Source organism: Daucus carota, chromosome 6 (assembly GCF_001625215.2).
Source record: "Daucus carota subsp. sativus chromosome 6, DH1 v3.0, whole genome shotgun sequence".
Classification (NCBI taxonomy): Eukaryota; Viridiplantae; Streptophyta; class Magnoliopsida; order Apiales; family Apiaceae; genus Daucus; species Daucus carota.
In genome coordinates, this window is record NC_030386.2 from 21477397 (window position 1) to 21536055 (window position 58659).

At 34.5% G+C, this 58659-nt stretch overlaps 2 protein-coding genes across 2 annotated transcripts; one reads left to right on the top strand and one right to left on the bottom strand.

Annotated features, from left to right (window-relative positions):
* Positions 1-8276: 8276 nt before the first annotated feature.
* LOC108225727 (uncharacterized) lies at positions 8277-30665 on the bottom strand. The gene is made up of 18 exons (XM_017400662.2): positions 30374-30665; positions 28279-28452; positions 25872-26053; positions 24672-24777; positions 24147-24223; positions 20825-20912; positions 18547-18736; positions 17914-18040; positions 13801-13881; positions 12516-12617; positions 12323-12418; positions 12066-12140; positions 11386-11505; positions 10733-10861; positions 10507-10584; positions 9825-9911; positions 8733-8819; positions 8277-8659 (listed from the first exon to the last, which is right to left on the bottom strand). Exons 1-18 carry the CDS (start codon positions 30426-30428, stop codon positions 8609-8611), a joined length of 1905 nt encoding a protein of 634 aa, XP_017256151.1. The 5' UTR covers positions 30429-30665; the 3' UTR covers positions 8277-8608.
* Positions 30666-34029: 3364 nt separating this feature from the next.
* Positions 34030-49015, top strand: LOC108225714 (autophagy-related protein 2). The gene is made up of 15 exons (XM_017400645.2): positions 34030-34474; positions 36007-37097; positions 37889-38037; positions 40253-40416; positions 40580-43696; positions 43788-43900; positions 44530-44737; positions 45365-45478; positions 46565-46672; positions 46754-46886; positions 47049-47251; positions 47887-48083; positions 48183-48267; positions 48353-48544; positions 48732-49015. The coding sequence occupies exons 1-13, from the start codon at positions 34271-34273 to the stop codon at positions 48244-48246; spliced, it is 5865 nt and encodes a 1954-aa protein (XP_017256134.1). The 5' UTR covers positions 34030-34270; the 3' UTR covers positions 48247-48267; positions 48353-48544; positions 48732-49015.
* The last annotated feature ends 9644 nt before the right edge of the window (positions 49016-58659 follow it).

Sequence of the window (58659 nt, forward strand, 5' to 3'; positions counted from 1 at the left end):
GTGTTTAATCTTGGCTCAGTCCTTATATAAAGCGATGTTTATAATTATATACATATTTTATACACTTTATGGATATGAATTGTTATGGATTAAAAAATATGTGGGTGAACTTCGTGTTTTTAGCTGCTCTCGTGACGAAATTCAACTGTCTTTATGAGATGCCTAGGTACTTTTAACTGAATAAATCAAAGACCAATTCAAAAACATAGTTCAAGTTGTGCGGGGTAGATCCCTATATGGTAGTTTCTCAAGTCTTTTTTTTTTTGACAGAAAAGTAGTTTCTTAAGTCTTTGAAATAGAATAAAAGTAGGTATTTCAGATAGAATAAAGTTAATCCTTCATCTTTATTTTAAGTAGTTGATGCTTATCCATGAGTCTTGATAGTCATCCCTGAAATAGTTAGAATTTATATATAACTCTAATGTTTTGAATTATTTTAGTAGCTTCTTGAGTGGGCTTGAAGTTACAAATATGGGCTTTGAAGGGATGGGGGCCCGTGCCTTGATGTTTGACAACCCACTTATCTTAAGAGTGGATGCACATTGCGCTTTTATTAAGCTTGATTAATTAATTATGAAAATAATTAATAAATTAGAGCAAGTCCAACAGTAGGGCTGTTCACGAACCGAGTCGAGCCGAGTTTTAGATTTTTTCTTATCGCACCGAGCCGAGCCGAGCTTTCTTATCGAACAAAAAATTGTGTTCGAGCTCGAGCTCGTTAACTAACGAGCCGAACACGAGCTTGTTCACGAACAAATACAAGTCGAGCCAAGTCGAGCCGAGTCTGAAAAATTAAGGTCAAATCCCTACTTGGCTCTTAAAATAGCAAGCAAAATAAAAAATTTTAGTGTTTTTTGATGGTACCATATTATAGTTAATATTCTCCTGATCGATTTGATATATTATATGTTGAATTCGGCATTCAATAACATGTATATATTACGAAATTATTTAAAAAATATTGTATTTTTTCGAGCTTTAACGAGCCGAACGAGTTCGAGCCGAGCTCGAGCCGAACACACTAAAAGCTCGGCTCGAGCTCGTTTTCTTAACGAACACATTTATGTGTTCGAGCTCGAGCTCGAGTTCTTAACGAACCGAGCCGAACCGAGCTTTTATCGAGCCGAGCTCAAGTTTGTTCGCGAACAGCTTTGTTCGTTAACATCTCTATCCAACAGTGTCCTAACAAGTGCCTTATAAATATAATAAAAATAGTGTCCTAGTAATTTAGGACATCTTTTTGATACATGAACTCCAACAACATGTCTTATAATTATGCTTTATTATTAAACAAATAATTTATTTGAATTAGAAATGGAGGGAAGTGAAAAAGTAAGAGGAGAGAGATGCATTGAAGTGGTGGAAAGTTAATATTTTAATGTGAAAATTAGTTTAGGACATGCTTTTGTCTACTTTCCGTTCTTTGGTAAGTACAAACTTTACAACAATTTCATCGCTCTCGATACAAAATTTGATGACGTATATGAATGTGCTTACTATAACCGTGGAAGACAGGATTCTTGGTCAAGTCTATAGCTGACTTGTTATCAACGTAAATTACCACTGAACTTGGACCAACATCAGTTAACTGTATTAACAAATTTCTTAACCAAATTCCTTGGCATGCAGCAGCTGTGGCTGTCATATATTCAGTTTCACAAGAAAATAAGGCAACACACTTCTGCTTTTGAGACACCCATGTTATCAAATTCTCGTTCAAGTAGAAATACATGTCGCTCGTGCTGTTTCGATTATCCGTATCTCCAGCTAAGTTGCTGTCAGAAAACCCAGCTAGTATATAGTTACTAGTTCCCTTCGAGTACACCAACCCATATTCAAGTGTCTCCATCACATATTTACCAACTGCGTAGGCAATATGCGCCCTGGTGTGAACCAAATACCTCAGTATTAAATTGGAAATATGCCATTGTTGCCAAATGCAATGAGGATTTAACAACCGCTATTTGAATATTGGAAATAGAACTTTCCTCTTGGTTTGTTAACATTCATCGAGGACGGTTGCAAAATGCTTTAATTGACTAATGGTTTGTTAATGCCACAAGGATTAAATTGAAAACTTAGGTGGTTGTTAAATAGAGACCGAATATTGGCATAAAAAAGACTAATAATTTGGGATATTTTATATTTGAACTTGAATATTGGTAGTACAGTGGAATAAGTAGGATTATACTTGATTACAATTTGAGAAAATCGAATAAAAACAACCATTTGATTAGCCTAGGCTTTCATACTTATTGAGACAGTCCTCTTGAAAGTGCTAATTTTGTCATATATTTTCTTCTAATACCGCACTAAAATTCGATGAAATTTCATATAGAATTTGATAGTGAACATTTTGTTGAAAATGTCTATTCATACATATTTCTTTCTAAATTGCAAAATTGTCTTGTGTTCTCTAGCAGGGCAATCTGGTTGATCAAGGAGAAGTGAGGTAAAATATTCTATTAAAATCATTGTCCCTAATTTGTAATATGCTAAAACCAAATTAGTTAATAGTCTTTATAATGATGCATAGTTTTATTAACTTATCTTGTTTTTGACAACTTTAGCTCGACCCGGAGGCAGACTCGTATTGATAGCCTATATCAAGATGAGGATTCTAAGAAATCTGTTATGGAACGGACAGAAAAAGTGCTGCAAAACATACCGGATCAATATCCTAAATTTTTAAAACCGATGGTTGAGTCCAGTGTTTCCAAGAGTTTTTGGTTGGTATGCATCTCGTTCTCTCCCCTTAAAACTATTTGTTTTTTGGTTTTGTAGACAAAGTCATTATTAAATTAAAAAAAATTATTTATTTGGAATATAGATATTACCAGCCGACTTTTGTAATTTGTACATGCCAAGCGAAGATGTTAAAGTTGTCTTGGTAGATGAAGCTGGTCGAGAGAGTGACACCACATATCTAACAAAACACCATGGTCTTAGTGCTGGTTGGAAAAGGTTTGCAACCGAGCATGAGCTTGTAAAAGGAGATGTGTTGGTCTTTCATATGATCACACGTTACGTATTTAAGGTATTTTTTTTCTAACTTAGATACTTTGTGCCTGTTGAAGTTCCACCCTTAATATTTGCCGTTAACACACAGATTGAAGCATCACTTAATTATGATACTGATTTTTGTTGGCTATTAAATAATTTGATCATGCTTTTGCTCATGGGTAACTGTTAACATATCTATAACAATCTTGTTTGAAATCTATTTATGCAAAACTTTATTATTAGGATATAACCATGACAAAATGGTTGGTCAAACTTATGGAGAAATGGTGTACAGGGATGTGTAGAGGAACTAAAATCGTTGCATAAGTGTATAATGTTTCTGTAGACATTAAATACGAAGTTCCTCGATGAGATACTTCATTAGTGCATGTTTAAGTTGCATTTCATCACATAATGTTTTTGTAGATATTAAGTGTGAAGTTCCTGGATCAGATACTTCATTAGTTCATGTTTATGTTGCATTTCCTTTTTCTTAGATAATAGGCAGATTCAAATATATTGATTATTATACTGATTCTTATTGCGGGTGCTATTTTGATAAATACTTGGTCCCATGTTTTATAGGTGAATATAGTCAGAGTTTGTGGTCTGGGTGTGACAGATGCAGCTCTACTACTTATGCGTATTCACGATTCTGAATATAGAATTGGTATGTATTATATTACTTTGCTTCTAGCTTTCTGCTCCTTAATTAGAGTGTGTGTCCTCATCATCCCAAACTCATAATAATTTAAATATATATATTTTGAAGGTAATGATGTTGCAGATCATTTTGAAAGACAGCTGGATGACTGTAATGTTGATAGAGAAGGTAAAAAGTTTAAGATCTGTTTTGATAAGTAATATTCCCTCAGTCCCTTTAGGTTATTAACGTTTTGGATAGATGGTCCGGCATGCGTTTTAAAACTACTATATAGTTTAGTTTCATAAATTATCTTAATTATTTTTCCTTCTAAATAAAAATTTAGTGTTCAAACTTTTATTTTAAAAATAAAAATGTCAAAAATAAATTATGGAGCTATATTTATATTTTATGTACGTTTTAAAATGTGTGTCAAGTAATAGAAAAAAACTGTTAACAAAATAGAAGGGACGAAGGGATCGAGTAATATAATAGCAAAAGTACTGATAGTTATAATTTTGACTTCTGTGTAGATGAGTGATCTGGAATTACAGAGTAACTGTGCAATGGGCTCAATCACTATGGAACTCATCTTACGGAAGATCATTATAGTAACAGCATAGATTGCCAGTAATATGGAGGATCAATCCGTCCAGATCTTGCAAATTATTTGAGAAATTGAATTTCTATGAAGTTCCTAGCCCATGTTAAGTATGTGGTTTATTTGTTGAGAAATTGTGCTCAAAGGATGCTGATAGATTCTCTTGACCTTGTTAGCTAAAGAGTTGTTTGGTTTAAATCTCAGGCTACACGTTGATTGTGGCCTAAGAAAGGTTTCAATAGCGTTTTAGATGCATAATAATGTTGTTGAATTATACATGTGTTTGTAGAGTTAAGTCCGCATGTAAATTGCAGGATTTTTAAATAAGATATAAAAAAAACAATATTCAACTTGAACATGCAGAGTAATGAAGTATTTAATTGAGGAACTTCGCACCTTAATGTCTACAAAAACATTATGTGATGAAATTCAACTTAAACAGGCACTAATTAGCAAAAAAAAAAAAAACTTGAACAAGCACTAAAGAAGTATCTAATCAAGAAACTTTTCACCTGATATCTACAAGAACATTATGCCCAAGCCCAGCACTTTCAGTTCCTCTACACAGCCTTGTACACCATTTCTCTGTAAGTTTGACCCGCATTTTCTCAAGGTTACATGATAATAGTAATGTTTTGGATAAATATTTTCCAAAACAATATTGTTATAACTATGTCAACAGTTACGCATGAGTAAATGCACGATTAATTTATATAACATCCAAAAAAATAGTCTCATAATTAGTGACGCTTGCATCTACGTGTTAACTGCAAATATAAAGTTTGGAGCTCCAACGGGCACCAACAAAATATCTAGCTGTGAAAAAATACCTTGAATATGTAAGGTGCGATCATATGAAAGGCCAATAAATTTCCTTTCACCAGCTCATGCTCCATTGCGAACCTTTTGCAACCAGCACTTAGACCATGGTGTTTTGCTAGATATGTTGTGTCCCTCTCTTGGCGAGCTTCATCAACCAAGACAACTTTAACATCTGCACTTGCCATGTACGAATTGCTGAGTCGGCGGGTAATGTCAACATTCAAAATAATTGGAAAAGAAAATTGTTAATTCAACAATGGCGACTTTACATCTAACTTTATTCATTTTTTACACTTTTTGTTGTTCGCTGTGTCCACTATACAGTCGGTTGGGACGGAGGGAGTACTAGCTAGCTTTATGCTCACTTCTTAGAGTGTGGATATATATATATATATTGAAAATAATGTTGTTGCAAATCAATCTGAAAGACAGTTTGATGACTGTGATGCTGATGATACAGAAGGTGAAATGTTTAAGATCTGTGTTGATAAGTAATAATATAATAGTAGAAGTAATGATATATAGTTATCATTTTGATTTTTGTTTAGACGAGTGGTCTGGAATTGCAGAGTACAAAATGTGAAACGAGCTCTATTACCGCAGATTTCATCTTATGGAAGATCATCACCATATCAGCATAGGTTGCCTGTATTCTGGAGGAAAAAACCCTCCAATTTTTTCAGATTTGAAAAATTGAATTTTTGTTGGATTTCTAGTTCATGTTGACTATGTGCTTTGTTTGTTGAGAAATATTTGTGATATATCGATAGAGACCTCGATAACTAAAGAATTGTCGGTTTTAATTCTCAGGCTGCAAGTTGATTATGGCCAAAGACAGCCTTCAATAGCTTTTTAGATGTACAGTAATGTTATTAGTTGTACCTTGTGTTTCTAGAGTTAGGTCTAGCTTGTAAATTGCAGGTTTAATTCTCAGGTTGCAAGTTGATTGTGGCCTGAGACGGGGTTCAGTAGGTTTTTAAATGTACATTACTATATTTGAGTTGTAGCTTATTGTGTTCATGGATTTATGTCTAGCTAGCTAGCCAGTAAACTATGTTGGTGGAAATTTCTTAGTCCATTTTTTTTATGTCAACTTAAGCCATGCAATATTTGTCACATAGTTTCTTGATTCGGGATTTTTACATAATATAGGTTTTATTACCTGCACCGGATATATAGAAGAATTCACTTATCATGGGTGTGAGAAATAATAACAAAACCAACCTAATTGGGAAAATGATAAGGGTTTTGGTTCTAATAGCTAGGTCTAGAAATTATACCTCCGTAAAACCAAAACGCTTGTATACCACCTTGTCCGACTATAAGACCATAAGTGTATGCTTAAATTTTGTAGATTCTTTAACTACTTATAACTAATTTATAGCTATCTTTTAATATTTGATTGTTTTCTTATTATTGTTTTATTGTTTAATATATATATATATAATTTCTATTTGTTGTTACTCTTTCAACAACTTTCCACATTAAATATATGTTTAAAACTAAAATTTTGTTGATTATTGTATTATGATTATCATTTCATAAAAAATATTATATTGCTTATCGAACATATTAAGCAATATATATAATGGTATTTTCAAAACACGTATAATTAGGTAATAACTACGATCCACGCGTAGTGTTATTGTAAAATTAAAACTGTTGCAGGTTCGTGTTGACAAAAAACTAAAATATATTATAATATGTTACAAATTGTTAGACAAATATATTGTCTAAAAGCTTAAAAATATTGCCTTAAAAGTGTTGCACGAATTTATGATAATACCTAATTTTTAGGAAAGTTGCACAAAGTGAATGCAATGTTCATAAAAATATTATTTGAAGTGCTAAAAGTGTTGAGGAGATATTGTAGTATTTTTAAAATGTTGCAATAAACTCAAAAGTTACAATTAGGGTTCAATTTGCAACTGTCAGCAAATACAAATCCAATTTTTGGCAATATGTAATAATGAAATTTACGAATTATTTAAAATCATATATATAATATTTTTGTCAGGCTTGCAACAGGCGATATGTGTGTGGTGGTGCCAGGTTTAATAATAATCGATTGCAGGGAGAGAGAGTCAATATTAAGTTGCTTCCAATATTAATGAGTTTTTCAAATAATTTATAAAGAATAAAAGAATAGAGAGCCAACGAAAATAAGGATTGTGCTCAATCAGTAAAGTAATTTTGGTCAAATACGTATCAAAAATAGTGAGTTGTTTGTCTTAATGAAAATTTTATTAATATAATCGAAAGAATTAAAAGGAAACAAAGAAAAATACCAATCCAGAATTGGAGATGTATGAAGACAGTGATGGTGATTGTGTTTTCACTTCAAGAACTTGAGCGAAGTTGCAATTAAGAGTTTAACGGGTACAATGATATAGTTGAGCATTAGACTTGATGATGCAGTGTTTGGTAAATCTTCTAAGAAGGTCGAAGGAGGTGAGGCAACAAATTGTGAAGTTTTTGTGTCTATTTGAACGAAGGTAATATGATAATAAAAGAATATAAGAATGAAAATGCATAAGTAAACTTCAGAGCTTGAAGATATCTACCACGGTTCATGAAAACAAAATTTTGTAGACAATGTGTAAGATGGGTTCTTATGTCGTTAACTTCTATAGTGACAGTAACAAACACAACTTAATTTTAAGGTCGACGGTGAATAAATTAAAGTTACATGTATGGAGCGCCATAAAATTTATGATTATAATTTTGATAATGTGAACAAAAATATTATAAATTTTAAATAATATTGATACGGATGAAACTGAGTTTATGAACTATGGTATGAAGTATATTTCGTATCCAACAGATGATAAAAAAAGATGTGTTGAACCCATTTTTCAAATTTAAGGTTCATGTTTCTACAAATAATGAATTCAAAGAAGCTTATATTACTTCGACTTTTGTGTTGTCAATAGTTAATCATGATAGGACTGAATTAATTTAACTATTTAAGAATTTTTCGTAAAGCGTAACCTTTTGTTATTGGAGGTCGAGTAAAAAATTTCAGTATACTATTTGCCTGATAAAATCATTATAGAGGGCTAGGAAGCAACAAGAATATTGAACATAATTACGATGATATTGCTTCATATACTTGATGAATCCTCTTTTTCCATGCTTAACTATTACAATTTACCAAATTGCCAAGGTACAAAAGTGTTTTTTTTTAACTATTGATAAGACTTTGACTTCCGTAAATAAATTTGTGGATCCACCACTTAAAATCACAACATACATAATATGCAAGAAATTGCCAAAATACAAAAGTGAATAGTGCACATCCTCAAAAACAATGTGGAAGGTAATGTCAAGTGTAAAAATGGATAAAACATATAGTGATAAGACCACTTCAGTACATAATACAAGTATGAAACTAAGAGGTGAGATTTTATTTGAATTACAACTTAAGCCCGTCCCCAGGCAGCTACAGTAATAACACGCACAAGCCAGTATTCTTATGGCTATGCATCCTTAGATGGACTTGATGCTTTAATTTACACTTCCAAAAGCAGAAGCATGCTTCATAGCTTTGAAGATTGGTTACTGTATGATGGATCGATACAGACCACCACCTATACAAATTATGTTGTGTGAAATTATTGTACCAGGGGCAAGATGAAGTGCATTGTGAGTAAGAAATTGTACCTTGCCAAAACTATTTCCAGAATGAAGATGTTCAACTGCATCAGCAACAGAATGGAGGCCCATGAACCTTTTTGGGTCAATTAAGACCTACGCCACAGAGATTATAATTATATATATAATTTTATATGTGAGTGTGCGCGCATTTGAAGGTGCACGAACAGAACGATGATTGTTACTACCAAGTAGAGGGAATGTTATAATCCCATCTTCAACTTCCAAAGTCTAAGCTTCGTATGATATATGATAGTATATGTTCTGCACAAACCTATGGTTGTACATAGAATATCTACTGATCCTAAACTGATACTAATAAATTGCCCCAAATGGCATCAGACTTGAAGCTATACATGCTAAGTTGAGTAATTTCAACTTGATTTACAAGCTTCACTTCATTATGTAAGCCTATTGCAATATTCATTTATGAACCTGAATTTGCATGCATGACACCGCATATTTTAATACAACACACTCAAAATTTCCTTCAACAACCAAGTACAGGTCAGACTAATACGACATGCTCTTAGGTAATTTACAATCACTGAAAAGACTAACCAGCTTTATGTACTTCCAAAGATTTGTTATGCTGCTTATGTCCAAAATTTAATGACTGGAAGAACTATAAACTAAATCTTGGATACATATTGAATATGTTAACCATTAACCCATCTCAGTCAGCTTTTAAATATTTAAAAGCTAAAATGTGTGAAACAGGTCAAACAAAGTCATTTTTCCAACAGAGGTGGAACTTCCAAACCTATATATAAGCTAAATCAAATACTGTATTATATAACTTTATACCCTATTAAGAAATGGAACAAAATATATGTTCCACTTGCACACTTGACCTATACCAACTCCTTTTATTTTGAATGCAATGTGCAATATATAAAGCAAGCAAGCTTTAAGAAATCAAGTTGTATGATTTAGTATGTGCAAGACAACATGCCTGATATGTACATCATTGCCTTAAAGACCATGTCAACAATGTATGTGCAACTAAAATTCATGTATGCATACTAGCATAGATCTAGTTATCCATGCAAGTTCAGTCACGATTCTATAGTTATCCATGCTGAGTGAGTATATTTCTACCTTTAGCTTTCCTGTCGTATATAGTTGAACCAGGCTGTCTAGATGCTGTTGCCATAGGTGTGTATAATGATTGAGGAAAAATCCAGCCTGCCAAAAGAGGCGACATTAACACTAAAAGTCTAGAACAACTCAAAATAACAAGTAATGGGAGTTGCTGGCAGAGTGACATATTAGATAAGCAACCTAGGTCATAAAAAAGTTAATAAGCGCAAGACCCTGATATGTGGTCACTGATATCTAATCCAGAAGAACATAGGGCTTGTTTAGATCATGGGATCTCAACACGGGTACTGGAAATGGGAGTGAGTCTAACACATATTTCTATTGCAACAACATCCGTCTCAATCTGCTAAAAGTAAGTTTGTAGTATTTGTTGATAAGAAAAAAATCACAGATCAAGTTTGGTGCAAAAACTGTAACAAATTTTGTTTATCAAAACAGCCTTTCTTACTTTCATGTATTGCTGTAATATAACAAACAAGCTATAAGTATGAGATATTTTGCATATCCAGACAAGCATTATTATTGTAACAACCTAATTGCAATTTTGTAATCGCATTAAATTGGTTATTTCTTTATTGTTAAAATGTATTTGATGCTACTAAAAAGTCTCCAGTAATGAACATGTGAGGAACAAACGAAAACTTAAGTTATGCCATACTGCAAGATGTGGCTTACGTACCAAAGTTTGGCTTTTAGCTAGAAGCTTCTCACATACTCCAGTGTAATTTAATGGCTTCCATCCATGTTCTCCTTGATACTAAAATAAGAGCTTATAAGATGCAATACAAATTACAGACACGTGTTTACAAGCTTAATCCTAAAATTATAAAGCAACTATAAAGACATAAAATATGATATATGTATATATACACTAATACACACACACACACACATGTAGCATCAACCTGAGAAATCATTCCAATCACCACAAGTCGTCCATATATTGCTAACGCATTAAGGCATAGGTCAAACATCTGTCCACCAACAGACTCATAGATTATATCAACGCCTTTAGGGAACTCCTTCTTTAGAACCTGAATACATGTGAGACTCCATATAAAGATTTAAGACATATAAGACGAATAGCAAGTATTTCAAGATAAATATATGATCTCATAACAGATATGAAGTAGAAATTGGTGTAGAATGGTGATGAAGTAAACTGTTGATAAAAGTTGCAATGAAACTTTTGTTTATTACTATATTTCCAACTGACGAAGAAAGAGTGTTTATAGTCATTCAGAATCTGATGTATAACTAAAGGGATTTGAAATTAAAGAAGCCACATATCATATTACAAGGCAAAACATATTTAACTTGCAGCGGGAACAAATTAGGGTATGTACTATAAACTATTCGGGCGTTGCAGTTAACTATGGTTTTGCTAACTACTTTGTTTTTTAATTTGCATATCGTTTATTTTCTTATACAAATCTTTGGCGAATAATAGGTTTTTCTTGTTTTCCATTATTTAAAAGGCCCAGAGGCAGACAGTGCTCAAGGAATTCTCTGAAATCCTAGCTAGTATAAGAGTAATATTGCTGAACTTTGAGGATACCGTTTTAATATCTTCAGCTTTGTAGTCTATAACTCGATCAACACCTAAATCTTTCAAAAGCATCGCCTTCTCTTTACCTCCACAAGTTGCTACTACTGTATTTCCAGCCAGTTTAGCAAGCTGCATTAGCCATAAGTCAAAATGAGCTGACCTGTCACTAGAATATGTAGATGAATGTGAAATATCAATCACCTGCCTCCATAACTCTAAACACAGCAATCAAAAGCATTCTAAGAAATGCCCCACTCCTTTCCAGTTGCTCATTTTTTTTGTAATATATCATGTATGGTTGACAGCATTATTTATCAAAGAGAGGAAGATGCAAGAAAAGATCTCTAACAAGAGGTGTATTCTTTTGTGGAGTTCTTTTATTAAGTATCAGATTCTTTTATTCAAAAATTTCCTAGAAAAAAGTTTCATTTTGCCTAGGAAGTTTCATTATGACAGTGGGTACCTGTGCGGGAATTTTTTACCAAAATGCTGGGTTCAAATAAAAGAAATACAGATAAAAAAATGTGTTAAAGGAAACATAGTTATCTCAATCTTTCTGCTCAGTGCTCCATATATGATACTCATGCTTTACAAAGTTATCTAAAAAGGATAGACCTAAATATGTATAGCATAACAGATTTCCTCTTATGTTCGATACTACAGATTTCCCTTTATGTTCAGAAGTATACCTGGACTGCAAATTGACCCGTCCCTCCTGCAGCAGCAGTGACTAGAACAACTTTCCCATGATCTATCTGTGCTGCCTACAAGTTCCACTGAATAATGTCAGGCAACTATGTAACTATTTTAATAATAAATAGTGATTAATTATTAGTACACGCTTTTAGGATAATTGAAAAGCTAAGTTTTCTTCATTAGGACAAGGACAAGTGGACAACCACTGAAACATTAAATGGAAACTGATAGTTTTGTGGGTACCAAAAACCTTTTCCAGAGAAATTGATGCTGTAAGTCCAGAGGTCAGCATAGCAACAACTTCAGGATCTGGCCTTGCCACGGGAAGGATGTGCTTTGAGGGTACCTTAATTACATTAGAATAAAGTATTATATGTTCATATATTTCAACTGTCACGTATAGAATTTACTACGAAAAAGGACCTTTTTTCAAACTAGTTTACCATTGTGAATTCAGAATAACCTCCAAATGTCATGATTGCAGCTGGAGAGCCAACATTTAGATGCCTCACTGAATCACCCACAGCAGCAATGATACCAACAGCCTGCAGAACAGAGGATTGCATGTGTCATGTATGATGTAACAAGAAAGGCCCCAAGACACTTTTCTTTTAATTGACTACAGCTAATTAGATTTGAGTTGCGCCACCTCTCATGTGCATGCTTTCGGACTTCTCAAGTACTCACTCTATATCAGATACAAAATGCATATATCTTTTAAAAACAGAGTAATTATGCATGAGGTATCTAATGATAGAACATTTAAGTTAAAAGAGAGATACTTTTGCTGGAGACACAATTTCACAAAATAATCATTTGTTTGAAAGATGCCCGACCAGTGGAAGGTCAAGGTGCTGACGAATCACTAGAGAACTACTGTCACTATCCTTTTTTGCAATTCTTTTTTTTGGTAGCTTCATCTGGAGTATATTTACCCTTTAAGTGGCCTAAATATTTAATCCTTGTAAGAATATTATCTAAAATACCATGAAATTATAGATCTAACAATGTAAAGAATGTACCTGCTTTAGACTTTATAGAGAGAAAGTAACAAGACATTGCAAACGCAAACCAAATACATCCTACTTTAAGGATACAGAATGAGTTTTCAGGATGTCACAGTTTTTTATCCAAACAGAAAAAATTAAATAGCTGAATGTTCCTCTCTTCTGAACTTAGTAGCCCTAAAATGACTCCAGGAAACAGTAAAATAATACGAATTTTAACAAGAGTGCTGTTTATATATTTAACACAAATCAATAACCTAAGATGGAAAGACGTGAATTACATGGTACATATATTTAAGTAAAAATCAGAGATAATTTATGAGAATAACAAATACGCATGCGCACAAGTCCATGCCCTTTACTTTCAGAGACCTAAACAATGAGAAGAAAGTTATGTGTATGAACATTACATACCAAGTTATAGCTATTTATAACTCCATGAATGCATTTCTTAATTAAATAGAGTGTAGATATTTAATAAATGAACCTATGTGAGCCTAAAAACTATATAGAAACTATGCTCTGTTTTATGCTAAAGAACATACGTATATTTTTGAATGAAGGTACTAGACAGCAGATGCTATTTAACACAACAGCGTTAAAAAACTATATAGCTTCACTAGCATAAAAAAAAAAATCACATGCAAAGATTACGCTTGACCAACAAAAGTTCTTCACATTAACACTATGAAGATATAGATTGAGACTTAGAAATTCACACCTCAAATCCAGCATTAAATGGAAGGCGGGACTCGATCTCCTTGCTATTTCCACTGAAATAACGACCAGAACTAAAGTTTACCTGCCACAAATGATTTTGTTAGAAGACCTTTATCCTTCACACAGAAGATCTTCTTTGAACTAAAACAAACAACGGTTTTAGTTGGCACTGTATAGTATTATTATAGATCAAAAACGAGGGGTGAGCTCCATGCTTTAATGGCTGCTCTCGTCAATCAGAACCAAAACAGTCCTTACGAAATGCCTATATACCTTTACGTTTGTAAAGGATCAAGCCAAAAACGTAGTTTTAGTTGCAAGGAGTAGAGCCCTTTATATAGATATCTCAAGCGTTAGAGATAAAGTAGAAATAGGTTTTGATAATTATATGTAATTGTTTTTAGTTATCTAGAACTCTTTGAGATAAGTTTTTGAATCTTTCCGGAAATTTCTTGATCCCAAAGCTCAAAGCTGCGCCTTGACATTTGACTATCCACGAACCTTAATGCAGGATGTCTAGCGGGCTTTTATTGAGCCTGATTAATTACAAAATTCATCAACAAATAAGCAACCTGGGCCCTGGTAAATAGGCTTGCTCTCCTATTTTAACAAAACTCCATTTTGTCTTCTAGTGGGAATCTTCCTTTTACCCTTGATGCAAAATTATTTTTATTTATTTATTTTGTTGAATTTTGGAGCTTTTATATTGTGAGTAAAATATTTTTCTTTGTAAAGCAGCAAAGAAATTGTTCTTTTTTCCCTATGGCGAAGGAGCATGAGTTTATGGTTCTTTGGCCCCATTATATTTTCTTGGAATTTTTTAGGAATTAATTCTAATTTTTAAAACTTATGTTTGGCACATAAAATACTTCTATAGTTCTCCAAAATTCACTGTGGGTAGAATTTATTTTAAATTCTCATGAATTTTGTGAGAATTATTGGAATTTTTCAAATTTATTATGAATAAATTCGGAATTGTTAAATTTCCCTGCCCTTGTTCGACCTGAGTGAGATCGATTTAAGGACCTTTGGAAGCATCCAGGTCGATTAGTCGACCTGGGTTGATGTCGACTTAGACCTCCCAGCTTCAATCATGAACCACGAATGTGGTTTGAGATCAAACAATCGACCTGGTCGACCAAGGGTTTGAGGTCGAGTTAAGACCTTAAATTTAGGTCAACCAAGTTTTGAGGTCGATCAGTCTACTTGAAATGAGGTTGACCACTTTTGGAATTCTGCATTTATATACATATATTTTTATTTTCTTTTATGTCGACTTCGACTGAGGTTGATTTAAGGGTGAAAAGTGTGACTAGGTAGATTCAGTTTTGAGGTCTGATAGACCTGAATTGAGATCAACTTAAATGCTAAAAACTATAATTAGGTCGAACATATTTTAAGATATTTGTTCGACCTCGAACGAGATCGACTTATGTGCCAAAATTGCAACTCGATCAAATTGCATTTGAGATATTTAATCGATCTAAATTGACTATAGTCTATACATCCATATTTTTCTTATTCACCCTTAATAATTCATGGGGCTTATTCGGCTTTCTTTTTATGGGCCAACCCAAGCCTTGCAGTTTATGAACTTATAAAATATTTAATGAATTAATTCCATTATTATGGAACCTATTAGAATTTGGGTCTATCGTGCTTTCAAAATTTAGCCCTCTCTTTTTAATTTTAAAAGTTTCCTGAATGGGGCAAGTGAGCTTGTTTGACTCTTTCTAGAGAATTACATGGGTTATTTTTAAAGAATTTCTTCATAATAATTTATTTTTGAATTATTTCCTTGGAGGTTCTAGAGAATTCTTGAGCATTCTCCAGGGCCCTAGGTTATGGCTTTGACCTTTTGGGCCAGTTTCATGGGATTTCTACTGACTAATTCTGATAATTTAACCATTCATGACTGTGCAACCGGCTTTTCCCTCTTTTGAAAAAAGAGTGGAGTGAGTGACATTTCTCATTCTCACTTCACTCTCAAACATCTAGTTTTCAAAGCTCGAGAAGGTGATTTTCAGCGAAGTTTTCAACCCTTCAACTCTTTCCTTCTTTTTCCTTGACAAAGTGCTCAGATTTTCAGCTTTCAACAACAAAAATATGGATGATTGGAGTGTTGCGAGGTTGGCGAATATGAACACCGGTGCTTCTAAAAGAGGTACTCCCATCACTTCAACTTCCCTTACATGTCATTAGTCGAGTTGTTAAACCTTAAGAAGGATGAAGACCCTAGTTTGTCGGGGTTAGATTCTTATAATATTTCTTCTAATTTGCATAATGAATCCTTAGCTTTTAATTTTTCTCCTAATCATACGCTAAAATTAGTTGATGCTGGGAATAGGACATGTCATTGGGACCCCGCTCCCTTTTTGTATACAAAGATGTCCTTTTATCAGACTTCCATTTCCTCTTCACCCTTGCATCCCCACACTTTTAGCTGATGTTCAAATTAATCCATGCCAACCTTTAATTAATGCATGGCGTATTATTCATTGCTTTATGGTCTAGTGCATTTGTAAGAATATTACCATGATCGTCCCTCTATTCAGATAAATCTTTCAATTTAAAAACTCTATTATTGGTCACACTGGTTAGGTTTCCATTAACCACCAACCTTTCAACCTCACATTTTCGATGACATTTCTATTCTTGAGAATAACCCCACCTGGATAAAATAATTTTTTCAAACTAACCTAGGAAGGGAGTGATTAGGGCACCCTCTTTAAGTCGAAATTTGATAAGGTAGTTGATGGGAGTGCCAACTCCATCCAACTCTTAGATTTTAAGAAGGCCGCTTATGAGGAGCTCATCAAGGACAATGTGCAACACTTTCCTGGTAGCTCCTAGATGAGAACAACCCCAAATCCCTCGGTTTGTCGAGGGTCAATGAGAAAGGTATAACTAACTTCCCTACGTGACTTATTTTTGGAACATCATCTTTTTATTGACTTGTTCAGTGTTGTTTATAGATAAAAAATGAGGAGTTAGCTTCGAGCTTTAATGGTTACTCTCGTGAATTGGAACTGAAACCATCCTTACAAGATGTCTACATACCTTTACGTATGTAAAGGATCAAGCCAAAAAAGTAGTTCTAGTTGTGAGCCCTTTCCATAGATATTTCAAGTGTTAGAGAATAAGAGATAAAGTAGAAATAGGTCTTAATGATTGTCTGTAGTTGTTTGTAGTTATTTAGAACTCTTAAGATAAGGTTCCGGATCCTTTCTGAAATTTTCTGAAATCTTAGACATGGGCTTTCCCAAAGCTCAAAGTTGGGCCTTGACATTTGACTATCCACAAACCTTAATGTGGGATGTCGAGCGGGCTTTTATTAAGCCTGATTAATTAATTACGAAATTTATCAGCAACCCGGGCCTTAGTAAATGGACGTTAGTAAATGGACGTGCTCTCCTTTTGGACCTTTTATCTGTTACTAAATTATTAGGCCTTATTTCAACCCATCAAGTATCTGTTTATTAGAACAATTAAGAAGATCACATGCTATAATTATGGCAGTGCAAGTTTTTCTCCTTCAATGTCTAAGGAGTTGACTGCATAGGCTAGTTGTATGTAAACAAATTACAAAACATCAGGAATGCCTAAAAACATACAACAAAGTTAGTATGATTAAATGAAGGGGATGTATGAGAATCACCCATGCATTAATCTTACATTATCAGGGAGTTTCATTCCTCCACTAGTTCAGTAAATTGTAACTATAGTTTGTAGTCATCGTCTTATATTCAAACTTGAGATTGGCTAATATAATCCATATCAATACGCCAAAGCAAAACAAAGCCTGGAAATAACATGATTACATAAATTAAATTTTAATTAATTTAATACAGTTTGGTACACGTTAGAATTAATCATGCATCTAGCTAACTACCCAGACATTCTTCTTTGTGGATACCCCATAGAATCTAATCATGAGTAATATTGAACCCTATATGTTCCGTTTTCTTTTACAAGGTAACTACATATCTTAGGAGAGGCTGGTCATAAAACTTAGATCTCGAAACTTATTAGATGATTCAATATGGTTAAAATGAAGTATCTCTCATTGTCCAATTAATTCAGAATTAAGGAGTAAGGACAGCCACAGACTTACATCACTTGCATTAACGCCAGCATAGATTATTTTTACAAGGACATGATCTGGTTTAATGGGTATTCTCAATGGCGTTCGCACAATGCTGGTTGCACTACGAAATTTGTGACTCAGCTTGTGCACAATTCTAGAGAAAAAAGATAAATAATGTCAGAACACAATTTCAAAGTATTTTTTACAGAGAAAATTTTACACAAAAAAAAAAAAGGAAAAAGAAACTATTCTAAGGAAGAAAAATTCTTTTCAAGTACAGTAATTTTGAAACTGTGCAAATAAAGAGGTATATTAGAAATAAAGATCAAATTATAAGCCATAAAACCGGAAAAAATCGCGACCAGACCTGGCAGCTTGCAATATTTTAATACTTCATTCTTCACAATTTAGTTAAAACTAAAAGTGTTGTAAGGTTGGAAAAAGGATCTCTTCTCCAATTTGAATTTCAAAGAGAAGTACTAAAATTGGTAGAACATATTTTTTCATTGAAAGGAGTTGAGCTACTGCAAAATTATTCACATGTATCTGTTGACATTTATTTGTTCATTTCGAGCCTTTAAAATTTCAACATTAAAGCAATAAGTAAAAGAAACCCTTTTATCCTAAACTGAAAACAGAACTTTCTATGTGTGCACTTACATTTTCTCAAAGCTCTCAGGTAACTGGAAACTTGAAGTACTGATCGCTTGCGACTTTTCTCTCAACTTGGAAGGACGGACCAAGTATTTTGCTTCTTCCATGGGAGTTGGCCAATATTCCATTCCTCTTCGATTAGTAATCCATAAACAGGATCCAGCTTTAGTTTCATCACTAATAAGCTCAAATGCACCTGAAGATATTAAACTCAGTAGATCAAAACACCGAAGTACAAGTTTAAGGCTGAAATACAGGTCTGATGCCACATAATCTCACTTGCTCCTCTGACAAGTAACAACCGTTATTGCCTACTTAAAATGATTTATCATAAATAGTCCAAGTGTCCCCGCACATGACACAAACAACCATTGTACATTTAATCATTAAACCCATTCAGAGACAGACAATGTTTTAAATACTGAGAATTTAAGCTATTAGAACCATGAACGGGCAACAAACATACAGAGGCATGCATATGTATATTCTAATACCTATTATTGCAATCTTGTATCATTGTTTAGTTAATTATTTAATCTACTTTTTTTTAGAGAATTTAACGAAAGGAGCTTTAATAGAAAAAAGACAAAAGAAGATGAAACTTGTTGGCAAAGGAAAGGGAGGTAAAAAGAATGGAAGGAAAGAAAAAGTGAAAACGAAAAGAAGTAGATAAGATATATTACGGAAGTCCTAAAATTTTTCTATTTTAGACAGTGAATGCAAAAGATTAAATAATAATTTGGCTGATGAAATTTATTGAGCCATTAAAAGATCTGGTTGTAAACAATATAATTTATTAGTCTCTCTTATTTACTTTGAATTTCAAGTTAGCTTGCTGTTCCTTCTGGTATGCATTTCAGTGATTATATGTTATTTGCTTTCATTCAAAGCTAACACCCTTCTAATTAGTGGATGTAGTTAGGTACAACTTGTTTAATATTTAATAATTGTTTATGGTACAGTATATATAGTTACATACAAATTCTAATAAATTAGTTAGATACTTAGATTATTATATTAGTCATTTGAGCCACAAGTAGAGCAGGATGTCATTCGGTTATGAGCTATGATTCTCTGAATCTTAAGAATTTCCTTTCAATTGTCTATTATTTGAGTGGTTTTTACATAGTTTTGATATATATTTGATTTAAATTTCTGTTTTGTGTAAAACTATTCCAGGTTAAGAATTCAGTTCAAAAGTTACACAGAAGCAATTGATTAAATCGTTAAGACATCCTTTATAATCTTCCTGTTAGCTTATCATATGCTGAGGTTTTAGTTTTCTGTGGATAGACCTGTACCAATGATGTATTCAAATAAGCCGGTGCACTTGTGGTATTTTTATCACTCAAGAGACTACCATTAATAAAAATGTATAACAATAATACTATTGTTCAATTTGTTTTAAAGACACTACAAAACACATCGAAGAAATATCAAGATAATAATATACATGAGTTACGTTTCCCACTTAATTCGCAGAAACACACCTGAAAAATGAAATATATTTACATTCAGCACAAAAGTCCTTATGCAGAACCTAACAGCTTCACATTGACAGAGATACTTCTAAACCAATTGAAAATGACATGTACTACATGATAGGGAAATGTTGTAGTATGAATAATATGTTATCCAAGGGGGGGGAGGGGGGGACTGCACCCTAATTTAACTTTTGTAATAGTAACACATAAAAGATCTTATGAAGTATCTTAATAAAATAAAAACTGATGATAACATATTGGACCAAACAATACGCAAAGGCTTGGAAAGTGAATGTCAAGTTATGAACAATTAAGGAGGCTCTTGTTTATCAACATCTTGATTTCTAGCTACTTAAAAGTTATGCTTTTGCCCAAAAGTTTAAACATTAAATGGGAAATGTTTGATCAATGACTATAAACTTATATCACCCCGACAGAGATACTTCTAAACTAACTAAAAAGGTTTTAAAACATGATAGAAAAATTTTGTGGTATGAGTCATATAGGTATACAAGATTAATTATTAATCTTAGTATCAATTTTTGTCTGTCATATTATGTATTATGTGCTCAAGGGCAGTCTCACATTCCAGAAATGTACCCCAGTGCCAATAAAGAAAAGCCTTTTAAGGTAACCACGCAACATAATTTTAAAGGATAATAGACGCTCAAGTTTGAAATTAGGTAATACTAATGCGATGACAAAGGTAAATGATTATAGATGAAAGACTAAACAAGAAAGGATTCTAAGGTAAACTAAGTAAAATTAAGGACATTATAGGTAATAGAGAAAAACGATACCTTTGACCACTGATTCCATGGAAACATAGCCACCCATTTTCTCAATCATTGTTGAATCTACTTTTAATGCTAGATCAGTTCGAACAAACTGCAGGCAGAAAAGCTTTATATTAAACAGTACTGCAGGTAGAATCAAAATTGAGAGTAAACATATAAATCCCAGATTCATTTAACTTGTGAATTAATTCTAGCATAATTAACCCTGAACTATTAATAGAGAAATTAATAAATATAAAAAATCAGTAATTTCCATTAACTGAAAGAATATCTGCTAAACATTCATCGCCTAATCATGCAACTTAAAAAAACGTTCAACTTAACCTACCTCATTAATCATTTAGAGTATTAATACAATATTTCCGTCTTCATTCAACTCGTCCATGATACTAGCAAGACTACATGCTTAACAAACGCTTGATTACAATATTACTACTCTGCAAACCAATAAAGTCCCCCATATAAGAGCATATGTGTCACCATTATATCACCAATATCAGGATACTTTCAAGCATATGTACTTTCCCATGCAGTGCACATATATTTGTATAGGAGTATGTTTTAGTATTATATATACATACATACATGCATACATATATACATATATATATATAGGGGAAGGATCAGTGAGTAACTAGTAACTGAGTAACTAAATATCAGCCATCAGATTTATTGTAAGCCAGCGGTTCAGATTACTTAATAACTGTATAACATGACCAATCTTAACGGAGTTAAAAAAACTGCAAGCACGTGTGTTGTTTAGGTATTTTAATTATTTTTTATGCGTCTACTATCAATTGTTTTGCTCTTCTTCAAATGTAACATCATTTGTTTCTCAAAAACAAATATGTGCTTTATATGTTTAGTCTTCCATAGATATATTAAAAATATCAAATATATAATATTTTGTATATGTATCATATAGATCTTATTCTTAAAAACCAAATACTAAAATAAATTTTTTACGTGAATTGATTTTATAAAACACATCAAATTTTATTTTTTTAATCAAAAAGTATTATACATGATACAAAAAATATTCATTTCACAGAACACGATAAAAAACATAAATTTAAAAAAAAAGAATATGTGTTCATGCTAATAAATAATTACAGAACACAGAAAAATTACAGAATATTAATAAACAGAAATTACAGAACATAAATAAACTGATTACAGAACACATTAAAAAGTAATAAACTAATTACAGAACACATAAAAATTACAGAACACATAAAAATTTCAGAACATTAATAAATAATATATATTATATAAAATAATTAGAAATATAAAATAATTTTATAAAACATAAAAATAGAATCAATAAATACAGAACATTGTTAGAATATGTACAGTAGTACACTGAAAATTAAAATAACATAAAAATAATTGTGAACCCAAAAAACTTACGTAGCATTAATAAAAAAATACAGAACACTAGTAAAAGATACCGAGTATGGAAAAGGAAAATTTTTACTCAACATTCAAACAAATATTACAAAATACAGAACATGTGATTTATAGTAAATGTTGCAACATACATAAATTACATATATATAAAAATAAGAAAATAACAAGAACATAAGAACATGCCATTAAAACAAAAACAGGGCATGTTCTGTTTTTGACCTAACGACGTTATTATATAGTTAAGCGTTACTAGGTTACTCAACCAAGAGTTACCCACTGAACCTCCCCCTATATATAATATATGTATAATAGTTATGCATTATACATGTAATTTTCATATTTTCTTATTATTTTACATGTACGTCAGCCTGCAGCCTGTTTGCCTGGACTTTAAGCCCAGGCTTAGAACCAATTTCGACTTTAGGCTGAAAATTGTATGTCTATGTAAGAAGCCAAAAAATCACTTAATATAAAAAAATAAGTCGGGAACGGACTTAGAATCAAAAGTTGGTACGATGTACATTTTTGAACAACTATTTTATTTGTATGATTTCTATTAATAAAAGTCAATATTATCACTCAAATAAATAACCTATCAAATTTATTTTTATTATTATATTTAAAATAACTTACAAGTCACCGATAATATAAATTTACTCATACAGACAATTTAAGTTTCGCACTTATCACATAGTCGTTATAAACCATGAGTCATAATCTTAAGGTTTCCCAAACCGCCTAAAGAATCGATCTCATGACCTCTTTAATCACATGCATTCATTTTGCTTATATTTATTTTAATATTTGAAGTTGTCAAGTATTAAACCCTTGCTGCAGGACAGTTTTGAGAGAGAATTTGTGAATGAAAAAATAGTATAGGTGGATTGATCGCAGAAAATCCACTACACCAAGGATTTCCAAAATATAGAAAAGAGAATAAACTATGAATTGCAAGCAATAAACAAAAGATTCACAATTCAATAATTTATCATCTCAATAATCAGATTAATTATATGAGGGGGTTATATGACTTAAATAGGGAACATCATAAAATGATTGACCAAGGCCCTAAAGAATTGTGCTTTTTTACAATTAACCTACATATTTTATAACCCCTAACCCCACATATAAAACTTAAAAGTAATTCATGCATGATGGTCATTGATATTTTGTTACACTTGGAATTTTGAACTTCAAGTTTTTTGGATATAAAAACTCAGCATACAGTACTTATTTGGGGCAGAGGCCAGAGGGAGTGCTTACGGCAGAAAAGGACAAAAGTTCAGATATTTGCACACATTTATCTACCCGATACATACAAACAGGGTCATGAAACAAAAATGGATGACTAAAATTAATATAACAAGACATAATGTGTATATATGCAATTGTTCAAATACAAACCAAAATTAAAATGAAAACTACAAATCAATCAAAAACCCTTAGATGAATCTAATCTAATGGCCCGTAGAAGTCACCCCACACAACTAAAATACACCTTCCCACACATGATCCCACATAATCCCCTCCGTTTCTATTGTGATTTTTCCTGTCAATCAGTGAGCTTTTCATGAAATCTGATTTCACTGTATTTTTCTTCATCTCCCAACAATTAATTAGCATACCATATATGTTATATTTCGATGTGATTTAGAAAAAAAATTATTATGACTGATATTTTTTTATGGCAGTTGTATAAATAATCTTGAGGTCTAGTGAAGTTATAAGTCCTATATTGTATACAAATATCAATATACATGCATGACATGAAATATTGAAACTATGACTATCGTCCAGACAATCTACATATTTTGCAATGTGTTATTAGAAGTGAACTGTGATTTCTTCTTTTTTGATACAGATTAAAAAAATTCCATCAACCTTTGTGCCAAACAGACAGGGACCTATCTCTCACCTCAGGGCAAAGCACGTTAACCCGAATCCCTTTCTTCTTGTACGGAGCAAGTGATCTGGTAAATAGAACAACGCCACCTGTGAAGACTAAACTCATCAAGGCCCCAAAAGAATATTTGACAAGAAGCATATATTTCTATGAATATAGATAGATAGATTGCCATTCACAAACATATTAGGGGTAAAATGCAGCTCCAGTGATGAGGATGCAGAATACAACTCGAAGAAAGATTCACAAAGATGATACAATTCCAGTTAATTTTCTTTACGTTGGAATGGGTTGTTATATCGTATTTTGAATCCATATCTGTTTACAATGCAGACAGAGATCCCACGCCTATAAGTTAATACCACAATCACTTTGTAACGAAGTTTACAGATACAGTTCTAAAATTCAATCCTATATTTCAGGATCTTACTTCGGATTCCAAGCAAAATTATTTCACACTTGCAAGTTTCTACATATGGGCCTTCTATATTAACAAATTCATGGAAGGGTAACACCAAGTAGCAAAGAAGAGCAAACCTTTAGAACACGAGTATATAGGGTCACTATACATCGGATAAAGTCCTGAAGCAGATCCCAAATTTATGATGACCCCAGGCCTCTTTGCAGCTTGCATGGTCTGGATCTGCTCACAGAATATGAAATTTACAAGAGTTACTGAACAGTGACCAACTATGCAATACTTGAACAAACTAGAGTGATAGAGACACCAGTTAACACCAAGAAGATGATAAGCCTAAACTATATGAAGAACATGCACACACAGACACAGCCATCGCTTGGATTTCAGTGATTTTCATATTTAAAAGGCAATGTTAAGCCTACAAATGTTCATCAAAAAAACATGTTCTTGAGTAAAATTCATCATTAATGTATAGTCTTAAATTAAATCCATAAAATACCAAACAATAACTACAACTTCAATTCTTTAACATCATCAATAGTAACTTAACTGACCAAAACCAAACAGACTGGCTCCACAAAATCTAACAATTTACCAACAGAAGCAATTGCATGAAACATTGAATTAGGGGTTCACATAGAGGAAGAAGAATTATCTAAAAGCACATGGAAACCATATAAATTCTAGTTGTCGCTATCATGTGAGAGTGATCTTGTAAAAATCCATATTTTGGCTCAAAATTAGTTTCTGATACGAATTTGAAGCCTGATAGAGCATCAAACCTTGTTATCTTTACGCTTAATATTTTTGCCTGTCAGTGTGGAACTACCACACGCCTGCACACACATGCGCACACACAAAAACAAAAAAGCATGATAATCGAAATATAACTAAATATATATCCTACAAATGTATAAGGGGAAAAAAGATTCAACATTGGGTCGTAAAACGTAGAAGTTAAACCGTCCTAGTGTTTCTGAATTGCAATAGGCAGTAATTATCATATAAAGAATTGAATACATTAAATTAAGGTTTAAAACATATGACAACATCGTTGAAATGAGTCAAAGGCCAGTGAAATCCAACCAGTTGCCTAAAGATTAAAAATAATTACTTTGAACATTGCATATATACTATAAAGCATCATAAATACATCTATGGATTCCCTCCTCCTAGCAGTGTTGCTACAACGCTACGAAGTAAGCATGAATTTGTTTCAGCACAATGATATACAACAAGCAACAAGTTAATAACATAACAAAATCAAGAAATGGCATATAAAAAATAATAATATCCAGGATCAGTTTAAGGCATACAGCAAGGCGGGTGCTGTCTATAACAGCAAGAAGGTCCACGTTGAGAGTGTGCCTCCACGAATGAGAACCATCGGTTTGATCATTATGGAATGGCACAGGATTATTAATCCCTGCGCAACTAATACAGATGTCCAACCCTCCATATGTGGATGCATGAGTCTGGAAGGCAGCAGCTAGTTCTTCTGCTCAGAGAGACATATAGTTTATTAATTCATTAATTCCCTTACCGGGCTAAGATAGCAACTAGAATGCAAAATGCCCAATATTTTCATATTAGTCCAAGAGTACAATAGAAGAACTCAAGGGTTTTAAAAATTTTCTCCAAAAGGGGTAATGTATAAGCAAGAAATAAAAAAATTAAAAAAAATACATACTATATAGTACATTCAATATTAGCATAAATAACGATGTCTATCTAATCTTCTTGCAGAAAAGTTTGTATAACTCCGAGACACAAAAGTAACAAAGATTTTGAAAATTGGCTGTTTTCTTTTATGGAGATGCCAAATTTATAATTAATAGCCTAAGATAATTGTTCTGTACATGATACATATTTAAATTTAGAGCTATTTTCAGCAGATAATGAATATAAACTATGAGGCCGTTTGGGCAAGCTTAAAAGAAGTGATTTCTTGTTTAAAGTAAAGAAGTGAAGTAGAAGTAAGAAGTAAATAAGTTAATAAAGTGTTTGAAAGAGAAGCTAGCATTCTCAGCTTCTTAAAAGTGCTTCTACTTCTTTACAGAAACGGGTCAAAAAAAGTAGAAGCCAGAAGCAGAAGTTACTTCCGGCAAACAAACAGGCACTATGCGTACCGGGATATTAATCAGTTTTTTTTTTGTTCTATTGTTATTTAGAGATAAACATAATTGATATAATTTTTGAAGATGTTGTAAATTCAATTGAGGTTTTGTGGATGTGAACGGGATTGTAATCTTCTGGTGAATTCTACAGTGGTGTGGTTTGATGGATGAAGTTGGAAGTAGTTGTAGTAATAGTAAGGAAGTAGGGGATAAACCCTTGAAGATGCCGTGGCGTCCTCGCCAGCTTGTATTCAGTCCTTATGCTCCGAGTGACGGTGCATTTGCAAAGACTCAATCTTTGAGTGTTTCTGTTAGAAGGCCTCGTGGCGGTAGTGGCTGAGGGTTACGGCGACGGCAGTTCCACGATCAGATCCGGTTTCAGAAAGGAAGGCGTTAATTGGGCCTTAATGGAGGGCATTTATTTTGCCTCTTAATTGAGGGCATTTATTGTGCCTCATAATTGAGGGCGTAAATTGTGTCTTGATTAAGGACGTTAATATTTTATTAATTATGCCTTAATTAAGAGTTTAATTGTCTCAATTATGAGTTATCATGATTGTGTGAATTTTTTGATCAGCGCATACATATACACGTGATTTTATTAATAATTAATTATTGGATATATTTTTTTTATTTTTATAATATATATAATCTGTTATATATATCGACTTATATTCTTCTTGTTTACTTTGTTTTATTTCCAGGATTCTTGGAAGAAGACGGGTTTTTCTTTTCGGACATTAAGTTTTATTGTCTAAATTTCCCCGGTCATCTTGCATGTCCGACGGTTAGATAATAAGCTTTCTTAAATGAAAGAATTATCACGGTGAATTGCCGATTTTTATTTGTGAGATTTATTCTCATTTTCAAAAAAAAAAAATAGATAATTGTATGGAATAACCAAGTTGTTTCTAATATCCAATTCTATTATATATAAAGAAAGATGTCTTTAATATTAGCCCAACTAAACAGATAATTTATAAAGGCCCGTAATATTAAACGCGTGGGCTTTGAAAGTTCATGTCTGTATCAGCCCAACTATATGATAATATATAGCAATTGTAAGTATAAAAGACCATACTATTTAAGTTAGGTCTCTACCCAAATTATTCACAACAAAGACCTAGGATGGATGATCTCCGGTTTGAATTTAATAATATAATATAGAACTAATATATATTACTCATACATATTTCGTGCAAATTCAGAAAGTCCATCTTGTATTGTAGGCCTACTAATACTACAACTAGATAATTCTTATATAATCTAATACTTTATAAAATCCATAGAGCTCTTTTGAATTTAAAAGTCCACTATTAATTTTTACCTCAACATAGAACATACATTGTTAATAACTAATATTAAATTCCATACTGCCAAAAAAATTATAAGAAAAAGGAGTATAATCCTATTATTTAGGCAAAATTACGTACTACGGACGACCAACACAATAGATATCTAGTCCAGTTCTAATAATACATAGTATAAATGATCCAAAAAACCAAATTATTTTGCTACACATATATCCAAATTTCAGACAATTAAAAATAAGATGTTTATCAGTTAAGATATATAAATAGATGGATGATAAGATGTATTTTCTAACCTCCTTTACTGACATCACATTTTATAAATATTGCAAATGGAATTTCCAACTTAGAGTGGAACTTAGCAATCTCTTTTTCCGCCAGGGATGCAACTTCTTTTCCCCTTTCCTCAGAGTAGTCAATAATTGTAACAAATACTCCCTTCTGTGCAAGAGCCAAACTAAGAGCTTTACCTAAATGTGAACCAGAAAGACAAAAAAGTAGAGATAAATAAAGATGCTGAGAACTATAAAGCCAGGATGGTAATGTAAATTTATGTCAAAAATGTCTAACATGCTCTAATTATGAATATCGTCAAAAGGTCATTCTTGTAATTATTGTGCTTAAATGTGACCATTATATTCAGCTGATTACTTAATCAACTCATCCTACATGTTTGGACTTCAGTAGGGGTTTGGTATCTAAATCATCAGGATCACCTTCTCAGGCCTCAGCTAACAGTATCATTGCTCTTAGGTTTCACCTTCCTGAGTCTTGGTTTAGGCCTTACCAGTTATCCCTCTTACTTTTGGATTGAGTAGCTTTGTCATTGTATAATATACACAATATACATTTACAAGCGCCGGAATTGCACTATTCTCTTTCAGTTGCAAGATATTAATCAAAAACATATTCTCTTTCAGTTGCAAAATATTAATCAAAAACAGATTCATGATATTGTGCGAATAACACTACCATTGATCATGTCGTTCCAACAGTCCAAATTTACTCGTGTTGCACTACAGTAACAACTAACAACGCGTAGATGAATCCATCAATTGTCCAGATGAGCTCTAGTCATCATTCTACTTGCAATTGAACAATCAGTTCATATCACTCGCAGATATTAACAAGTTGCATAACCATAATCTTCATACTAATAAGAATTACTCTACAACTAGAGGTGGCCATTCGGGCCAAACCGACCGAACCGGCACGCCCCGAACCGCTTTTTGAATGGCCCGAAACCGTCTAAACACGGGCCGGTTCGAAACCCGCATGGACCGCTTAAGACCACGTGCCGAATACGGGTCTGGGGATTGGGGACCGTGAACCGGACCAGCACGGCCCGCCAAACCGTAAAGGTTCAGCACGACACAGCCCGAACCGGAACCGGCCCGCCAAACCGTGAACTTGCAAGCACTCTCTGTTTTGATTTTGTTTATGGTTTAGTTCTTTTGTTTATAGTTTAGTTATTCATTTCATTTTTGTTCGTAAAGTAGAGGCTAGTTTAATTAATTTTATTTCGATTTTGTTTTAGAAAATAATTTCATTTCATTTTCAATTTATTTTAAAAATTAAATTCATTTTTTTGATTTTGTTTTAAAAATTAAATTAATTTCATTTTGATTTTCTTATAAAACTTAAGAAATAATAATTTTTTTTGTTTCGATTTACTTTTAAAAATTAATTTGGTTTAGGGTTGATTTTGTTTTACTAACTAAATTTGTTCCGAATTATGTTTAATAAATAAAATTTATAAAAGGTATCGTCCTCTTTTTACCAAACCATTATTTATTATCAAAAATTTATTTATTTGTTTACAAAACCAACACTTGTTATGGAAAAGAAAAAAATTAAAATAAAAGAAAACAAAGCAATCATAGTCTGTCATTCATTCTAATTTCCAGTAAACCACTTCATTCCTGCAAGCGAACACGGTTGAACCGCAAGCCCATCCAAAACCGTGAACCGTCAACCCGTACAAACCCGTGAAACCCGCCTAACCCGTATTATACGGTTCCGGTTTCACACTTTCTTAACCGGGCCCGGCCCGGCCCGCATGTGCAGCCGTGCCGGTTACGGTTTGCCTGGGAGCAGCTCGGACTGGGGTTGGACCGGCCCGGCACGCCCCGGCCCGCCCGAATGGCCGGCTCTGACTACAGCACAATCATTTAAGATCGCTTGCAGAAATGAATAAGTTTAGGCTTCACAAGTAGAGTAAATTAATCAACGTCATCATCGCGATAAGAAGAATCGAATTTAATGCGTAGAGCATAAAATTGTAATCAAAAGTTGCGCACGACGGAGATAACAGTAGTAAGGAAGCACTTCACCTCTATAAACACAGTTCAATATACACACATACATATAGTGACGAGTTAGTGGAATTACCGATTCCAGAGGCACCTCCAGTGATGATAGCCGATAGACCTGGTTTCAGCTCCATAGATAATAGGGGGAGAGAGAGAGACGGCTAAGTAAAAATTGGTGTACTTCTCTGATCAAGGAGCTGCTTGCGTTTATAATAATATCCGTTTAAAATAGATACGTATATCCGTTACTAGAAGCTTGTCATATCGTTAATTTCGATGTAGAATTCGCCGAGACAATATGACCTGTATGTTTGTCCGTGCCCCTTTGTTCGGATATAGCATCACCAGACAGTCAATTGTCTGGCTAGGTTAAAAATTATTAAGTCTGTTCAGAAGTTGTGGTTGTAAGTTAGAGTTATTATTATATTTAAAAAAAAAGTTTTATAAATAAAAAGGAAAAAAGTCTAGAATCTCACAAATTTTAGAATTAATGTCCAGAATAACAAAGTTAGAAAAAATGGTCTTCGATATCAGGTGGTAACCCCTGATAATCTAGCGTTTTCAATTTGGAAAGAAAACGATAGATTGTGTAGCGTTTTGATGTTTTAACCTCATCAAAATGCTACACGATGTAGTGTTAATTAACTAACAGAACGCTAGACGATGTAACGTTTTGTATAAATATATAAAACGCTACACGATGTATCGTTACTAAGAGGGGTGTATTGGATTGGGATTTTAAAACATTTTTTTGCATTCATGAAATCCGAGGGTATTCGATTGGGATTGTTTGAAATCCATTAAAATCTTGAGGTATTCAATTGGGATTTTAAATTATGCTACAAAATCTGGTGGTATTCAATTGGGATTTTAAATTATGCTTTAAAATCCGATGGTATTCAATTGGGATTGTTTAAAATCCATTGAAATCTGATGGTATTCAAATGCTGATGGATTTTTTTTTCATTTCATAAAATGATGGATTTTGTGGCATTCTTCAGTGTATTTTAAGTTTTTTGAAATCCCACCAAATTCAATGGGATTTTGAAGCATTGTACCTAATTCCTATCTACTCTGCGACATTTCATCAAAAATCCGCTCAAAATCAAAATCTCATACAATCCATTAAAATCCATAGACTAAAAACAATGCATTAAAATCCCAATCGAATACATCCCCGTAAATGTTATTTAGGGTCATTTTTTCGGATCTTGATATTTATGACATTAATCATGGATATATTGATAGGGAGGCCGACACCCAATAAAAAGTATCATTGATATTATAATTGAGAAAAAAAATTTTGAAAATAATAATTTTTGCCTGTGAAAGGATTCAAAAATTTGTGTTAAAAAGTCAGCAGAAATATGTCCCCTTTGCATCATAATTTGAATAAACAAGGTCCAATTGAAAAATATGAAAATTAATATCACTTTATGATATAAAGACTTAAAAACAACGAAAATATGATATAAAGGTGTTCTATTTGTTTTATTTCGGAGATTTTATGGATTTACAAAAATAGCCCATGAACGATATATCTAGTAGCCAAATGTTATATTCTTAATTCTTACTCCCTCCGTCCCATTTTAATTGTCACATTTGGTTTTGTACCGGTCAAATTGACTAAAGTTTGACTAGAATTTATTAATATTTTATCAATTGACAAAATAAAAAAAATATATCAACGGAAATAATTTTTAATCTACTTTAAGATGTAATTTTCAGGTTTTTAAAATAATGAGTGAGTGACTTATAATCTTTGGTCAAAACTTAATCAATTTGACCAACAAAAATAGAAATGTGACAACTAAAATGGGACAGAGGGAGTAATTTGTAGTTATGGAAGCCTCTCCGGCTCTCTCTCGCATTGGGCTTACGACCGACGGGCCTTGTTACAATGGGTCAGAACATGGCGTTTAACATCGGTAAGAAAGGATTAATAATCTCTGTTTATAATCGAACTATTTCCAAAGCTAATGAGATGCTACATCAGCTCATAATGAATGTCAACTGCCTTTGAAATCCAAAGGATTTTGTGTTGTCTTTGAAGAAACCCGGATTTGTGATTATCTTGGTGAAAGCTGGGGCTCCTATGAACCAAACTATTGAGGCTTTGACAGCTCATATAGAGCCTGGTGACGATTATTGATGGGGAAATGAATAGTACAAGAATACTCCCCATTTTTATAATTAAGAGGAAAATAACAATTAATAGGGTTAATACACACTGAATTACGGCAGATATGGGGACGAAGACCGTTGAAATATGATTTTCCGTTTTACCCTTGACTTAATTAACTTTAACGTGGATATTTAACGGAAGCGGGTGAAAAGGTTGTATACTGCAGCGCACAATATCGTATGGAGATGCAAAATGCAATTTCCAAAAGTATGTATACTAAAGTGATTTTAAGTCTAAGTATAAGGGTGCAATCTGCAATTAACTCTTTTAATATATAAATGGGTGATGATAGTTGAGTAAAAATAGTATGAAAATGGAGAAAAGTAGGAAAGTGGTGGGAGCCATTTACTATTTTTGATAATTTTTGAAATGTGAAGAATTGGATAGAACATCCAAAAGGAAAACGGTAAAGAAATGAGTTGGATAGAGGGAGTAGCATTATGCAAATAGCATTTTATTATGATATTCAAGATATTTTTTTAATTATTTGATAATTAGATTCTTAATTCTCCAAATTATGTCATTGAGAATATTTTTTTCACATAATTAGTACGTACCTCTTATTTAGTGAATATCCCACTAACTAAACGCGATTTCTCTTTGATTGCGTCGCCGATTAGATGCATGCAGTCGAAGCTCGGAGGTCGGAGGGATATGGTTTTTTTTATCTGAGTTTGATCATGATTGTTTTGTGTTTAGTACGTAAGAAGGTGTACATTTCAACCCAGTCAGCTGCCACATATATATCAAGTCAGCAACGTTAGAATTTCCGTTTAGTCAAAGGGTCAAACTAACGTTGGGTTCATTATCTATTACTAGAATGGTGCATTTGAAAACCCGTTCAAATTGATTAATTTTTTGAAATATGAGGTTCATTTCAGTGACTACATTGATATTTAACTCTTATAAACTGATGCATGTATCCACCAACTCATTTACACGACCTTGATTTATCTTTAAATCAATATTTTTAAATTTAAACTAATCTTGAGCTAACAATAGCTCAAATTTGTCATGAAAAATCAAACTTTAATTTTAAAACCTAACTACCAGCTCTTTTGTCAGGAAAGCCTGGATTTCAAATCAAATTCGACTTAAATATAAAAAGGAAAATCTGGATTTCAAATCATATTCGACTTAAACATAAAATAAAATATCGACTTAAGATCACAAATTTGTAAAACTTTTTGTATCAACTAATCTATTCTATAATTTATATAATAAAAATCATGTACACTAAAATAAAGCTTGTCAAATTTGTTTATTGCTATATTTTTAATAGTTCATCACATAAAACATAAAGTCACCCAAACAATCACCTATCAAATAATTTCAAATATTAATATTTTAGCCCTATTATCAACTCTAAATTTTAAGAAAATACCTTCAACGACATAAAAATAGGATGGCCCATGGATTTATAATGCAATATTATAGAAGTTGCATTTCTTTGTCCTAATCCTCTCCCAACACTAATTGGACCCCTTAACTAATCAAACTCAGTTAAATACTCCAGCGTATAAATAATCATTGCCTGTATCTATCCGCTTGCACAATATACATACACTGCATATATTATCGAAAAGACAACACGCAAAAAGCAGTCCAATTTATACTCAAAGTCGTCTTTTTCTCTCTCTAGATTTCTTACTCCAATCAATCATTAAAACCCCCTCTCCCCGAAACATTCTTCTGTTGGTCGTATCGGTTTTAATGGAAGTTCGAACTCTGATACGACGCCGTTTCAACTGAATTTGGTGAGCAACAAGAGCCCTAATTGGTGGAAGAAAGATGTTTTCGTGGAACATCGCCAAGTCGGCGGAGGCGATGTTCTCGCGCTGGGCGATAAAGAAGGTGTTTAAGTTTTTATTGAAGAAAAAATTAGGGCAATTTATTCTGGGTGATATTGATCTCAATCAACTTGATGTTCAACTTCGTAATGGCACCGTTCAGCTTTCTGATCTCGCGCTCAACGTCGATTATATTAATCTTAAGGTTAATCATCTCTTTTTCTTGTCAATTTTTATTTTGTTTGCGTGTTTGTTGTTGTGGAGTTTCTTTATCTGCTTGCTGTTTTTCAGAATTTTTTGTGATTATAATTGGAAAGAATGATTGTTGAAGCCTGCTCGATCCTGAGTTGATACTCGATGATTCCATAATAAGTTGATACTAGTTTTTAACCTCTTCAAAACAATCACTTGGATAAATTTGCTACAACTTTCAGCCCTGAAGTGTTATTGTCGTATTTGAGTGTTGAGCGACCATTGATACAGTTTGTTGCGTTGTATATATACTTGCACATGTGTGATTTAGGTTTAGAAGCTGTATTGCAACTGTTATGCGGTGTTTCAGGAGGGTTCACTTTCAGCAAGTGATGTTTTTGAAAAATGAGAGCTTATATTGATACGTCAAAGTGGATATAGTTATGATTTCTCTGGTTTGTTATGTGGTTTTACCTGTTTAGAACCATCAGAGGCTTATCATTTATCTTGCAGTAGTCTCGAAGTTTGCAGTAATGTTAAATATAGGCATGGAGAGTTTGTCTGGTCTCTTATTCAGTGGACAAAGTGTTTGATTCATTATTTATGCTGAAAATTTAGACAAAATAATTGTATAACTGTTACTTGAACAAAATGCCATTCTAGCCATTATCTTTTAGAGGATTTCAATTTGTCTACACTAATTACAAGTTTAAGAGTTACATAAATAGTTCCATTATCGTATCAAATGGATACAAGCTTGATATCATTACTCCTAATTCGGCGGCAAGTATGTAAACTGTTTAGACAGACGATGCTCGTTGTGCTATTAATATATATACGATCAGCAAGAGGGTTTGGCTAGCAATTTGATTGCCGATAACTAGTGTGGTGTTTTTATTTTTTTTAGTGCTCTATCAGTTCCTAGCAATGCTTTTGTTGTAGGCTTGCAACATGATCTTGAATATTCGCATAGTTTAGATTCCATGTCTTCGCTTAGTGCCAAAATAAGTTGCTGGATAAGTCTCTCGAAATAGTTTATTCGAACCATGATCATATTGTGCTGACTTGACTGTTCACCAAGTGCTGAGTATATGTAATGAGATTATCTCTAGTTTCACACCTTGCATGCCTTTTTGAGGGCCTATTTTACAGCCCGGTGATAATAATGTAACATAACAATATAATGCAGTGAATTTGCATCTTTAGACACCATCTTCTGCAGTTCTCTTAGTTAAGATATGTCAAAACCTGTAGATACTTAAGTGTGTCTTTGTGCAAAAGTCGAGAAACAATAAGAGTTGAATTTTTAGACTTGTGGTGAAGCAATAGAGGTTCGGATGGGAATATTTTATTTTTATATTAATTATTATAAATTGATACTGCAACTTGTTCTTCTCAATCCTTTGGTTTAGAGTGTAGCAAATGTCAATCCCCCCTATAATAGAAGCACTATACTTATCTTGCATAGTGGACTATCTGCCACTATCTAGTAGAGTGAATTGTGATCTCACAGTTTTTTTGCTTTTTCTGGCTAATTTCCTATAGTTAGGTGCATTGGCGGGGCTGACTGTGAAAGAGGGATCCATTGGCTCCTTATCTGTCACAATGCCATGGAAGAGTAAAGGGTGTCAGATTGAATTGGATGAACTTGAAATTGTTCTTGGTCCAGGTGGTAACAATTTGTTTGAGAATGGATCTGGAACTAGTCTTCCTAGCCGAAATGTTCAAGATGGTGTTGGGGATTTTAGAACTTCTGGGCCTGACATTGTTGATAACACTGTGGCTATAGCTTCCGTGGATGTCCATGAGGGAGTCAAAACCATTGCAAAGATGGTAAAGTGGTTGCTTACTAGTTTCCATGTTAGAATCAAGAAACTCATCGTTGCATTTGATCCCTATTTAGAAGAAAAAGAGAAAAATGGATTCTGCAGGACCTTGGTCCTGCGCATAGCTGAAGTAGAATGTGGAACAGGTACTTCTGAAGTAAATAATTCTGATAATCAAGTGAAAGCTGATACCTTTCTTGGGTTCAATCGACTCACGAACTTTGTAAAATTTCACGGTGCAATTCTTGAGTTTTTTCGAATAGATGACTGTGTCAAGCAGTCAGCTGTTCCATGCTCTTCAGGAACAACTTCCACTGAATTGTTCAATGCATGTTGTTCACCAAATGCTACAACTTCAATTATTACTGGGGAAAAAGGTGGATTCTCAGGGACTATGAAATTAAGTATACCATGGAAAAATGGTTCATTGGATATTCGCAAAGTGGATGCAGATGTTAGTATTGATCCACTGGAACTAAGAATTCAACCGAGTTCCATCAAATGCCTTTTACATTTGTTTGAAGTCTATGGAGCTTTCGGTGAAAATGGGAAGAGTCCGATGCATAACATGGACAATGAGTCGGTCTACCATAATGCAATATCTAATTCCCTTACATCTACTCTTGGTTCTTATACTACTGAGAAAGTACTGTCAAACCATGGATATCCTTCGAACATTAACCCCTCATTCGAAAAGGACCCGATAATAGATACTTTGCTACCAGGATCTCATGTTATATCTGATTGGGTAACATCTTCCAGTAGAAAGCAGAGAGACAACGCAGATGTAGAACCAGATTTTGGGGCCAGGTTGGTATTCTCGCAATTTTCCTTGTTAAAGCTGCAACAAGAAGATGTTATGTTTATATGCTAAATGACTATCCTTTAAACTGCTTGTTGCCCTTTGTCTTGTTATCATTTTTTAGCAACCCAAATTAACCCCAAAATTTTCTTCTGTGTTAAGCTAATGATGTAATGCTCATGAGGTATCTGCTCTAAGTTTATTTTTTTTATAGTTATGTCAGGAATAGTTGCCTAACAGTGCAGATATGTAAGAGAAGAAAGTGTTTTTGGTGTTTTTTTTTTTTTGCCAGAATGTGTCTTTGGTGTTTTAGTGTATATTTGTAGAAGATAACAGTTAGATTTGTAGAGAAATACAGAGATTAACATATTTTAGAGACAGGAACAGCAGAGTGAATAGCTTGAGATGAGAGACAAGAAAAGCACAGAATTCAATTATAGAGAGAGAAACAAGATAGAAAACCTAGAGAGAAAATGTGTTGGCGGAAAAGAAATTCTATTTTCTGATGATTGTTCAAACATAATTAAAGTACATATCAGCTTCTATTTATACTACACAGACATGTAACTATAGAGTCAGAGACTGAATTACCCTTACGTACTGTGATTACTACCCCTTTAGTGTATTTATACTATACTATTTGTTCTATACCTGACAAGTTATTTGTGTGGCGCATTATATCTGTAAGGCATAAGGATTGGAACTGGGGGGGGGGGGGATTCTTTTTCACAGCAGTGAAACTATTATTGATATCAATATTCAAACAAGTGATAAATATTTTCCAACTATTTTCATGCAGCGTGGATCAGTTTTTTGAATGTTTTGATGAGCTGAGGACATCTCAGTCAGCTTTGGGAAACAGTGGGATGTGGAACTGGACATGTTCTGTTTTTAGTGCAATAACTGCTGCATCCAACCTTGAATCTGGATCTTTGCATATTCCTACTGGTACGTCATTCTTCATGCATAGCTATTGTATATGAATGCAACATTTTGTGGTTACCAGCAAGCCTTTTTCTAATATGAATTCATTGGTCATTTATGAAACCTTTGAGAACCAAGTCAAGTTATATTGCCAAGTTTTATATTTGAGAATTGATGTTGCACATGCTTCTATAAAGCATATCTTTTGTCACTGCTGCATCTTATTTTGTTATTGATAGGTTTCTATTGGACGTACCTTCAGTTTCGACCAAATATATGTTGTCAAAACTGTTTAATTAATAGGAAACCGAAGTGGAGGGACATATTAACTCGAACCAAATATAAAGGAGGTCCTATTAATTTGGACATGACTAATTGTAATGAAACGTTAACAAAAATAAAATTTTAACTTTACCCGGGTAAATGTGCAACATCTATTAATAGTGGAATAGATTACCCAGACTGTGCAAACAATAGATGGAATTTCAAAAATCCCAAAATTCTTGCCTGAATGCCCTGTGCAGTAAATAGTTTCTAAAGTTAGTATTATAAAGTAGAGGTAATTGCATATCGCACCCCCTAAGTATCGTTCAAAAACGATAGAGTACCTACACTTTGAGAAACTCAACTCGCACCCCTTATCTTTAGTGTTCAATCCCGAGATGCACCCCTACCGTTAACTTCTGTCAACTCTTTGCACTCCGTTAAGTCACTATACAGGTAATTGCAATTCGGACCCCCTAACTTACGTTCAAAAACGATATTGTACCCATATTTTTGGAAACTCGAATTGCACCACCTATCTTTACATCTCAGAAACGATACGCACACCCTCCGTTGAATTTTGTTAACTTCCGTTAAAATACTCCTCCGTCTCAATTTATATGTCCCTTTTGCTTTTTGAAGAGTCAAATTGACTAATTTTTGACCAACTATTTGAAAATATGTATTTATTATTTTAGAAAAAAGAAAGTTACATATTAAAATAGACTAGATTTAATTTTTATTGATATTTTTTTAAATTTTTTTAATCAATTTTTCCAAACAAAATAATTAAAATTTATATATTTTAATCAATATATAAATTTATGTATTATTTATAATAAATATCACATAATATTTATTTTTTATATTTAAAATAGTGTATTTTAAGTACTTAATACATATGTCACTAAAAATTTAAAATCATTCAATATGTAAAATCATTTTGACTTGGGGATAAGTTAATTAAGCAAAAAAATTTTAAAAAAAATATCATCAAAAAGTAAATCTAGTCTATTTGTTTTCGCAAATAATAGAGGGTCCGAATTTTGCAAATAAAGGTAATTGCAATTCGGACCCCCTATTATTTACCTCTATTAAAATAGACTAGATTTACTTTTTGATGATATTTTTTAAACAAAATCTAGTATATTTTAATATGTAACTTTCTATTTCCTAAAATAATAAATAAATATTTTTTTAATAGTTGGTCAAAAATTAGTCAAATTGACTTCTCAAAAAGCAAAAGGGGCATGTAAATTGAGACGGAGGAGTATTTTAACGGAAGTTAATGGAATTCAACGGAGGAGGTGCGTATCGTTCTTGAAATGTAAAGATGGGTGGTGCGATTTGGGTTTCCAAAAGTATGGGTACAACATCGGTTTTGAACGTAACTTAGGGGGTCCAAATTGCAATTATATGTATAGTGACTTAACGGAGTGCAGTGAGTTAACGGAAGTTAACGGCAGGGGGTGCATCTCGGGCTTGAACACTAAAGATAAGGGGTGCGAGTAGAGTTTCTCAAAGTATAGGTACTCTATCGTTTTTGAACGATACTTAGGGGGTGCGATATGCAATTACCTCTATAAAGTATGCAGAGTTCACCTTCCTGGTTGTTGTAACTTGTATGTATAATAGTTTTTGTGAATGCATAGTTCTAATGCCTACACTTTTTGGATTTATTCTACTGGTTTAGTTACATGTTACTCGTAGACTATATAAAATAGATTGTGAAGCTTTCACTTGCAATTGGCGGAGATTGGTTTTTTTTTCATATTCACATACCTGGTATACCACTATATGTACATTATTTTATAGCACACTCCACTGGTAAGTCATAAGTGTAGTCCCATTGATTTCTGCTGCTTTCAGCAAGTTAATGGCTGATGAAAGCTGCATGTTTATTTTAAAGAATCTGTTGTATAGTTCCTCTATATTTTGGTGTACTTAATCAGCATCCTTCTGTATCTGCCCGCAGAACAAAAGCATGTTGAAACTAATCTTAAGGCAAACATCGCTGGAGTTACACTTCTTTTTTCATTTGTTGATGAAGATCTAGGACATCTACATAATCAAACAAATGCTCGTCCATTTGTTCACTATCTGGGTGCAAAATTCCAGAACACTCTTTTCATCTTGCAGGTATTGTGCACCGATCCCTCAACCCACCCCCTTTGCGTTAAAATTCGATGTCTTGGACTTTCCAGTTTTTTTAATTCCAAATCGTGTTTGGTACTAACCTCTTAAGTTTTTTTAATTCCTAATTGTATTTGTACTAACCTCAAACATATGACAAGGTCAACAGGTATGTCCTCGAGAAATGAATATTAAAGCCACGGTGGAGCATTTTGAACTATCAGATCACTTCAGTAGTGGCAATGACATTAACGATAGTGATGTGAAAGGTTATCACGATGATATAAAAACTCAGGTTACATCAATTGCAAAAATGCAATCAGCAGTTGAAGTTTCTTTCCCTACAAGTTCACTTGCTAATTATTATACTGGTGCAAAAGCGACCAACTCTGTCGTTACAGATAGTCCATATACTGTTGACACCAGGAATGATAGAAGTATATATAGGAGTGATGTAGTCAAGGTCATATTGCTCAGAACTTCAGGTGTGATTGATTGCCTGTGTACTGTAACTTTTGGTTCATCCAGTCTGGTGATGGGGGCTACCTCTTTTTCGCTGAAGTTGCCACCATTTGTTTTCTGGGTGAATTTCCGTTTAATAAGTTTGATACTAGATGTGCTGAAGCAACCCGGAGATTCTGTTGGAATGCCAAGCACGGGTAGTGAATTCTTGGATGAGACATGTGATATTGAGTCGTCGTCTTCGTCTCAAGAGAAATTGAGGAAAAAATCTTGCTCTCAGGTCACATCCTCATCTCCGGCTGAAAGACTTAAAGGCAATGTGTTACTTTCAAATGCAAGAATAATACTCTGTTTTCCTTACGAGACAAGTGGAGATTTGAGAAGTTACACTTGCTGGAATCAGTTCATTGCCGTTGACATTTCTTCAGCACCGAATTTGAGAGAAGAAAAGGTTCAAGTGAGCAGTCGCCCCACTGGGGTTAAGTCTAAGAAGTGGCAGTCTATGGCATCTTCATGTTCTTTGCATTTGAATTTTGGCAACTTGGGTATCTATCTTATCACGGCAGCTTCCACAGAAAGTATTGGAAGTGATTCCGGCACACAGAATCCTAAATATTTACACCAAAAGATTGTGTCTGTCGCTGACCAAGCTAGCCGTTTTTCTGTTTTGAGTATGTTTTGGCAGGATGATTATTTGACTGGTCCTTGGATAGCAAAGAAGGCCAGGCTTTTGGCCACGTCAGGGGATTCAAGTAGAAGGGAGAAGTCTGTTGGATGCAGTCATGATGTTGCCTCTGTAACTGCTGTTATAGACGTGGAAGGCATAGAAACAATCAACCGAGAGGAGATTATTTTAAGTTCTTCTTTTATCCTACATGCACATGTTGCTCCTGTTATGGTTATGTTTGGCAGTTCTCAGTATAAAACCCTGAATAGTCTAATCAGTGAAGTGATTGATTGGTTATCATGCTTGGCCTCTAATTCAGTTGATGGAAAGGTAGAATCTTTTGCACCACAAACATCCATGCTTGTGGAATGCGATTTTCTTGAATTTCAAGTGAAGCTGGAAGCAGATGAGAGTATCAAAGGTTCGCCCGAGAATGAACTTCCTGGCTGTTGGCATAGCTTTAAACTGCAAATTCAAAAGCTTGAGTTGCTATCTGTTTCAAATGTTGGTGGAATCAGTGACTCCAAATTATTCTGGCTGGGCCATGGCATGGGTAATTTGTGGGGTTCCATTACTTCCGTTCCAGCTAAAGAGTTTCTCTTAATCTCCTGCAACAACGCCACCAGAGGACGTGGTGATGGAGATGGTTCAAATGTATTATCATCTAAGATGTCAGGATCTGATATTGTGCACTTCTGGGATTCAGTAGATTCTCATAGTCATACATCTGTAACTATTAGATCTGGTACTATGACTGCGGTAGGTGGTCGTTTGGATTGGCTAGATTCAGTCACCTCCTTTTTCAGTTTGCTGTCTCCTGAAACAGAACAATTAGGTGATGACAATCCTCAGAAGGTGAATTCTGATAGAAATGGCCCTTGTGTAACTTCATTTGTGGTTAACCTGATAGATATTGGTTTGGGTTATGAGCCATACTTGGGACACCTTGCAGGTGCTCCTGCAAATGAAAAGTATTTTGGTTGTCTGTTAGCAGCATCTTCCTTTAGTATATCAAATTCAGTGTTTTCGAATTCTCCCGAGAGGGAGTACAGGATTAGAGTGCAGGAATTGGGTCTACTTATTTGTCCGGTGTCTGGGCTCAAGAGCATTGGTAGCTCTTCCAGTGTACAACATCTCCGAAGACATGGCTATATTAAAGTTGCACAGGAGGCACATATAGAAGCACTTCTAAGAATGAACTGCATTAATGGTCACCTTTGGGAGTTCGAGTGTACTGAATCCCACATTATATTAAACACCTGTCATGATACATTTTCTGCCCTGATTTGCTTGTCAGCTCAACTGCAACAGCTTTTTGCTCCTGACGTGGAGGAATCAATTGTGCACTTGCAAAACCGATGGAATAACATTCAGCACAGACATATGAACAATGAACTGGGTAGTGGCAGTTGTGAATCCAGCATATCCACTTCTCAAGTGAATTTGTCACACGGGCATACTAAGAGCATGCCTGGTGTAGTTAACTTGATGGATGAGATTTGTGAAAATGCCTTTCAATTGAATCAATATGGGAATGTGGATCCTGAATATAGTGGGTTAAGAACTTTCACTTCTTTCGAGGCTGATTGTCCTGAATCAACAGATAATATTATTTCTAAAGACTGTCCAGAGTTTATAGAAGAGTATTTCTTCTCTGATGTATTGTCTCCATCAGGTTTGTCTTCAGAAAAACAGCCGGTGAATGAAGTTCATAAAAACAAACCAAGCAAATTGAAAGGTAAAGAAGTTCAAAGAAGAAAAAGTGGATGGTATAATGATGTCTCATTAGAGATTTTGGAAAACCATGTCTCTGAAATCTGTAAGCAAGCTGGTCTAAAGCAGACCGATGAACATGAGAGTTCTGATCACACAAAAGTTGGAGGGAAGAATAAAGTTGAGGGGAACGTCATTCTTAAAAACATCAACGTGACATGGAGAATGTGTGCTGGCTCGAGTTGGCAAAATTTTCAGAATAGTAATCAGAATCTGATCAATCATTCTGGAAGTGGTACAATTCCTTATTTGGAGCTTTCGTTGTTTGGGTTAGAGTTAAAATATGACAGGTTTCCTCATGGTGGTGTATGTGTATCCAAGCTATCTATATCAGTTCTTGATTTTCGGCTGGATGACAATAGTAAAGATGCTCCATGGAAACTGGTACTATCATCTGCTGACTTCATGTGGGATCTCTTTTTTTTTTTTCCCTTTATTCTTGGTGCTAATTCATATATAACATCTCAATGTTTAGATCCTTGGATATTATCACTCAAAAGATCATCCAAGAGAATCATCTTCAAAGGCATTGAAGCTGAATTTAGATGCTGTCCGCCCACATCCTTCAACCCCTCTTGAGGAGTATAGGTATGCAATATGCATGAAGTCTTTGTCAGCTCAATATCTGGCGGCCTTTTCATATCTATCTTTTACGGTCATGTACAATGGTTAAAATATGGAAAAACAATTTAACCGGTTCCCTTTAGTTCTCCAGCAAGGTGTTTTGTGTTTAACCTAATAGGATTAAGAGAAGAGGATTGGAAGTTTGGTAAAACTTGAATAATAGGAATCAGGGACAGGAGTGTGAAAATTTCTTACTTCCTTTTCTGTTCAGGTTCAGAATGGTAGGCAAACGTACAATGAGTGAACTTCTTATAAAATACTAAAGAGGTAGAGTATAGCAAACACGCACACCTGCTTATAGGCACATCAACAAACTGCCATTACTAGCGATTTGTTTCTTCAAGTGGTACTGATATATGCATAAAGTGATTTGGCCTAAACATTTTGTAACAGATTGATGATTGTTGGCTGATGTGCTTAAAATTTCTTAAAATTTATTGGCTTTCAGCTGAATTATTTGCTGCACATCAGCACATGTTAAACTGTTGTCCGGCACAGTCATCAACCTACCATCCAAATACCTTTGGCCCTTATATTATATAAGCATCATTTATTTTATTCTGACAATGTACTCAAGTTTATTAATCTTTTAGGTTGCGGATTGGTCTCCTTCCTATACTGTTGCATCTCCATCAGCGTCAACTTGACTTTCTTATCAGCTTCTTTGGTGAAAAAGACCCACTAGTAGACCCATTGCCAAGTTCTGCTCAATATTTAAGTGAACCAATACTGCAAAGAGAACAGAGTGTAAGATTTGGGAGTCAGAACATCAACGAGGAAGCATTACTTCCCTATTTTCAGGCAAGTGTTCTCACTCATCTAGGGATTATAAATATTAAGTATAATAATACAGTCACACCCAAAATACATCTCTGCAGAAGATACTCACATTTAAGTCTCGCACTATGAATAAAATTGGTATTGTATTTGTTGTCGCAATTGTGACTTTCTTCAGAATCAGAGTATACCTAATAATAGTCCATAATTGTATATTCGAGTTCTTTATAGTGTTTTCATAAGAAATAGTTAAATGAGTTTAGTAGCTTCAGTGTGTTCTACTCTAGGTGTATTTACTTTAACCTTATAACGAATGGATCACATTCGAAAGTTTGATAACGATATATTCTTTCATACAAGTCCATTAAAGCTCCACTGGGTGACACATGTTTTAAGGCGACAGGGAATGAATGAATATATCTATGAGTGAGACTCTGTTTAGCCAAGAAAGTGGTTGGATGAACCTTACTGTATTTGGCAAGTTTTTAAAAGAAACCTGATAATTTAATAGGCAGAACTAGATATTAATATGCACTTTCCTGAATAATTCCCTATAAACTGAGCCTTTAAACTAAATCTGTGATATGTCTTGGCTTTGACCACTTCAGTAGGTTTATAATCATTTGCTGATACCATATACTTGCTTTTCAGAAGTTTGAAATTCTTCCTGTCACCATTCGGGTGGACTACAGTCCCTGCCATGTGGACTTGGCTGCTTTAAGTGGAGGAAAATATGTGGAGCTTGTTAACCTGTTTCCTTGGAAGGTGATTAGCTTACCTGTTGATCTTTTTACTGCCTGCTCTTAATGATAAGACTCATACAAGGAGCATAAGAAAGTGATAAATGTCATACATTGTTTAGTCTAATGACATCTGATCATGTTAAGAATAGTTGCGGTTGTTTATGATAGAATGAAAATAGATGTAATCAGGTTGTTTAAATATATAGTACTCTTCCCATCAAGTCAAAGTTGGACTACAACTAACTGGTTTTATGTTGGTAAATCAATGAATTAATGTTCTTTTGTCATCAGCTCTATTGATATATATAAATCCGAGCATATTGTGTAGAGAATCTGTAATATTTTCTTTAGTTCACCGGCTTCTTAGTTTAATTTACTGGAATTACATTTAAACCTTTTGATAAATTTTGCCTGGTTTGCTCGGGAGCCAGTGTGCTTCATTGGCTACACGTTTTACCTGGTCAATTGTTACCAAATGATAGTGTGAATGGTTTACATTGGATTGTTATCTTGGTAAATTCTATGCTAGTTTCAAGAATATGTTGTCCTGTTCGCATATTTTAGAGACATATGCTTCCAAATTGGTCATCCTTATTCCCTGCTACCTACTGTATTGAACTGTCAGAATAATAGAACCTTCTTAGTTGCTTTGTGTTATGCTGTCCTCCGCTGAACTTAACTATTGCTTTCCTTTTTAAGCTAATCGGGTTTTTGCCACCAATATACTTGTGCTCTGTTCGCTAGTTGGTAGCATGTGATTTCTGAACCAATAATTGTAATTGTTCTCTAGTTTTCTCGTGAATTATAGTTTTTTTTTTTTTGTCAGGTGTGAATTATAGCTTTAATTACTCACTCCATGCTAAACATTTTCGAGGAAGTCTTGTATCATGTCATAGTTGATTTTTAGAATTAAGCTGCCTCGTTATGTCTTTGCATGTTAAAAATTAACAAGTCATTCTGTTATTTCTTGTACCAACTATTTTTGGAACCAAAAGATAACAGTTTCTTCTAAAAATTTTGACAGTTGCAAATTGAAGTGGTTGCTATTTGAAGTCTTTTTTTTTAATTTTTTTCGAGTTCTTACTTCAAGCTATGAACTAAATTACAGGGGGTTGAACTGCAACTCAAACGCGTTCAGGGTAAGGGAGTTTATGGATGGAGTTGCATATGTGAAACAATAATAGGGGAGTGGTTGGAAGATATATCTCAGAATCAGGTTTGAGCTGTGACTGTTAAGCTTTTAGAATATCATGCTACCACTTGTTGTACAGTATTACCAACTAATAATATTTTACAGGTTCGTAAATTGTTAAAAGGCCTTCCTCCCATTCGATCCTTGGTTGCTGTGGGTTCTGGGGCAGCAAAGCTGGTTTCCTTGCCTGTGAAGAACTACAAGAAGGATCATAGAATATTAAAGGGAATGCAAAGAGGTAAAACTACTGGCTGAGTGGCTGACAATCTTTTGTTCTTTGAGGAAATTTGTTTTGAATGAATTTCTCTGGAAGCAAATGTCTAAATTTTTTATTATTTGTTATTATACATGCCACCAGATGTTTCTTGTTTACACTCCTATAATTGAATGACTCCTACAGGTACAATTGCATTTCTCAGAAGTATTTCAGTTGAGGCCATTGGATTAGGAGTACATTTGGCAGCAGGGACCCATGAGATCTTCATGCAAGCAGAATACATACTTGCCAACATTCCGCCATCTGTACCGTGGCCTTCAGAAAGCAAAGTAAATAGTAATGTAAGGTCTAATCAGCCCAGTGATGCCCGGCAAGGAATTAGACAGGTAGGATCTCGACTCCTTGGTTTTCATATTCCACTTGAGTTCATTTTAATGTTTGCAAGTGATTATGGAATCATGGAAAGCCACAATAAACCTGTACTTTTAACCTCTCTCTTTGTTCCCGTATGAGTTAAGTATCTTATCGTTTAAGTCCTATAGAAATCTATAATTTGCATTCTTTTTTGGAATTATTTCCTCTTGCATTGAATCATTCAGAACATTGTTTGTTAGCTTTGCAGACATATGATCCTAATTCTTCATTTATTCACACTTTTGAAATACATTAATCGAGATTTTAAGTGCACCTTTCTCTATGAATAGTAGCCTAATATTTGTGGATCATATTCCATGGGAAATAGAATCCCTTAGACCCGTGTATAGTAACATAAGAACGAGGTGGCATAAAAATTGTTCAATCTTTAAGCTGCATAGTAATTGTGTAAAACAGTCAGATTATTGGTAATTAGAGCCTTAGTCATATTAAATGAATGTGACTGGTGTCGATTGAGTTTCCTTTTCCTTCTTGTGCTGTTGGCAATCTTCTTTTCCCTTCAGATAATTTGATAGCATTTTTGGCTTTTGTGAAGCATAAATAAACACATGAGACTGATGAAATGACCATTTTTCTTTTGTAATAGGCTTATGAGAGTATAAGTGATGGCTTGGGGAAATCTGCTGCGGCCTTGGTTCAAAGTCCGTTGAAAAGGTATCAGCGTGGTGCTGGTGTAGGATCTGCTCTTGCCACTGCTGTACAAGCAGCTCCTGCAGCTGCCATAGCTCCGGTTTCTGCTGTTGCACGTGCTGCGCATTGTGCTCTTCTTGGTGTGAGGAATAGGTAATCGTCCCTCCCCATCCCCTGAGTCCTTTCATGATCAACTATTAAGCTATTTTGATCACTGGTCAATGGTCTCTGCTAATGCGTATAAATATGCAGCCTTGATCTTGAGCGCAAAAAAGAGTCCATGGATAAATATTCAGGAACACCCCAGCCAATGTAGACCGTATCACTCTTATTTTCGGTATGTACATGCTGTCCTTTGTTTAGTCCTGTTTTTTGTCGATCATCTGCACTCTACTTATAGTACAAAATTTATATTTCTTTAGGTTGGTGTTTAGCATCATGGTTGTTGAGTTTGTTATATCTTGAAGTATATGCACTCAGAGCTTCCAACTGGCAAGGTAGTGTGAAGAATTTTCAATCTTCAATCTTGTTGGCAGAAAAGCAGCTCCAAAAGGCAATATCAAGAAAAAGCTCGATTTGTTAAGAGGTGGAAATGTGGATTGTCCTTGTATTATGTGAGTTAAATAGATAGTGTTTTTGTTTTTCACCTCATAATATTGTGCCCCCTCCCTCTGCTGGATCCGTCTGGTTATTCTGGCCATGCTTTTTTATCGTACTGTCAAAATACCCCCCCTCCCCCTGCCCCTTAAGTTTGTATAATATATAATATTATATGCTCAAGCTTTATTATCATTCTTGCAGATGTACAAATTGTATAGCCAGTAGGTATAGAGCCATTAAGCAAATATTTTCCTGTTGGAAGTGAAGAATGAAGACGGGATCCTGTAAATAGTAAGTTTTGGTATGTACTTTTTATTTTGGTATATACTTATTATTATACACGCAGTCAAGATAGAGCCTTGTAATTATAGTCATCAAGTATGCAGTATAGATATATTTAGACATTGTCAAACTTATATCAAAGGCTTGTATTCATTAGCAACATTCTTTTGTACATAAGTAATCAAATATTGTTTTATTGAACATATTGGGGTTCCTTCAATTGTGTAGATGTTCTCAAATTATATTTCACTGCCTTATGTTAATGTTAAAATGAAATCATATCCCACAAAGGCATCAAATTTGATGACTTATATAAGAGAGACTATGGAAACCCCGGTAAACGGCGGCAGCAACTCAGGATCAAACAAGGAGGAAGTGTCGAGCTCATCAGGGAGATAAGGTCTTCATTTCAATCATATAGGTTGCAAGTTTGTATAGATTTATCAACTACACTGAAACGACTTTTATTATGTGAAATCTATGATTGAGAGAATACAACTCCAAAACAGTACGGAAGAAACAATTTTAATGAAGAAAAGCTTTGTTCGTCTAGACATGAAGTGGATGAAAATAAGATACACAACACAGAAGATTGTCGGATGACAAACATTTGTACAGCTTCAATAACAAATCTTCCTACTCAACTTTCAAGGCCTGTAGGAATCTGGGGTCCTTTATATCGAGCTCTTCTTCATTTCAGTTTGCTCCTGTAGAAAAATTAAAAATTAAAATCAAGATTCGAGTCTATTGATACACTGACTTGCTAAAATTCCTTAGAACAATCCGATACAATGTCTTGTTCAATAATCTGTACGCTTAAATACAATGTTGCCGCAAACCTTGAGAAACAGAACTAGATCTGTGATCTATCTACTGTCTAGTTATTTAAGATGCAATGGAGCTTGAACACAATCAAATTACATGAGGAAACTAGAAACATAAACAGAATACAAGTATACAGCAACCCCTTTCCCCACCGACATGGAAGTAGATGTCTGTGATCTCACCTGTCATGTTGGTAAACATTTCAAATAGGGATCAAGTCATCTTTGGCTTCGTCGATTCTCTCTAATCCACCACTCTCAGCTTTCTTAGCAACAATGTGATGATGATTCCTCTTGGATCCCAGCTTGTCTATTCTCCACCACCCCAAGTTCTTGGACAGCCTCGGGAATTCCTCGTCGTCATCTCCAACAAGAAGCTCGTCTCTCAGAGTCATCGTCTTAGGAACATTATTATTACACTTCTCTTTTATGGCTTTGGACAAGAGGTCTTCTGTGTGATTGATAGGCAGTGAGAACTCGAAATCGGAGGAGACAGGAGCCTCTGTGTAGCAGGTGATCTTGGGTGTAGCTTGTTTGGCATCAGCAAAATCATTGGAAAAGGAGATTCTTGGTCCCATTGCAGAGCAGTAGCCTTGCTGATCATTGCTGTACATGTTTAAGCATGCCATGGACATAACAAGCACTATTAGCAACTTGACTAGATGTCTATGTTTCTCTTCTACTTCCTTCCTTTTATGTACTGTCACATGCATGTCTGTGCTTCTACGCTTCTACTTATACGAGGGCCGTGCCCTTGCATGTGCATACTCTTTTTCTTCTTTTTTCAATAAATAAATTATATATCCACTGATTGATAATAAGATTAGACTTGTGCAGTTGTATATTTCCAACACCCCGGCAATAGCACCAATTCTCTGATAATATATGTTGCTAGAACATCCCCAATCCTTAAAATTTCTAGTTAAAATCTCAAGTACCATAATAAATAAAAATTATAGAAAAGAATTGATTTTTTTTCAACCACACACATTCCTCGTTTCTATAATTTTAGCCAATCCTGATACAGGCATGTCAACGAGTTCGGATCGGACCAGTCTAAATTCATATCAATATTCATTTATTTTATCGGATTCAGATTCAGATGGATCAAAATTGAATTTTTTACGTGCCGATCCAAATCCGGATCATGGGTCGGATTCATCTAACTTTTTACGATTTTTTTTCACTCAGAGTTAAAATTATTTTTAGAAAAATCATGTCGGTGATTATTCAACTTCAGGAAGGATAAAATTAAATGAGAAACCATGATACAAGTACTTTGATACATTTTTAATTCCGTAAAAAAAAATTGCTTTAGCAAGAAAAATACACCAAATAATAGAATTTATGGGATACTAGTACTAACTGTTATAACTTTACAACTCATACATATTAATTAATTAAATGATTAATCAAACACGACACAACCTATGAATCACATAAATAGTATTCGGTGATCATTAACGGAAGGGATCACCTTAAATTTATATCCGCTTCCTTTATTATCAGAATTTTTTTATAGGATCACATTTTGGATCTGAATTTTTTTTATGAATCCATATATGTTAAGAAGGCTCCGGCTCGGATCGGTCGAAACTCCAATCCATTGATAGGCCTACCTGACAATGACATCGACTATATTTATCAAATTCTATAGATATATTGCAAAATTTCAAATAATAATAATAATATATTATTTTTAAAATATAATCTACGTGCTAATGTCATCTGTGCATTATATCTTACTACTTCCACATATTTTAAATAATCAATATTTTATATTATCTTGACAACGCTCTTTCTTTTGGCTTAGACTCGAAGATATACCTTTGTGGACTGTGGTGTATATTTTTATTTGAAGAATTGTGCTAGAAGATGAGTTAATCTATAAGCACTTTCAATATATATTGATAGTGGCAAAATATATGCAACTATCATCGATCGAGACAAACGCAATATTATTTTTATAAGAAATTTATGGGTGACAAAATTAATTAAATCTCATACTAGTTACAAAGCAACAGGCTTGAATTTGATCTTCATCTTTTTCTATGAGTAAATTGACAAGAAAAACTAAAAGGGAACTGATTTCTGTATATATAAGGGGGGGAAAAGGAAGCAAAACGGGATAGATAATCCATTTGACAAGAAACATGACTAGCTATCTGCGCCTCAACGCCTGCATATTGAATTCTTTTTATTTTTAAATTTTAATTTCATACCCATTATTTGAAAGAATTAGACAAGTACATAAGCTAATGCTTGGTATATTGTTGTTCATTTAAATCTAATTAAAAATGCAACGCTGCATATGAATTGTGCAAAAAAAAATAAAAAAATCCTCACATGCAAAGATGAGGTGAATGATAAGGTAGATTTGTTTGACCCTAGAAGTGCGAATATGACACAGAATCGTTTGTCATATACGGATTTCTCATTACAAAAGCTCCATTAAAGTAAAACCCGAATTAATCTAATCAAGTTTAGTGAAATGTAATGAGTGAGCTGGAGATCTTGACCACGCAATTATTGGGTCAAAAATTGAAAGCCCTCTCGAATCACTTGTATAAAATACAACTTTTACTTTGTTGTACGCACATTGTTTTGCTATCACCCCTTTCAGAGAGTAATTTAATTTAATTAATCTTGATTAGCAACTAGTGGAGAAAAGCTTAATGTAAGGAAGTGGTCTCCCATTGAGTGGCCAAACTTTTGTAACTACACTCCTAGTTTAATAATCATCAGCACTCGTTATCTTTCACCAATTTGTGAGCTCAATGTCAGATCAAGAAAACAGCTCTTTATTAATTTCTTGATTAGCTGCTTCTAGTTGTGCTTAGATTCTTCTTTAAGTAATGCCATGTACTCGCTAGTTTATTATGCCAACTATTTGTCATATCTCAAGACAAAACTCTCTTGTCCTCTACTGCTGCTGCACAGAATCACCGTTCCTACAGCATCCGGTACACAAAACTCCCGTTAAGAAAAATACCCGTAAACTCTTGTATTAGGCCCGGAGAAGTTGCCTGGCAAGCAAAACTTGCAGCTGTAAGGTCTTATATTAGATGTGCATTGATACCCATGGAAATGTACTAAAAAGCCCCTATAATTGAGTGCTTATCCGATTTTTAAAGCAGAGATTGAAAAATAAACAAGGGGGGAAGAACCATATCTAGCGAGGATTATCATTATATTTGCATTGTAATCCATGTTAAAGTACAAACCTAAATATAAACTCAGTAGCTCAGATCTATCTAATCATTTAATATTGTTGGGTTTTAGTTTCTATCTATGAGATTAAAAGCCCAATAGGATTACCCTTGTTTTGGCCCACAAGGAGATAAAAATAAAGGGAACCCTATATATAAATATAGGAGGATATTTGTGAAAATAAGCAAGAGAGAAAATAGGCAAAAGAGATATATTGTGTGAAAATTCGCAGGAAATTTTCTGGTTGCGCTGGCTGCCTTGTTTTTGCGTTTCCCGGAGTTCCAACGGTCGGATCGTCCTGAATTTCGGACAGCATCTTCCTAACACCGATATCTAAATTCTGAACGGTGGAGATCGGATTCGGAGGTGTATTTGAGGGGCTGGGCAGTAGCTAAAGAGCCGTGGAGAGGCTGAACCTAGCCGTGGGTCTTTGTTCTTTTGTTGCTTATTTGGTTCCATACTTCTTGACGAGTTATTCCAAGAGTGTGAAGGTGATTGTATTCCTCTAGTTTTATCTGGAGAAGAACTTGGTGTATTACCCATATAATTTGTCATAGTGAATTGTTTGGGTGGACTACGGTCCCGTGGTTTTTACTCCTTTCATTGAGGGGGTTTTCCACGTATAATTCTTGGTGTCTTGTTTATTGTTTATTGTTGCTTTACTTGTTTGTTTCATCGAAGGTTCATACAAGTAGGGATAAGTATTGTCCAACGAAGATTAATTCCGCACTTAGTTGTTGCCGTTGTGGTCACTTTTTCCCATCAGATTGGCATCAGAGCTAGGTTGTGTTTTTTGAACTTGTTTGAACGATGGAAACGAATACGAGTAGAATGGTTAATTTGAATGGTTCTAATTATCATGTTTGGAAAGGGAAGATGGAGGATCTTCTTTATGTGAAGGAATATTATCTACCCGTGTTTACTACGGAGAAGCCTGCAAATAAAACCGAGCAAGAATGGACTATTTTGCATCGACAGGTTTGTGGGTATATACGGCAATGGGTGGATGATAATGTTTTGAACCATATTAGTGGAGAGACACATGCGCGTACTTTGTGGAACAAGCTCGAGCAACTCTATGCTCGAAAGACGGGAAATAATAAGTTGTATCTGATTAAACAGTTGATGTCTCTACGATATCAGGATGGCACTACAATTTCTGATCACTTGAATGCATTCCAAGGGATTATGAATCAGCTTGCTGGAATGGGTATCAAGTTTGAAGATGAGATACAGGGATTGTGTCTTTTGGGTACTTTACCAGATTCTTGGGAGACATTCAGGATGTCTTTGTCGAACTCAGCTCCGGATGGTATTATCAGTATGGAACTAGCTAAGAGCAGTATTCTGAATGAAGAGATGAGAAGAAAGTCACAGGGTTCCTCTTCACAGTCAGAAATCCTAGTCACCGAAAGGAAGGGGAGAGCTCAAAACAGAGGTCCAACCAATAGAGGTAATCAACGGAGTAGTTCTAGAGGTAAGTATTCTAATGTTGAGTGCTATCATTGTGGTAAGAAGGGACATACGAAAAAGTTCTGCAGAAAGTTGAAGCGAGAAAATAAAAAGAGCTCAGACAACGATCAGACGAAAACTGACAGTAGTAATGATAATTCTGTGGTGATTGCTACTACTGATGAGCACCTGATTTGTTGTGATGGTGATATTGTTAACCTTGCACAAGATGATATGAGTTGGGCTATTGATAGTGGTGCTTCGTGTCATGTAACGTCACGAAGGGACTTCTTTACATCTTATACTTCTGGTGATTATGGAGATGTTAAAATGGGTAATAGTGACATATCAAAAGTTGTTGGCGTCGGTGAGGTATGTCTGAAGTTTGACACGGGCATGGAGTTATTTCTTCATGATGTGAAGCACGTTCCAGATATGCGAATGAATTTAATTTCAACAGGCCTTCTTGATGATGAAGGGTATGTTAGCAGCTTTGGTAATGGTCAATGGAAGCTCACTCGGGGTTCTTTAATTGTTGCAAGAGGAAAGAGGTGTCCGAAATTATATATGACACAACCTAAAGTCTTTACTGGCATTGTTAACGCTGTGGAGAATGTTGATATGATTGATTTATGGCATAAGAGACTTGCTCACATGACTGAAAAAGGAATGAATATGCTGTCGAAGAAAAAGGTACTATCTGGTCTGACTGATATACATTTGAAAAGGTGTTCTCACTGTGTTGCTGGCAAGCAAAATAGAGTTTCTTTCAAGAGTCGTCCTCCCTCTCGTAGAGAGCATATACTTGACTTGGTGCATTCCGATGTTTGTGGTCCCATGAAAACCCGAACCAATGGTGGTTCATTATATTTTGTTACATTCATCGATGATCATTCAAGGAAGTTGTGGGTTTATACCTTGAAGACTAAAGATCAAGTATTAGACGTGTTTAAGCATTTTCAGGCTTTAGTTGAGAGACAGACTGGGAAGAAACTGAAGTGTATCCGGACAGATAATGGAGGGGAGTATACAGGTCCCTTTGATGTGTATTGCAGACAGCAGGGTATTCGGCATCAAAAGACTCCACCAAAGACACCTCAGCTTAATGGTTTGGCAGAGAGGATGAATAGAACACTAGTGGAGCGGGTCAGATGTTTACTTTCACATGCTGAGTTGCCGATGTCTTTCTGGGGTGAGGCACTGAATACTGCGGTAAATGTATTAAATCTCTCACCTTGTGTTCCTTTACAGTTTGATATTCCAGATAGAGTTTGGAGTGGTAAAGATGTTTCTTATGATCATTTGCGTGTCTTTGGATGCAAGGCTTTTGTGCATATTCCCAAAGATGAAAGGTCTAAACTAGATGTGAAGACTAAAGAGTGTATATTCCTTGGTTATAGCCAAGATGAGTTCGGTTATAGGCTCTATGATCCAGTTTCAAAGAAGATTGTGAGAAGCCGAGATGTTATCTTTATTGAAGATCAGAGTTTGAAAGATGTTGGGAAGGCAGAGTCAGTTCCTCAACATAACAATGATCTGGTTGATTTGGATCCAGTTCCTCCAAGACATGTGGACTCGCAGGTTGGAGACGATGCTCATGATAATGACCAACATGACACTAATACCGATACTCCAGAAAATAGTGACATGGATGATGATGCCCATGAGGAGTCACCGGTACAAAATGTTCCACCATTCGTTCCACTCAGGCGGTCTAACAGAGATCGTCATCCCTCCAACAGGTATTCTGCTGATGAGTATGTTCTATTGACTGATAGTGGTGAACCTGAATCTTATGCAGAAGCTATGGAAGATGAGCACAAGAAGGAGTGGGTTTATGCCATGCAAGATGAGATGAAATCCTTGTATGAGAATAATACTTTTGAGTTGGTGAAGCTACCTAAGGGAAAACGAGCTTTGAAAAACAGGTGGGTTTACAGAGTGAAGCAAGATGAGCATACTTCACAACCACGGTACAAAGCTAGGTTGGTCGTCAAGGGATTCAGTCAGAAAAAGGGTATTGATTTTGATGAGATTTTTTCTCCCGTTGTTAAGATGACATCAATTCGTACGGTGCTTGGTTTAGCAGCTAGTCTTGATTTGGAGGTTGAACAAATGGATGTCAAGACAGCTTTTCTACATGGTGACTTGGACAAAGAAATCTATATGGAGCAGCCTGAAGGTTTTGAGGTTAAAGGTAAAGAGGGGTATGTTTGTAGACTTCTAAAAAGTCTATATGGTTTGAAGCAAGCACCAAGGCGATGGTATAAAAAGTTCGAGTCATTTATGAAGAAGCAAGGCTACCGTAAGACTATTTCTGACCATTGTGTTTTTGTTCAGAGATTTTCAGATGATGATTTTATCATATTATTGCTTTATGTGGATGACATGCTTATTGTTGGCAAAAATACTGAAAGAATTTCCCAACTGAAGCAACAGTTGAGTAAGTCCTTTGCCATGAAGGACTTGGGGCCAGCGAAACAGATTCTTGGCATTCGTATTCATCGAGATAGAGTGGCCAAGAAGTTGCATATATCACAAGAGCAATATATTGAGAAGGTGCTTTGCAGGTTCAACATGGATAAAGCTAAAGTTGTTAGTTCTCCTCTTACTACCAACTTTAAGTTAACTGAAAAGGATTCTCCTTCTACGAAGGAAGAAATTGCAGAGATGGATGGAGTTCCATATGCCTCAGCAGTAGGAAGTTTGATGTATGCTATGGTATCTACGAGACCTGATATTGCCTTTGCAGTTGGGGTTGTCAGTCGTTATCTTACAAATCCGGGTAAGAAGCATTGGGAAGCAGTTAAGTGGATTATGCGATATCTTAGAGGTACTTCCAAATTGGGTCTTACATTTGGGAATGATAAACCAGTGCTTATTGGATATACAGATTCTGACTTGGCAGGTGATAAGGATACATTGAAATCCACTTCTGGATATTTGATGACTTTTGCAGGGGGAGCAGTCTCATGGCAATCTAGGTTGCAAAAGGGTGTTTCACTTTCTACGGGGGAGGCAGAGTATGTAGCAACAACTGAAGCTTGTAAAGAGTTGTTGTGGTTAAAGCGATTGATGCAGGAGCTTGGCTTCCCGCAACAACGCTATGTTGTTCTTTGTGATAATCAAGCAGCTATCGATATAGCTAAGCATCCAACATTTCATGCAAGGACGAAACATATCGATATGAGGTATCATTGGATTAGAGACGCTCTTGAAGAAGGGTTGTTTGAAGTGGAAAAGGTACACACCGATGATAATGGTTCTGATATGTTGACAAAGTCTTTAGCCAAAGGGAAGCTAAAGGTATGTTGTTCTATCGCCGGAATGGCGAACTCTTTCTCATAGTTAGAAAGGGGGAGATTTGTTGGGTTTTAGTTTCTATCTATGAGATTAAAAGCCCAATAGGATTACCCTTGTTTTGGCCCACAAGGAGATAAAAATAAAGGGAACCCTATATATAAATATAGGAGGATATTTGTGAAAATAAGCAAGAGAGAAAATAGGCAAAAGAGATATATTGTGTGAAAATTCGCAGGAAATTTTCTGGTTGCGCTGGCTGCCTTGTTTTTGCGTTTCCCGGAGTTCCAACGGTCGGATCGTCCTGAATTTCGGACAGCATCTTCCTAACACCGATATCTAAATTCTGAACGGTGGAGATCGGATTCGGAGGTGTATTTGAGGGGCTGGGCAGTAGCTAAAGAGCCGTGGAGAGGCTGAACCTAGCCGTGGGTCTTTGTTCTTTTGTTGCTTATTTGGTTCCATACTTCTTGACGAGTTATTCCAAGAGTGTGAAGGTGATTGTATTCCTCTAGTTTTATCTGGAGAAGAACTTGGTGTATTACCCATATAATTTGTCATAGTGAATTGTTTGGGTGGACTACGGTCCCGTGGTTTTTACTCCTTTCATTGAGGGGGTTTTCCACGTATAATTCTTGGTGTCTTGTTTATTGTTTATTGTTGCTTTACTTGTTTGTTTCATCGAAGGTTCATACAAGTAGGGATAAGTATTGTCCAACGAAGATTAATTCCGCACTTAGTTGTTGCCGTTGTGGTCACTTTTTCCCATCAAATATATCATATATGCTCTCATTATTTGCTAATGAATGTGGTTATGTTGCAAGCTAATTTATACATTGTTCAACTCTGAGGTAGAACCTTATCTTATCAGTGGAACAAAAGACTGTATGTAAACATATAAAATGAAACGAAAGGACCTGAATGAATTTCTTCCAGCGACCCATTTTTTATTATTTGTTTTTCAAGAATCTTGATTTCTGTGTAGAGTTAACAATATTGTATTGTCCATTTGTCCCTTAAGCTGATTTATCTCATCTTTATAACATAATATAAATTCGGTT

What these genes read in the sequence shown, in the direction of transcription:
- LOC108225727 (XM_017400662.2), bottom strand. Translation starts at nt 30,428, where the DNA reads ATGGAGCTGAAACCAGGTCTATCGGCTATCATCACTGGAGGTGCCTCT. An exon ending in ATGTGATGTCAGTAAAGGAG is followed by an intron (nt 26,054 to 28,278) that starts GTTAGAAAATAC and finishes CTCTCTGAGCAG; the next exon opens with AAGAACTAGCTGCTGCCTTC. An exon ending in CTGGCGTTAATGCAAGTGAT is followed by an intron (nt 13,882 to 17,913) that starts GTAAGTCTGTGG and finishes CATTTGTGGCAG; the next exon opens with GTAAACTTTAGTTCTGGTCG.
- LOC108225714 (XM_017400645.2), top strand. Translation starts at nt 34,271, where the DNA reads ATGTTTTCGTGGAACATCGCCAAGTCGGCGGAGGCGATGTTCTCGCGC. An exon ending in TCGATTATATTAATCTTAAG is followed by an intron (nt 34,475 to 36,006) that starts GTTAATCATCTC and finishes AATTTCCTATAG; the next exon opens with TTAGGTGCATTGGCGGGGCT. An exon ending in AAGATATATCTCAGAATCAG is followed by an intron (nt 46,673 to 46,753) that starts GTTTGAGCTGTG and finishes AATATTTTACAG; the next exon opens with GTTCGTAAATTGTTAAAAGG.